At 45.4% G+C, this 72089-nt stretch overlaps 1 protein-coding gene across 1 annotated transcript; it reads right to left on the bottom strand.

Moving 5' to 3' along the window:
- Positions 1 to 12597: 12597 nt before the first annotated feature.
- Positions 12598 to 69210, bottom strand: rnf212 (ring finger protein 212). Its single transcript, XM_084331939.1, has 14 exons — positions 69077 to 69210; positions 56187 to 56248; positions 55079 to 55153; positions 52168 to 52224; positions 47450 to 47508; positions 45698 to 45778; positions 37182 to 37252; positions 35573 to 35633; positions 33101 to 33171; positions 32193 to 32253; positions 23293 to 23335; positions 22263 to 22317; positions 13931 to 14000; positions 12598 to 13133 (listed from the first exon to the last, which is right to left on the bottom strand). The coding sequence occupies exons 1-14, from the start codon at positions 69192 to 69194 to the stop codon at positions 13013 to 13015; spliced, it is 1005 nt and encodes a 334-aa protein (XP_084188065.1). The 5' UTR covers positions 69195 to 69210; the 3' UTR covers positions 12598 to 13012.
- Between the last annotated feature and the right edge of the window lie 2879 nt (positions 69211 to 72089).

Below are 72089 nucleotides of genomic sequence, written 5' to 3'. Positions count from 1 at the left end.
GATGGAGGGATGGAGGAATGGATGAATGGAGGGAGGGATGGATGGAGGGAGGGGTGGAGGGATGGATGGAGGGATAGATGGATGGATGGATGGAGGGAGGGAGGGAGGGATGGAGGGATGGATGGATGGATGGAGGGAGGGAGGGATTGATGGATGGAGGGAGGGATGGAGTGATGGATGGAGGGATGGATGGATGGAGGGATGGAGGGAGGGGAGGGATGGATGAAGGGAGGGAGGGAGGGCTGGATGTAGGGATGGATGGATGGAGGGATGGTTGTAGGGATGGATGGAGGGATGGATGGATGGGGGGATGGAGGAATGGATGGAGGGATGGATGGAGGGAGGGGTGGAGGGATGGATGGAGGGATAGATGGATGGATGTATGGAGGGAGGGAGGGATGGAGGGATGGATGGAGGAATGGATGGAGGGTGAGATTCCCGGCAGGTGAGTCAACAGCAGCTGTGGTTGGTGGTTAAGACAAGTCTTTCTTTTCACTGACAGAGGATTGTTGAGGTGAATGGGGGCAGTGACCATGAAGGGCACACACACACACACACACACACACACCTGGAAACCACACGCACACGCACACACACACACACACACACACACACCTGGAAACCACACGCACACACACACACACACACATTGGAACCACATGCACGCACGCACACAAGTACACACACACACCTGGGAACCACACGCACGCACACACACACCTGGGAAACACACACACATAGACACCTGGGAAAGACACACACATATACACACACACACCTGGGAAACACACACACGCACGCACACACACACACACACACACACACAGGAAACACACACATGCACACACACACCTGGGAAACACACACGCACACAAACCTGGGAACACAGACAGACACAAGCACAAGTACATACACCAGGGAAACACACATACAAACACACGCACACACATACAGTACATGCACACACAACTGGGAAATGCACACACACATGCACACACGCACACACACACACATACATACTTTTCAAGATTCAAGAGATTATTCGTCACATACATACACGAGACATGTAGTGAAATGTAGGTGGCCCCGCCTTGATTGTGCAAAAAATACAAATAATAATAGAATAAAATAGAATAGATAATATAAAATAGATAGATAAAAAGTACTAAGATGCTAAGCTTACGATGCTATACATACAGAAATGGGGAACACACATTTGCGACATACTGTACGCAAACGCAGAAATGAGAAACACACATACACACAAACAAACACAGCTGGTAAAAACAAGCACATATGGGTGATGAGCACATACACAAACACACACACACACACACACACACACCTAGCTGGCAGACATCAGGGTGTTCTGTTTGCATACCTCTCCCTCCCTCCCCTCCCCCACACACACCACCACAAAGCCTCCATTAAACCAGGAAAACACAGAAGACAAAAAGGAGGCTCAGAGAGGAACAGGCGGCTTCCATCCCTCCTTCATCCCTCCCTCCTTTCTCCTCCCTTTGTACCCAATGTTTACCTTCGCCGTGAAGAAGAGAGGGATGCGGAGGGACAGACAGGAGGGACAGAGAGGAGGGACAGAGAGGAGAGACAGAGAGGAGAGAGAGAGGAGAGACAGAGAGGAGAGACAGAGAGGAGGGACAGAGAGGAGAGACAGAGAGGAGAGAGAGAGGAGAGACAGAGAGGAGAGACAGAGAGGAGAGAGAGAGAGAGAGGAGAGACAGAGAGGAGAGACAGAGATGAGAGACAGAGAGGAGAGACAGAGAGGAGAGAGAGAGAGGAGAGAGAGGAGAGAGAGACAGAGAGGAGGGACAGAGAGGAGAGACAGAGAGGAGAGACAGAGAGGAGAGACAGAGAGGAGAGACAGACAGGAGGGACAGAGAGGAGAGACAGAGAGGAGAGACAGAGAGGAGGGACAGACAGGAGGGACAGAGAGGAGACAGAGAGGAGAGACAGAGAGGAGGGACAGACAGGAGGGACAGAGAGGAGGGACAGACAGAGGGACAGAGAGGAGAGACAGAGAGGAGAGACAGACAGGAGGGACAGAGAGGAGAGACAGAGAGGAGAGACAGAGAGGAGAGACAGACAGGAGGGACAGAGAGGAGAGAGAGAGAGGAGAGAGAGAGGAGAGAGAGGAGAGACAGAGAGGAGAGAGAGGAGGGACAGACAGGAGGGACAGAGAGGAGAGACAGACAGGAGGGACAGAGAGGAGGGACAGAGAGGAGAGACAGAGAGGAGAGACAGAGAGGAGGGACAGACAGGAGGACAGACAGGGGTTGGGACGGCTGCCAGGGCCTTTAATGTGGACCACAGAGCCGTGACAAAAGCCTGCTAATCTCAACGTTGTCTTTCAGATGCTTTTCTTCCTCGCACATCCTGCCAAGTGTGTGTGTGTAGTGTGTAAGTGCACATGTGCACGTATGTGAGAGCATGTGTGTGTGTGTGTGTAGTGTGTAAGTGCACATGTGCACGTATGTGAGAGCATGTGTGTGTGTGTGTGTGTGTAGTGTGTAAGTGCACATGTGCACGTATGTGAGAGCACGTGTGTGTGAGTGTGTGTAGTGTGTAAGTGCACATATGTGAGAGCACGTGTGTGTCTGTGTGTGTACATGAGTTTGTGTGCAGTATACGAGTATACTGTGTGTACTAGAGTCTGTGTGTAAAAGATATTTTTTGTGTGTGTGCGTGTGTGTGTGCACGCATATGAGAGCGTACGCGAGTTTGTATGCAGTATACGAGTATACCGTATGTACGAGTGTGTAAAAGATATATTTTGTGTGTGCACACATGTGAGAGTGTACACGAGTCTGTACGCTGTATACGAGTACACCGTATGTACACGAGAGAGTCTGTGTGTAACCGGGAGAGAGTATCTTTGTGTGTGCATTTGTGTGCGTGGATTGTCTATGTGCGTCGTGTGTGTGACAAAGAGAGATAGAGCAACTGTGCATGTGTGTCTGTGTGTGTGTGTGTGTGTGTGACAGGAAAGGAATCTTTCCACAGCCGTGCTGACATCACTCAAGCAGCGAGATGCACGGTAGAAAGGCTGGGCCCCTTCAAAAACACCGCCTGCCTGCCTTCACATGCGGGACATCTGTGTGTGTGTGTGTGTGTGTGTGTGTATCAGTTGGAAGGAACATCAGTAGGGCCCGCTGCCCCACCCTCACCTGCTCCTTTGACTCATAAACTAAACAAACCTCCTCAAATGCAACAAAACGGTGTGTATGCGCGTGTGTACATTTACATTTAGTCATCCCAGCTGATGCTTTTATCCAAAGCGACATGAAGGTTCTGTACAACAGGTCGGCAGGAAGGAAGCTGAGATTGTTCGTCACACAGTGGAGCGCTAGTCTTAAGTGCATAGTAGTAAAGAAAGACATTATTAGCATAGTAGGTATACAATATAGGCAAACTTAAGGCAAGGAAGATTCCTTAGTAGCAAAGTGCATACTGGTAAAAGAGGCCTCTGTATGCACGAATAGTATAGGGAGGTGTAGTGGTTATGTCATTGTTGTTTCCGGCCGGTCCACCTCGCTTGAAATTGCAATGTATTTCCAATGGACTCATTTTGTGCAAAAAAATTGAAAGCTTGCCAATGTTCATGGGGCAGAATTGTTACAATAGCCGATAATCCATTTTCCCAATGATAAATCCCTATACGGGTGGACCTCGCAGGCGGTCCAAAGTGACGTGAGACTACACCTCCCTATTCAATGCCTCTGTGTTTACATGGATGTGTGTGTGAAAGCATAATTTTTTCATCCCAATTTAGTCGTTATGCCAATTCCCCCCCCTCCCCTACCTGGTTGTTGTGCGCATGTTCCTCCTACTGGTCGGTACAAGGGAACCCTGAAGTCTACCACATGCTTCCTCCGACACATGCGGAGACAGCCAGTGGCTCTCTTTTCACCTGGCAGCGAGGACTCTCATTGGTGAAGCGTAACGCGTGGGAGGTCACGCTGCCTTCACCATTTCCTGCCTTTCGCTGAGCAGGCGCCCAGACCTGACGTGTAGTGGTGTCCACAGCCAAACGAGTTAGTATGAATGAATTAATGAATGAAATGAATGAAAACTTTATTAACAGATTGCAGAATGGGTACAGTACAGTTCAATACATACAATTGTTAAGGGGATGCAGACCAGAGAAAGACTTTCGTCTTGTTTACATCAGGGTCCCCCATTTTCAATTCATCGTAACATATATGACATACATGACATACAGATAGACAGTACTGCTACATCTATACATTTATGACATACCAGATTTGCAATTACAGTACTGTTTGTGATACAAAAAGAGTCCAGAAAGAAAAGAGTATATACATTAGGCGTAGAAACTGTACATTGGATTGGGTAGGTGGGGGTGGGGGGGGTATGACGACCGGCCCAAGCCGCAGGCAATGCTGACTCCGGGAGTCGAGACCGCAGCCTCTTGCATTGGTGACGAGTGCAATCTCTACGCCATCCGACCGCCCGTGTGTGAAAGCATTTGATGCTTCTTTGTGTGTGTGTTATTTTCTACTGTGAAGCATAATCCAAGCTTCTCCTCCTCCTCAAATGCAACACGTATGTGTGCCTACTGTATGTGTCTGTGTGTCTATGCAGACAGACAGACAGACAGACAGACAGACAGATAGATAGACAGACAGAAAGATAAATAGATAGATAGACAGACAGGTAGATAGATTGTTAGATAGACAGATAGATAGATATAGACAGATAGATATATACATAGAAAGATAGACAGACAGATAGTAAGTCAGATATCCAATAGCTCTCATCAGTCAACATTACAGTTGACAAACGTTAAAATAGACATAAATGGACAAACAATAAAAGAGTCATGTGAGTAAAACACTGTGGTGGACAAACAATACAATCAGTACTTAAGTTAAAAAGTTAAACGTTTTAAAAGGTAGCAGCAGTAAAGTAGATCAGTAAATGAAGGTACACAAGCACTATTACAGTGTTAAAAAGATGTGTGTGATTGATTGATTGAAAACTTTATTAACAGATTGCAGAATGGGTACAATACAGTACAGCTCAATACACACAATTGTTAAGGGGATGCAGACCAGAGAAAGACTTTCGTCTTGTTTACATCAGGGTCCCCCATTTTCAATTCATCAGGACATATATGACATACATGACATACAGATAGTCAGTACTGCTACATCTATACATTTATGACATACCAGATTTGCAAATACAGTACTGTTTGTGATACAGAAGGAGTCAGGAAAAGGGAGTATATACATTTGACGTAGAAACTGTACATTGGAGGAGGTTGGGTGGGGGGGGGTTGGGTACACTGGGATATTGACAACCATACTGGGTAATCTACATTGGAGGTGGTTGGGGGGGGGGGGCACACTGTATATACAAGCAAAACTGTACATTGAGGGGGGGGGGGGGGGGGGGGACACTGTACAAACAAACAAAATTGTACATTGGATTATTGACAAAACCATACTAGGTAAATGACTGTACATTGGAGGGGGTTGGGTTAGGATATTTACAGGGGCCAGTGTTGAATTGCAGTCTCCCGTAGGTGTCCCTTGAGAGAGGTTTTGAAAGTGGGTAGTGATCCACATTCCTTTGCAGCTTTGGGTAGGGCGTTCCACATTGATGTGGCATAATTGCGAAACGTGTTTAGTCCCTTATTTGAGCCGAATCTGGGTTTAACATGATTTGTGGAGCTCCCTCTGGTGTTGTGATTGTGGTATTCACTGACCTTTGGGAAGTATTTTGACATGTACATGGGTACCTTGGTCGTGTAGTGTATCTTGTAGACCAGGCCCATTGCAAGTTGCTGTACTCTGTCGTCTACTCTAAGCCATCCTAGGTTGTCAAAGTGGGCAGGGGTGAGGTGGGTTCTAGGAGTAAGGTCAAGCAGTAGTCTGACCAGTTTGTTTTGAGATGTTTGTAATTTTGTTTTTAGCGCCTTTGAGGTGCTTTGGTACCATGCGGTGCAAGCATAGTCGTAGTACCCCTGAATGAGTGCTCCTGCCAGAGTCTTCAGGGTATTCTTGTTTACCAGAGAGGAGATCCGGTGTCTGCTTCTCAGTCCCCTCAGGTGCAGCAAATCCACTGTGATGAACTCAACAGATCCCTGAACAGATCCCTGTATAGCTGAACAGATCCCTGTACAGCTGGGGCCAAAAGACTTCCCTCCACTTGAAGCAGTGGACTCACGGGACCACTGTCATAGACAATACTGCCACCTTATGGCCGTCTGTGATAATGACATGACCTGTGCAAAAGTGGATTACAGTATGCAGCAACATTTAAAGATACACATTTGAACTGAATTGTTTGGTTTATCGAGTGATTACAAATAATAATAATTTAAAAAAAAGAAAAGAAAAAGCTATTATCTGTGAGATGGTACTCCATACTTTTATTATTGTTACGTTGCCATGGAAATGATTGTGTTACAGTATACAGTATACACAGGCCTGGGGCGTAGCAATCTGCTCTTTATTGAGAGAGAGAGAGAGAGAGAGAGAGAGAGAGAGAGGTACAGTATAAGTGCAGAAGGCCATTACAAAGGGGGAAAACACCACAACGCAATAAGATACTTTATTGGAATGCGCCGTGTGAGATCTACACCAGGAAAACAATACATAAAAGGACTTTGTCTGCTGTATATTTGCACACAACATGATGTAAGGCGAGACTCGACACTCGAATTCTACTTTATTGGCTCGACTGTCAAACACATTTGCCAAAGCAGCCTAGACTCTCTGCCTCCACTGTATACAGTCTGAGCGTGCGCCTGCAGATTAAAGGTGCTGTAAGCGGTATTTTGTTTGTTAAAATAACTAGTCTACATGTTAAAATAACAGCTCTACAGTACATTCCGACAGCTATATGATATAGAGTGTCTTGGTCAGTAACATGGGTCTCCCAGTCCCTCCTGCTCTGCAGTAAACACACAATACATTTTCTCTGGTATCCCCGTTCTCACTTTATCCAATCGGGAGAGAGAACTCCATACTGCGAAAATGGTCTGACGAAAAATAAGAAATTAAAACAAATTTCTTGAAACAAGTTAAATAATCTGCCAGCTAATTTGGCTTCGTAAGATTTCTTGAAATAAGTAAAAAAATATATATCAAGGTTCTCTCTCCTGATTGGATCAAGTGGGAAGGGGTACGAGAAAATGTATTGTGTTTACTGCAGAGCAGGAGGGACTGGGAGACCCATGTTACCGACCAAACACTCTATAACAGTGATGGCTGTTTACTGCAGAGCAGGAGGGACTGGGAGACCCATGTTACCGACCAAACACTCTATAACAGTGATGGCTGTTTACTGCAGAGCAGGAGGGACTGGGAGACCCATGTTACCGACCAAACACTCTATAACAGTGATGGCTGTTTACTGCAGAGCAGGAGGGACTGGGAGACCCATGTTACCGACCAAACACTCTATAACAGTGATGGCTGTTTACTGCAGAGCAGGAGGGACTGGGAGACCCATGTTACCGACCAAACACTCTATAACAGTGATGGCCGGAATGTAGAGTTATTTAACCCTCCAGTCAGCCTTGTCGCAGTTCTGGTCAAATGGGTTAGGGTTTTCTTCACGTGTGTTTTTGGATAGTGTTGGCTATATTTTATGTATATGCCAGGAAAGTAGCTTAGTATCACATCTTGGACTCACATTACAATAATCCATGTTTGTTTTAAAAAAACAATCACTATTAAGCGTGTGAACAACAAGTGTCACCTTTCACCCTAGTCGCAGCACTGGGTTAGGGTTAGGGTAACCCTAGGCCTAGGGTAACCCTAACCCCCTAACCCTAATTTAAGAAATGGTTAAATGAAAATGAATAAATATTCCATATGTATGGTGAGGACTGAAGTTTAATAATGATATTCATGAAAGAAAATTGGAACAATACACGAAAAAGATATGTTTTACTGAGATCGCAGTTTCGGTCACTAGGGAGACTAGTGGGGTTTTTAAAGGTTGACTCGAGGGTTAACACCACTTACTTATAATTTAAATGAAATTATACCAAAGAAAAGAAAAGAAAAACATGCATTCCCACAAAACAGCTTCGCACCAGATGAAAAGCTGCCTGCACCGCTAACCCCCCTCCTCCAGTAACTTGTCACCCCCAGGAATGTCTCCATAATGTTATTTTTCCAACCCAAAAGGTCAGAATGCAACACGTTACTGATCCCCAGGTGTACCGTGCGCTCAGACGGCAGGGCTCTCTTCATGTGGGGCGGAAGACAAATAGCTACGGCGTGAAATCATTTACTTCTTGTCATGTCTTGCCTCCGGGGATTAAGTCTTAAGAAGCACAAGGGTACAAGACCTAAACACTGACTGACAAAGTGTGAAATCTGAATCAGACTAAAGCCACAAGGACTGATTCACTCTCTCTCTCATGCGCGTGAACACACACACACACACACACACACACTAAAAGTACTCTCATTCACACTGAATGTCACTCTCTCTTACACACACACACACACACACACACATTAACAGTACTCTCACACACTCTGAATGTTCTCTCTCTCTCTCCCTCCCTCCCTCTCTCCCTCCCTGATGACTACTGACATTACAATAGTTTATTCCTCTCTGAAGTGGCAGGACTCATTTGTACACCCTGGAGCCATACTGGGATCTGTGTGTGTGTGAGAGAGAGGGAGAGATAGAGAGAGAGGGAGAGTGTGAGACAAAGAGAGATAATTACGTTCAATGTGTGAGAAAGACAGAAAGAGCATGAATGTGTGAGAAAACCCTCCCAGTATTTGTACGTATGTACATGTGTATGTATGTGTATGCACACACAAACATGCATAAGTATAGTCTCTGTGTGTAGTACTGTAGAAGTATGTTGTACGATAGTACTGTAGAAGTATGTTGTACGATAGTCAAAGTAAGTAAGTAAGTAAGTAAGTAAGTAAGTAAGTAAGTAAGTAAGTAAGTAAGTAAGTAAGTAAGTAAGTAAGTAAGTAAAGATTTATTTATAAAGCACCTTTCATACATGTCATGCAGCTCAAAGTGCTGTACAATGTACACACATTAATAAGACAACAGTAATAAAAGTACCGCAAATAGGCAAAGCACAGTAAAATAACACATTTCAGTAAAAGATCAATACATCAAATTAAAAACACATAATAATAAAAACATTTCAATAAGATACTCGCTTTCCCTAAGGCATGGTACACTAAGCTAGACTGTATCGGTATGTTTTTTTTTATTTTCCTTTAAAAATGTGTATGGAGCTGGCGTTCCTGATGTGTGTTGGTAGCGTGTTCCATAGTTTTGGGGCATAGTTGGCAAATGCCGTACTTCCGATCCTCTTTTGGTTTCTGGGTGTGTCTAATAAACCTGTAGTGGATGACCGTAGCGTTCTTGAGGGCAGATAAATAGGGAATTTGCTATGTACTGTATAAAAGAGGGTAGTCTGTGTGTAGTACTGTATAAGTATGTTGTATGATAGTAAAAGAGGGTAATATCAGTACTGTATAAGTATGTTGTATGATAGTAAAAGAGGGTAGTCTCAGTGTATAGTACTTTTATTTTCTTGTTTATTATTATTATTTTAACTTTTTTTCTTGTTTGATCTGTGGATCGTTTGTTTCTTTGTATATGGTATGAAATATTATTTTGTGTAAATTAGGTTGTACGCCGACCATCAAGTAATACTTGTTTAGTTTAGGAATAGGGGGCATGTAAACTATAAGAATTATTCTTCTTCCTGCTCCTTTTGCCCATGGTAGAACATTATTATAATTTTTTTTATCCACTTTTTCTCCTATTTTTCAATTTTTTTTCTCCCATCCCAATTTTCGCTGTGCCAATTCTCCCCTCCCGTCTTGAACGTTGCTCGCATATGCCCCCCACTGGCCGGTTGTAGGGAGGATAGAAGCCTTGCATCACGTGTCCCCTCCGGTACACGAGGAGGCAGCCTGTCACATCTTTTCACCTGCCAGCGAGGACTCTCAGTGGCGAGGTGTAACGTGTGGGAGGCTCACACTACCCCCGCCATTTCCTGTCTCTGCTGTGCAGGCGTCCCCCAACCGACCTGTAGGAGTCGCTGTCCACAACGTCCAGATTACCACCCATCGACTTCCACCCGCTAACTCTGCCAATTGAATTAGTATGACGGCCGGCCCAAGCCGGAGGCAGCGCCGACAGCCGGATTCGAACCCGGTGTCTCATGCGTTGGTGACGAGTGCAATGTCCGCTGCGCCACCCAGCCACCCCAGGTAGAACATTATTTATGATTTTGTATGAAAACTATATGATTGAATTGCTTCCATGTGGCAAATAAAACTCTGAATCTGAAAGTATGTTGTATGATAGTAAAAGAGGGTAGTCTCAGTGTGTATTATTGTATGACTGCGTGAGTGAGTACTCATAATGTAGGCTACTGTATATACAGTGCGAGCATGTGTGTATGTGCCTCATAATGTGTGTGCCTCGCTCCTCCTGTGTGTGTGTGTGTGTGCCTCCCTCTGCCCATGTGTGTGTGTGAGAGATGGAGAGTGGTGTGATTTAGTCCTCTCCTTGTCTGCGTTTGACACAATGACAGCTTAACCGCCCTGAGGGAACCATTTCTCCCTAAGTGGTCCTTTAAAAAACAGGAAACGCCTTCAAATCCCACCGGTGCACAGAGGAGATCAGGCCTACTGCCTCTGTACAATAGTCATGGTTCACACACACCACACACACACACACACACACACGCACAACCACATTACACTCAAGAGACCCCGTGCACTCGGAAACATACCCACACACACGCGCGCAGTCACACCCGAGTCCTTTTCAATAGACGCCATTCACAGCCGTGACAAGCCAGTGAAACGGCCCGGGTTACCAGGGGCGATGAAGAGAAAATACAGGTTAACAGGGAGAGAAAGAGAAGAAAGAGAGAAGGAGAGATGAATGTACCTGTCTGGACACATCACACGTGCTTGCCGGCTCCTCTTCACTGAGAGAAATCCCCTTCTTAACAAGTAATCTAATCTGGTTTTTTTCGCATCTATTTAGTGAGAACATCTGCCGGTGGGATGATATAATCTATCGTGTCCATAACAATAGGAGCTTGTTCGGAGGATCTTATCAAAAGGAGCGACGTTTCCCCTCGACGCTCCAGACTCTACGCCAGCAGGACCGGCTCTACTCTACTCTCCGGGACCAGCTCTACTCTACTCTCCGGGACCAGCTCTACTCTACTCTCCGGGACCGACTCTACTCTACTCTCCAGGACCAGCTCTACTCTACTCTCCAGGACCAGCTCTACTCTCCAGGACCGACTCTACTCTACTCTCCAGGACCAACTCTACTCTCCAGGACCAACTCTACTCTCCAGGACCAGCTCTACTCTCCAGGACCAGCTCTACTCTCCAGGACCAGCTCTACTCTCCAGGACTGACTCTACTCTCCAGGACCAGCTCTACTCTCCAGGACCAGCTCTACTCTCCAGGACCAGCTCTACTCTCCAGGACCAGCTCTACTCTCCAGGACCAGCTCTACTCTCCAGGACCAGCTCTACTCTCCAGGACCAGCTCTACTCTCCAGGACCAGCTCTACTCTCCAGGACCAGCTCTACTCTCCAGGACAGACTCTACTCTCCAGGACCAGCTCTACTCTCCAGGACCAGCTCTACTCTCCAGGACCAGCTCTACTCTACTCTCCAGGACCAGCTCTACTCTCCAGGATGCGTCTATGCCTTCTACAACGCTGTTCGGTTTCCGGGTTCCTCTAATTGGCCACTAAGCCCACGTGACCCTACGCTAGCATGCTCCCCTTATCGCCGCCAGTTATCGCTTACGCCCGCAACAAGCCCCTTCAATGACAGAGCTCTCATATTTGCGAATGCATAAACTATATCTTGAATTATGTGTCTAATATGGCCGTCGCTTATCAATGACTTGTTTTGTTTACATCAGGGTGAACGCTGTTGCATTCGCAAATATGAGAGCTCTGTCAATTGATCTTAAATTATGGCTATGTGTCTAATATGGCCATCGCTTATCAATTGACAGAGCTCTCATATTTGCGAATGCAACAGCGTTCACCCTGATGTAAACAAAACAAGTCATTGATAAGCGACGGCCATATTAGACACATAGCCATAATTTAAGATATAGTTTATGCATTCGCAAATATGAGAGCTCTGTCATTGAAGTGGGTGGTGGCAGCGTAACAGCGTTCACCCTGATGTAAAGTAGCGATTTTTTATTGGTTTGTCATGACAAACCAGAAACAACATATTCCAGTTAACGGTATATGTTTTTAATGATTCGTTACGGTATAAATTAGGTTAACTGGAGCTGCGTATTACTGGCTCTCATATTTGCGAATGCAACAGCGTTCACCCTGATGTAAACAAAACAAGTCATTGATAAGCGACGGCCATATTAGACACATAGCCATAATTTAAGATATAGTTTATGCATTCGCAAATATGAGAGCTCTGTCATTGAAGGGGCTTGTTGCGGCTCATGCGCGGGCGTAAGCGATAACTGGCGGCGATAAGGGGGGCGTGCTAGCGTAGGGTCACATGGGCTTAGTGGCCAATCAGAGGAACCCGGAAACCGAACAGCGTTGTAGTACCAAACCTGGTACTTACAGCGCGGTGCAGAGGACCGACGCGCTGCGCTCACCAAACCTGGTACTTACAGCGCGGTGCAGAGGACCGACGCGCTGCGCTCACCAAACCTGGGATTCTCAAAACTGGCAGATTCTTAAATAGGTGGCATAAAAAAAGAAAATCCACACTCGTGAAATAATTCAATTGATTTAATTAACAGCAGACAATAAACAAAATGTGTGTGTTATGTGCATGTGAAGAGATCTTGATAAAAACACGTGTGTGAGACGTGGCTTGTAAATCTTGTAAATAGAGGCTGCTAGAATGCATAATCTGTCGGTTTCTTCAGCCAAAAAACGTAAGACATGTTTAACGAATTTATCCATGCACCCGTGTGCGTGTGTGTGTGTGTGTGTGTTAACGAGGACGACTAGGGGACATGGAGGTATGCATCCTGAAGGTAGAGGGTTTGAAGGCAAGCGGCTGCCAGCCAGAGGAACGAGCGATGTCTGGAGTCAACGGTACTTTCTGGAAACGACTGGGAGAGGAGAGGAGAATAGAGGAGAGGAGAGGGGAGGAGAGGATGAGAGAAGAGGAGAGGAGAGGGGAGGAGAGGAGGGGAGGAGAGGAGGGGAGGAGAGGATGAGAGAAGAGGAGAGGAGAGGGGAGGAGAGGAGGAGAGGATGAGAGAAGAGATGAGAGAAGAGGAGATGAGAGGATGAGAGAAGAGATGAGAGAGGAGGAGATGATGAGATGAGAGGGGAGGAGGGGAGAGGGGGAGGAGAGGAGAGGGGAGAGGAGATCAGAGGAGAGGGGATGATGAGATGAGAGGGGAGGAGGGGAGAGGGGGAGGAGAGGAGAGGGGGGAGGAGAGGAGATCAGAGGAGAGGGGATGATGAGATGAGAGGGGAGGAGGGGAGAGGGGGAGGAGAGGAGAGGGGAGGGGAGGAGGGGAGAGGGGGGAGGAGAGGAGATGAGAGGGGAGGAGATGATGAGATGAGAGGGGAGGAGGGGAGAGGGGGAGGAGAGGAGGGGAGAGGGGGAGGAGAGGAGATGAGAGGGGAGGAGGGGAGAGTGGGTCAATGAGAGGGGAGGAGAAGAGAGGAGAGGGGAGGAGAGATGAGATGGGAGGTCAAGGAGAAGAGGGAAAAGAGATATAGAGTGGAGACGATAGGAAAGGAGGGTAGGAGACAAGAGGCTTCGGATTAAAATGGTGTCCTAATAATGAAGACAAGGAAGAAATATAACACAGATGACAGAGTGTTTGTAGTTATTCTGTTGTGATCACACGGTAAAGGTTTGACGTTGCCATGACGATGGTTTAGACTTATTCACCTCACTGTGACGGAGCGTGGAGAGCACTCCACCAACGTGCTCTGATCGCTTGATCGGTGAGGGATTGTTCCTAAACACACACACACACACACACACACACACACACACACACACACACACACACACACACACACACACACACACGCAAACACAAGGCTTCATCTTACAATTCACAACAAATTCATACAATTTAAATAAAGAGTTATCCAATAATAGACTCAATTCTTATTGAAAATATTGGCTATTGGTAATAGTACATTGATAGTAATAGTTGTTTTACGGTGTCCATAGACTATTTCCAAGTTTCTGACCAAAAGCACTTGAATGCGTGAAATGTCGTATTTACAACTTCTGAACTGGGAGGTAGGAATTTTCCAGAAGGGCTTGAAGGCAGCATAATAATGAATTTTTTATTCATCATAACATATATGACATACATGATGACATACAGATAGACAGTACTGCTACATCTATACATTTATGACATACCAGATTTACAAATACAGTACTGTTTGTGATACAAAAAGAGTCTAAAAAAGAGAGTATATACATTTGACGTAGAAACTGTACATTGTAGGAGGTTGGGTAGGTGGGGTGGGGGGGGGAGACTGTACATTGGAGGTGGTTGGGTGGGTGGGGTGGGGGGGGGGACACTGTACAACTGTACAAGCAAAACTGTACATTGGAATATCGACAACCTTACTTGGTCCCAAGAAGAGGGTCTTGTGTATTATTGGGTTAGGACATTTACTGTACATTTACAGGGGCCAGTTTCGAATTGCAGTCTCCCGTAGGTGCTCTTTGAGAGGGGTCCTACTAATCACCCCAAAGTACCAGAAAATACCAGAAAATACCAGAAACTACCCCAAAATACCCCAAAGTATACCCCAAAATACCAGAAACGACCCCAAAATACCCCAAAATACCAGAAAATACCAGAAAATACCAGAAACTACCCCAAAGTATACCCCAAAATACCAGAAACTACCCCAAAATACCAGAAAATACCCCAAAATACCAGATAATACCAGATAATACCCCAAAATACCCCAAAGTATACCCCAATACTGGTATTTTGGGGTAGTTTCTGGTATTTTGGGGTATACTTTGGGGTATTTTGGGGTATTTTCTGGTATTTTGGGGGTATTTTAGGGTAGTTTCTGGTATTTTGGGGTATACTTTGGGGTATTTTGGGGTAGTTTCTGGTATTTTCTGGTATTTTGGGGTAGTTTCTGGTATTTTGGGGTATACTTTGGGATATTTTGGGGTAGTGTCTGGTATTTTCTGGTATTTTGGGGTATTTTGGGGTAGTTTCTGGTATTTTGGGGTATACTTTGGGGTATTTTGGGGTAGTTTCTGGTATTTTGGGGTAGTTTCTGGTATTTTGGGGTATATTTTGGGGTAGTTTCTGGTATTTTGGGGTATTTTGGGGTAGTTTCTGGTATTTTGGGGTATACTTTGGGGTCGTTTCTGGTATTTTGGGGTATTTTGGGGTATTTTCTGGTATTTTGGGGTATACTTTGGGGTATTTTGGGGTAGTGTCTGGTATTTTCTGGTATTTTGGGGTAGTTTCTGGTATTTTGGGGTATACTTTGGGGTATTTTCTGGTATTTTATGGTATTTTGGGGTATTTTAGGGTATTTTCTGGTATTTTGGGGTATACTTTGGGGTATTTTCTGGTATTTTCTGGTATTTTTTGGTATTTTGGGGTAGTTTCTGGTATTTTGGGGTATACTTTGGGATATTTTGGGGTAGTGTCTGGTATTTTCTGGTATTTTGGGGTAGTTTCTGGTATTTTGGGGTATACTTTGGGGTATTTTGGGGTAGTTTCTGGTATTTTGGGGTAGTTTCTGGTATTTTGGGGTATATTTTGGGGTATTTTCTGGTATTTTGGGGTATTTTGGGGTAGTTTCTGGTATTTTGGGGTATACTTTGGGGTCGTTTCTGGTATTTTGGGGTCGTTTCTGGTATTTTGGGGTATACTTTGGGGTATTTTGGGGTAGTGTCTGGTATTTTCTGGTATTTTCTGGTATTTTGGGGTAGTTTCTGGTATTTTGGGGTAGTTTCTGGTATTTTGGGGTATACTTTGGGGTATTTTGGGGTCGTTTCTGGTATTCTCTGGTATTTTGGGGTAGTTTCTGGTATTTTGGGGTATACTTTGGGGTCGTTTCTGGTATTTTCTGGTATTTTGGGGTAGTTTCTGGTATTTTGGGGTATACTTTGGAGTATTTTGGGGTAGTTTCTGGTATTTTGGGGTAGTTTCTGGTATTTTGGGGTATACTTTGGGGTATTTTGGGGTATTTTCTGGTATTTTGGGGTAGTTTCTGGTATTTTGGGGTATACTTTGGGGTATTTTGGGGTAGTGTCTGGTATTTTCTGGTATTTTCTGGTATTTTGGGGTAGTTTCTGGTATTTTGGGGTAGTTTCTGGTATTTTGGGGTATACTTTGGGGTATTTTGGGGTCGTTTCTGGTATTCTCTGGTATTTTGGGGTAGTTTCTGGTATTTTGGGGTATACTTTGGGGTCGTTTCTGGTATTTTCTGGTATTTTGCGGTATTTTGGGGTAGTTTCTGGTATTTTGGGGTAGTTTCTGGTATTTTGGGGTATACTTTGGGGTATTTTGGGGTATTTTCTGGTATTTTGGGGTAGTTTCTGGTATTTTGGGGTATACTTTGGGGTAGTTTGGGGTCGTTTCTGGTATTTTCTGGTATTTTCTGGTATTTTGGGGTAGTTTCTGGTATTTTGGGGTATACTTTTGGGTGTTTTGGGGTAGTTTCTGGTATTTTCTGGTATAAAATACCAGAAACTACCCCAAAATACACCCCAAAATACCAGAAACGACCCCAAAATACCAGAAAATACCCCAAAGTATACCCCAAAATACCAGAAACTACCCCAAAATACCAGAAAATACCAGAAAATACCAGAAACTACCCCAAACTACCCCAAAGTATACCCCAAAATACCAGAAACTACCCCAAAATACCAGAAAATACCAGAAACTACCCCAAAATACCCCAAAATACCAGAAAATACCAGAAAATACCCTAAAATACCCCAAAGTACCCCAAAGTATACCCCAAAATACCAGAAAATACCCCGAAATACCCCAAAGTACCAAAAAATACCCCAAAGTACCAGAGAATACCAGAAAATACCCCCAAAATACAGTATTGTATATTTGCATATCTTGTATGTCACAAATGTAACAGTACTGTATATCTGTATGTCATGTATGTCATAAATGTCATGATTAGATTAGATTAGATGATTAGATTAGATTTTTATATCTGTATCTGTATGTTGTGTATGTCATAAATGTCATTAATGAATTGAAAATGGGGGATCCTGATGTATTTTCTGGTATTTTGGGGTATTTTCTGGTATTTTGGGGTATATTTTGGGGTATTTTGGGGTCGTTTCTGGTATTTTGGGGTATACTTTGGGGTATTTTGGGGTATTTTCTGGTATTTTCTGGTATTTTGGGGGTATTTTAGGGTAGTTTCTGGTATTTTGGGGTATACTTTGGGGTAGTTTCTGGTATTTTCTGGTATTTTGGGGTAGTTTCTGGTATTTTGGGGTATACTTTGGGATATTTTGGGGTAGTGTCTGGTATTTTGGGGTAGTTTCTGGTATTTTGGGGTATATTTTGGGGTAGTTTCTGGTATTTTCTGGTATTTTGGGGTATTTTGGGGTATTTTCTGGTATTTTGGGGTATACTTTGGGGTCGTTTCTGGTATTTTCTGGTATTTTGGGGTATTTTGGGGTATTTTCTGGTATTTTGGGGTATACTTTGGGCTATTTTGGGGTAGTGTCTGGTATTTTGGGGTATTTTGGGGTAGTTTCTGGTATTTTGGGGTATACTTTGGGGTATTTTCTGGTATTTTCTGGTATTTTCTGGTATTTTGGGGTATTTTAGGGTAGTTTCTGGTATTTTGGGGTATACTTTGGGGTATTTTCTGGTATTTTCTGGTATTTTGGGGTATTTTAGGGTAGTTTCTGGTATTTTGGGGTATACTTTGGGGTATTTTCTGGTATTTTCTGGTATTTTGGGGTATTTTGGGGTAGTTTCTGGTATTTGGGGGTATACTTTGGGATATTTTGGGGTAGTGTCTGGTATTTTCTGGTATTTTGGGGTATTTTGGGGTAGTTTCTGGTATTTTGGGGGTATACTTTGGGGTATTTTGGGGTAGTTTCTGGTATTTTGGGGTATATTTTGGGGTATTTTCTGGTATTTTCTGGTATTTTGGGGTATTTTCTGGTATTTTGGGGTATACTTTGGGGTCTTTTCTGGTATTTTCTGGTATTTTGGGGTAGTTTCTGGTATTTTGGGGTAGTTTCTGGTATTTTGGGGTATACTTTGGGGTATTTTGGGGTAGTTTCTGGTATTTTCTGGTATTTTGGGGTAGTTTCTGGTATGTTGGGGTATACTTTGGGGTCGTTTCTGGTATTTTGGGGTATTTTCTGGTATTTTGGGGTATACTTTGGGGTATTTTGGGGTAGTTTCTGGTATTTTGGGGTAGTTTCTGGTATTTTGGGGTATACTTTGGGGTATTTTGGGGTATTTTCTGGTATTTTGGGGTAGTTTCTGGTATTTTGGGGTATTTTGGGGTAGTTTCTGGTATTTTGGGGTATTTTGGGGTAGTTTCTGGTATTTTGGGGTATACTTTTGGGTGTTTTGGGGTAGTTTCTGGTATTTTCTGGTACTTTGGGGTGATTAGTAGGACCCTTTGAGGGTGGTTTTGAAAGTGGGTAGTGATTCACATTCCTTTACAGCTGTGGGTAGGGCGTTCCACATTGATGTGGCATAATTGCTAAACGTGTTTAGTCCCTTGTTTGAGCCGAATCTGGGTTTAACATGATTTGTGGAGCTCCCTCTGGTGTTGTGATCGTGGTATTCACTGACCTTTGGGAAGTATTTTGACATGTACATGGGTACCTTAGTCATATAGTGTATCTTGTAGACCAGGCCCATTGCAAGTTGCTGTACTCTGTCGTCTACTCTAAGCCATCCTAGGTTGTCAAAGTGGGCAGGGGTGAGGTGGGTTCTAGGAGTAAGGTCAAGTAGTAGTCTGACCAGTTTGTTTAGTGATGTTTGTAATCTTGTTTTTAGCGCCTTTGAGGTGCTTTGGTACTATGACGTGCAAGCATAGTCGTAGTACCCTTGAATGAGTGCTCCTGCCAGAGTCTTCAGGGTATTCTTGTTTACCAGAGAGGAGATCCGGGACAAGAATCTAGTTTGTTGGTTGACTTTTTTGATTACAGCAGCCTCTATACCTCTGTTTTAGTCCTGTTCTTATTCTAGCCGCCTCTATACTCCTCTGTTTCAGTCCTGTTCTCATTCTAGCCGCCTCTATACCTCTCTGTTACAGTCCTGTTCTCATTCTAGCAGCCTCTATACCCCTCTGTTTCAGTCCTGTTCTCATTCTAGCAGCCTCTATAACCCTCTGTTTCAGTCCTGTTCTCATTCTAGCAGCCTCTAGACCTCTCTGTTTCAGTCCTGTTGTCATTCTAGCAGCCTCTATACCTCTCTGTTTCAGTCCTGTTGTCATTCTAGCAGCCTCTATACCTCTGTTTCAGTCCTGTTCTCATTCTAGCAGCCTCTATACCTCTCTGTTTCAGTCCTGTTCTCATTCTAGCAGCCTCTATACCTCTGTTTCAGTCCTGTTCTCATTCTAGCAGCCTCTATTCCTCTCTGTTTCAGTCCTGTTCTCATTCTAGCAGCCTCTATACCTCTGTTTCAGTCCTGTTCTCATTCTAGCAGCCTCTATACCTCTCTGTTTCAGTCCTGTTCTCATTCTAGCAGCCTCTATACCTCTGTTTCAGTCCTGTTCTCATTCTAGCATGTCTCTATACCTCTCTGTTTCAGTCCTGTTCTCATTCTAGCAGCCTCTATACCTCTGTTTCAGTCCTGTTCTCATTCTAGCAGCCTCTATACCTCTGTTTCAGTCCTGTTCTCATTCTAGCAGCCTCTATACCTCTGTTTCAGTCCTGTTCTCATTCTAGCAGCCTCTATACCTCTGTTTCAGTCCTGTTCTCATTCTAGCAGCCTCTATACCTCTGTTTCAGTCCTGTTCTCATTCTAGCAGCCTCTATACCTCTCTGTTTCAGTCCTGTTCTCATTCTAGCAGCCTCTATACCTCTGTTTCAGTCCTGTTCTCATTCTAGCAGCCTCTATACCTCTGTGTTTCAGTCCTGTTCTCATTCTAGCAGCCTCTATACCTCTGTTTCAGTCCTGTTCTCATTCTAGCAGCCTCTATACCTCTCTGGTTCAGTCCTGTTCTCATTCTAGCAGCCTGTATACCTCTCTGTTTCAGTCCTGTTCTCATTCTAGCAGCCTCTATACCTCTGTTTCAGTCCTGTTCTCATTCTAGCAGTCTCTATACCTCTGTTTCAGTCCTGTTCTCATTCTAGCAGCCTCTATACCTCTGTTTCAGTCCTGTTCTAATTTTAGCAGCCTCTATACCTCTGTGTTTCAGTCCTGTTCTCATTCTAGCAGCCTCTATACCTCTGTTTCAGTCCTGTTCTCATTCTAGCAGCCTCTATACCTCTCTGTCAGTCCTGTTCTCATTCTAGCAGCCTCTATACCTCTGTTTCAGTCCTGTTCTAATTTTAGCAGCCTCTATACCTCTGTGTTTCAGTCCTGTTCTCATTCTAGCAGCCTCTATACCTCTGTTTCAGTCCTGTTCTCATTCTAGCAGCCTCTATACCTCTGTTTCAGTCCTGTTCTCAACAGACTGTTTCTGTGCCTGTAACGAGCGAGCCACCGTTTGTACTGATGAAGGAAAGGCAGATCAAACTTTCAGACTAGACGTTGCAGATCAAATATGACTCAAGATCCAGCAATAGCGTAGCAATCTTACAGTTAAAAATGTTTATATATTTTTGGTTCAACTTCAGATAGAAAAGAGAAGATTTACGAGCGAGCCGCCATCTTGTATGCACATTTTTATCAAGATCTCTTCACACGTACATATGAGGTTATGAGGTATTTATGTCTTTCTACTATTACCCTGCCCATACCTGTACCTCCCCTCCCCCCTCCCTCATGCTGCTATGATGCCCGCATTTCCGCAATGGGATGAATAAAGGAATATCTTATCTTAGGAATGTAACGTTTATGAACAAACTACTACTACTAACCACTACCACTACTATAGTCACATTGTGTCACTACTACTAACCACTACTATATTCACATTGTGTCACTACTACTAACCACTACTATAGTCACATTGTGTCACTACTACTAACCACTACTATATTCACATTGTGTCATCATAACTACCGGTACTAGTCACATTGTGTCATCATAACTACTAGTCACATTGTGTCATCATAACTACTATAGTCACATTGTGTCATCATAACTACTATAGTCACCATATTTGTAATAATGTAAATCACTGTGTCGTTGTACATAGTGTATATAACGTTAGTAGCTAAGTTAGCTAACGTAGCTTAGCTTGGTAGCCAGTATTCTCGAAACTCCTAACAATGCCTGATTTAAAATGGTTCTCTCCTCTTTGTATACCTTTGTCCTCACAAATATTCTGCCAGGGAACTTATGGACACGACAATAGTAGTAGTTATAAGGTGTTTGAGCTTGTAACGTTAACGTTAGTTAGCTCATAGCTATCGTGGTAGCCCGTTTCGTGACTGATGCACCGAGTGGGGCTGCGTCTATTCGAATCCCAACCGGTTCATGCTTATCAACATCGAATCCCAACCGGTTCATGCTTATCAACATGCCGTGACGTGTAGCTTGCTAGCCGGCATGAATGGCAGATTTAAAATGGTTCTCTCCTCTTTGTATACCTTTGTCCTCACAAGTATTCTGCCGGGGAACTTATGGACACGACAATGAGAATGCTGGCTATCAATCTAAGATAATCTACGTTAGCTAACTTAGCTACTAACGTTATATACACAATATGTACAACGACACAATGATTTACATTATTACAAATATGGTAACATGGTTGTGGCTTTTACAAATAGTGGTTAGCTTTAGAGATGAATGGCTATGATCACGGAGCAATAGTGTTAGGTGAAACAGAGACTAGCTCTGCGGCTAGTAGTAGCAAGGTTCTCTGCTTCCTGCCACTACCTGCCCTGTGACTCTCAGAGCCCCACACTGCCCTGTAGCGTCTATTCGTGGCGTAGATAACTGGCGTAGATAAGGGGGGCGTAATAGCGTAGGTCAGTGGCCAATCAGAGCGCAAAACACGAATTTGTTGGGCTGGCAGGTTACACTCTATTGGTTACTGAGTCTGACAAGGGCAGATCACATCCACTAAGTATTAGCTAAGGTACCAAGAACAGAACATACCCATACGTCCACCCATTGGAGGGCTGATTAATGACACCCTGCGGACCATCTCCGGCTGAGAGAGAGAGAGAGAGAGAGAGAGAGAGAGAGAGAGAGAGAGAGAGAGAGAGAGAGAGAGAGAGAGAGAGGGGGGGGGGGGGGCAGGGAGGAAATTATGTAGCATAAATTACTTTATTTAATTTCAAACCTTTATTTAAACTCGAAAAAGGCAACTGAGGTCAGACCAGAGTGTGTCGGGTTTTTATTGCAAGAGTGAAAGAAAGGCTGGACCACAAACAAGGTGTTTCAAGCATAGACTTTGGATTTTGTAACTCTGCAGACGTTCTACGTTACATGTCATGATGTCATCAGACAGCGACCTCTAGGTGAGAGAGCCCTAGTGCTCGGTGTTGTAATAATAATAATAATAAACTTTATTTGTATAGCATCTTTCATACAGAAACTGCAGCTCAAAGCGCTTCACAACAGAAAAAAGACAGGCATAAAATGAGCACATAAAGTGCAGACATATAAAATCACAGTTTTTCACATTAGGATCTAACATCTCAACAGGCCACCTTGTTTATGGTTTGATTCAGTTTTAAATAGACAATAATAAAAAGAGTAAGATAGCGGCTGGGTGGCGCAGCGGACAATGCGCTCGTCACCAACGATAAAATAGACAGAGTAAAATAGTGCAGTGCAATAAAATTGTAGAATAGAATAGATTAAAAAAAAATGAAATGTACAGTGCAATAAAAAATTTCTGGATTACTGTTTAACAGTTCAAAGTCGTCTTTACCTTCTCTGTTTGGTATCCACAGTTTAAAACTTGACAGTCTTCCCTCTTGCTTTATACCCACTTTGACCCTTCCAACCTCCCACTCAGGGCGCAGTTCCCTCTCTCTGGGTGCAGTTCTAGGCCTGGGCCTTGTACTTCATCATTACGATAATTTCCCCATGGGATCCCAGGTAACAATTCAACACTAATAAGAAGCACTGGCAGAGCAGCAGTAGTGGTTCCTAACGACAAGGTGCATCAGTGACTTACTTTTCTGAACAGACCTTGTTCCTCCTGATCCATGGATTCCACCCTAACAAGCAGAGGAAGCAGCATCAGTCCTGCTCATCACCAGGTGTGGCCATAGTCAATATTCCATATATATATATATTGTATAGCATGTAAAATAATGCTGTATATACTATTCTATACCCAGTTTAATCACCTGTACATTGTATATTACTGTTGCACTTTACTGTTACATTTGCACTCTGGTTGGATGCCAAACTTCTCTTCGTTGTGCTGTGCTTGTGCTGCATGATGATGACAATACATTTGAATCTAATCTAATCTGATCTGAAGGCTTCAGCAGAGCCCACGCTGGATCAAGGATCTTATGGGACCTGACCAGTAACAGCCTGGGGGAGTGATGTGCCTTATGAGTACAGGTAATACTAATAATAATTAGGGATGTCCGATATTATCGGCCGATGTCGGCATTAAAATGTGATATCGGAAAATATCGGTATCGGTTTAAAAAAATGTAATCAAAAAATTAAAAATTTAAATTACATTTCTATAACCTTTATTTACCCAAGCAAGTAAGAACAAATTCTGATTTTATTTATTGTCAAAAATATGCATAATGTTGTGTTAATTCCACAACAAGAGATATGTAATGTTAATGACCTGAAATTATTCCATTTTTGGGGGGGGGGGGGGAACCCTGCATATATCGGTATCGGTTGATATCGGTATCGGAAATTAAGAGTTGGACAATATCGGTATATCGGTATCGGTAAAAAAGCCAATATCGAGCATCCCTAATAATAATAAATTGTATTTATAACACGCTTTTCAAGAACCCAAAGACGCTGACAATGAGCAAAACAAATGAACAGAGAAACAAAGAACCACAGGGAATAAGCAACAGTAAGAATACGCAGGACATAACACCACGGGTAACAAGTAACAGATACAGAGTCCAGTAGGGGAACAGTCAGGGAAGTAAGGAAACCGAGGGGAGGGGGGGGGGGGGCAGGAGAGGGAGAGAAAGTAGGGAAGGGGAACGAAGGGGAGGTGGTAGGTTGGAGCAGTGGCGAATCCTTATGGAAGCCAACGGAAGCCAGGCCTCCCTATCAAAATATGAATTAATATCAAATATGAAATATGAAAAAAAAAAAAAAAAAAAATATATATAATTGTTTTAATATAGTTTACATTCTTTTTCATCTGTGTTATAATTTTTTTTTTTTTTTTAAATGTCTCCCTCTTCTCCTTCTCACTCTCTCTAACATACTGTCAGACTCACTAGCTCACTGCAGCTAGAGGAGAGGCAGGGGGTAGGTGTCTTTCTCCAGCCTCAACCATGTGATTCATGTATGTAGAGTCCAAAATTGATACTAGCCAATCAGATTCGAGCTGACTGCCACACCTTAAAAGTTTAAAAACGGGGCTGTGAGCAGAATAATTAGTCTGGCATCCCCTCTGCACACCTCCCCTCTGCACTTTGAAAATTGTATTAACCCGTGACTGCTCCCACGGGCCGAATATTGCCCCGATCCTCGCGAGATTAAATCCACGGGAACCTCTCGGCGTGCCGAAGCTTTATCTAAATCACTTCCATCATCGAAAACGAGGGGAAAAGGTCGCCTTGCGACCCTGAAAATGTTGCGTGATTTTAAAAACGCTGTATTAAGTGAGCCTATTATGGGATCCATGCGAGCTTTCTATCGTGGAAACATCTGGGCGTCCCGCAACTTTTACTCACATGTAGCCCCGAAAATGCTTAGAAAAGGAAAGCCGAAAGCGTGGAATAAACTCGCCGAAACGGAAAAGTGTCCCACGGGCGCGCCGTGATTCCGATCCGTGTGAAAATATTCACGGCCATAGAGGAGACCGTGGGACACCTTTTTGCAACCGAATATGTGTCTCGAATTTGCTCCCACACGGCGCGCAAAATCGTGCAAGGAAAAATCGGACCAAAAATTAACCAATGCTCCAGCAGTATTAACTCTTTCCGTGCCACTCACAAGATTTCTCGTGTTTTTTTATAGGTGGTTGAAAGCCACTCACGAGATTTCTCGGAATTATTATTTTCTTTTAGCGATCTGAAAAATTATTGCATCACCCGAGCCTACCCGAGTATAGCCGATCGGCGCCGGCGATCACTGTGGAAAAAAGCGCCCCCTGTCGTCTCCCAGATGACATAAGTGATTTTGGAATGGACTCAATGAAAATGAATGGGGAAAAAAATCCGGTACTCGACATTTTCCAGTCCACTGATCCAGCCGGGGTTACCACAGTTCATTCTGGAACCTCAGATCCCCGCTGATCATGGAGTTCTACAGTATCGCGTTGGATCCATACACGTATCGATTTTTTCGAATGGTGATCAGGAATTGGAATATACCAGTTGGATACCATCTGATGTCAGGTAAGGACTCTATGTTATCAGTGTTAGGATAATCAGAGTAAGTTTGATGAAGATATAGGCTGTTTTGTGAAATGTCTTCTTTCGGTTTCACTGTAAAAGTCCGAGAGGAAATCAACGAGGCGATTATCCGTGCGCGGCCGTAATGTGCTTGCGTGCACGTATAATATTGATCATCTAGCGTTTATTTGAAAACGATTCATAAAAAGGCCGACGAATATCAACGTTGTGGAATATTCCACTAAAAGACGATTTTCATAGAATGCTCCAGAATGGGCTGTTTTTTATATCAAAACGGGGGCTTTTCTAACTGCTCTGAAACGGAAACAACGCGATAAAAAAACAATCTCCATTGACAGCACTGACTGGAAAATAGTCTTTGATAATGCGATGGGCAGATTAGACACATAGCCATAATTTAAAACATAGATTAGGCGATATTAACGTTAACATTGGCGCCGATGGTGGCATTCAGCCGGTAAAAAGGAAAACCAGGCGTGGCGCTCAAAGTGTTGACCCTGATGTAAACAAGACAAACGTCTTTCTCTGGTCTGCATCCCCTTATACAATTGTGTGTATTGAGCCGTACTGTATTGTACCCATTCTGCAATCTGTTAAATAAATAAAAAGAAAGTTTGACTGGCCGCCGAGCCATACTGTAGTGTACATGGTGACTGCTTGACTTAAAAAAATTAAATAAAAAAAATATTAATAAAAATATTTAATAATTTCTTTTTTAATAATTTTTTTTTGGCTTCCCCTGTTATTTTACCCACGCGACGCCACTGGGTTGGAGGAGGGTGGTTATGGGTAGGGAAGGTTGTATGCTTGGGAGAACAGGTAGGTTTTGAGTCAGGATTTAAAGGTGGAGAGAGTGAGGGAGAGTCTGGGACAGTCTGAGGTGCCAACAGCACCCAGCAGCCCCCACTACACCAGAGAGCAGCCAACACAGAGCAGCTCCACTACACCAGAGAGCAGCCAACACAGAGCAGCTCCACTACACCAGAGAGCAGCCAACACAGAGCAGCCCCACTACACCAGAGAGCAGCCAACACAGAGCAGCTCCTCTACACCAGAGAGCAGCCAACACAGAGCAGCTCCACTACACCAGAGAGCAGCCAACACAGAGCAGCTCCTCTACACCAGAGAGCAGCCAACACAGAGCAGCTCCTCTACACCAGAGAGCAGCCAACACAGAGCAGCTCCTCTACACCAGAGAGCAGCCAACACAGAGCAGCTCCTCTACACCAGAGAGCAGCCAACACAGAGCAGCTCCTCTACACCAGAGAGCAGCCAACACAGAGCAGCTCCTCTACACCAGAGAGCAGCCAACACAGAGCAGCTCCTCTACACCAGAGAGCAGCCAACACAGAGCAGCTCCACTACACCAGAGAGCAGCCAACACAGAGCAGCTCCACTACACCAGAGAGCAGCCAACACAGAGCAGCTCCTCTAGTCTACACCAGAGAGCAGCCAACACAGAGCAGCTCCTCTACACCAGAGAGCAGCCAACACAGAGCAGCCCCACTACACCAGAGAGCAGCCAACACAGAGCAGCTCCACTACACCAGAGAGCAGCCAACACAGAGCAGCTCCTCTAGTCTACACCAGAGAGCAGCCAACACAGAGCAGCTCCTCTACACCAGAGAGCAGCCAACACAGAGCAGCTCCTCTACACCAGAGAGCAGCCAACACAGAGCAGCTCCTCTACACCAGAGAGCAGCCAACACAGAGCAGCTCCACTACACCAGAGAGCAGCCAACACAGAGCAGCTCCTCTAGTCTACACCAGAGAGCAGCCAACACAGAGCAGCTCCTCTACACCAGAGAGCAGCCAACACAGAGCAGCTCCTCTACACCAGAGAGCAGCCAACACAGAGCAGCTCCTCTACACCAGAGAGCAGCCAACACAGAGCAGCTCCTCTACACCAGAGAGCAGCCAACACAGAGCAGCTCCTCTACACCAGAGAGCAGCCAACACAGAGCAGCTCCTCTACACCAGAGCAGTGGTGCAGTCGTAATATGGGAACTGCCCAAACGCCACGTGCACGTGCATACATGTTCCCTCGGTTGCGCACAGAACAGATGATTATTATGCATAACAATGTTTTAAATGTAATTGTAGTTACAATCTCTTTAATTGAATTAACTTAAACTAGAAAAGTAAATACAAACTAAATTAACAATGTAACTCAGAGTTAGTTTACAGAAGGACAGTTTCCTTCAGACTGAAGCACAACTTGTCTCATCCTTCCAGTCGGGACCACAGATCAAGCAACCCCCCACCAATTGGTAGCCTACAGGGCTTGTATTTTGGTTTGGCACTTACTTCTCGTTGTTATGCTATCGGTATCCTATTATTATGCAAAGTCTAGGTGATAAGTGCCGGCCGGGTACTTGCCGCACGGCGCGACGAGTCCAGTGACAATTGTGAACGCATTTCTGTGTGCGCGCGTGCACATCATTGCGCGCACTTCTGCCTCAGTGACCTACTACAACGGCGTGTAACCGCGTGTGTGCACGACTGCATCGCTGCACCAGAGTAGGGCTGAGCCCAAACGTTACAACGTTCGGACCTTCGTTCGTTATATTGGCATTCGAATTCTAAATCAACATTCGATTTTAAATCTTTTTTTATAAAAAAAGAAAATAATATATATTTTTTTTTATGTGTCTATTGATTCTGTTTAAACCAATGGGGTTTTTCCTCACAGTTGCAGATACAGATTAGGCTACACTAGGGGCGGCTGATTGGCACAGTGGGCAAGGCGCTCGCCTCTAACGCAGGAGACGCTGGGTTCGAGCCCAGCTCTCGGCGTTGCTACCGGCTTGGCCGGTCGTTCATACTAACACAATTGGCAAGTGTTAGAGGGTGGGAAAGCCGGTGGGTGGGCTTGACGTTTGTGGACAGCAGGTTCTTACTACAGGTCGGTTTGGTGACGCCGGTGCGACGGAAGCAGGAAGTGACGGGGGCAGCGTGAGCCTCCCACGCGTTACTCCTCGCCACTGAGAGTTCGAGCTGCTGCGCCGAAAAGATGTGACAGGCTGCCTCCTCGTGTACCGGAGGGGACACGTGATGCAAGGCTTCTATCCTCACTACAACCGACCTGTGGGAGGCATGGTCTAACAACGTTCAAGACAGGGGAGGGGGGCGGTCAGGTGGCGTAGCGGAGATTGCGTTCGTCACCAAACGCCTGTTCGAATCCAGCTCACAGCTCCGGCGTTGTCACCAGCTTGGCTGGCCGTTCACACTAATACAATTGGCAGTATTAGAGGGTGGGAAAGCTGGCGGGGTGGGTCCGGGTCGTTGTAAACAGCGACTCCTACAGTTCGGTCGGGGCGCCTGCTCAGCGCGGATAGGATCTAAGGGGGGTAGTGTGATCCTTCCACACGTTACACCCTCTCAGTGAGAGTCCGCGCTGCCAGGTGAAAAGAAGCGGTTGATTGGCTAGACGTGTGTCGGAGGAATGAATGAATGAATGAAAACTTTATTTAACAGATTGCAGAATGGGTACAATACAGTACGGCTCAATACATACAATTGTTAAGGGGATGCAGACCTGAGAAAGACGTTTGTCTTGTTTCCATCAGGGTCCCCCATTTTCAATTCATATAGACATTTATGACATACACAACATACATGACATTTATGGCATAGGGACATATAGGTATTTAGTACTGATACATTTGTGACATAAACGGTATTCAAATATACAGTACTGTTACCCCTAGATCCTGACAGAGTATATACATATGATGGGGAGGGGACTGTACATTAGGAGGGGGTGGGTGGGTGGGAGAGAAATATACATACGGCGGGGAGGGAATATATACATGCGGTGGGGAGGAGACTGTCTATTAGGAGGTGGTGGGGGTTTGGGGCATTTACGGTGGCCAGTTTCGAATTGCAGCCTCCCGTAGGTGCGCTTTAAGAGCGGTTTTGAATGTGGGCAGGGATTCACATTCCTTTACAGCTTTGGGTAGGGCGTTCCACATTGTTGTGGCATAATTGCGAAACGTGTTTAGTCCCTTGTTTGAGCCGAATCTGGGTTTAACATGATTTGTTGAGCTTCCTCTGGTGTAGTGGTTGTGGTATTCACTGACCTTTGGGAAGTATTTTGACATGTACATGGGCACCCCGGTCGTATAGTGTATCTTGTAGACCAGGCCCATTGCAAGTTGCTGTACTCTGTCGTCTACTCTAAGCCATCCTAGGTTGTCAAAGTGGGCAGGGGTGAGGTGGGTTCTGGGATTCAGGTCAAGTAGTAGTCTGACCAGTTTGTTTTGTGATGTTTGTAATTTTGTTTTAAGCGCCTTTCAGGTGCTTTGGTACCATGAGGTGCATGCATAGTCATAGTACCCTTGAATGAGTGCTCCTGCCAGAGTCTTCAGGGTATTCTTGTTTACCAGAGAGGAGATCCGGTACAAGAATCTAGTTCGTTGGTTGACTTTTTTTATTACATTGGATGCCATTTTGTCACAGGAAAGATTTGCCTCTAGGATGGAACCCAGGTAGAGAGAGGAAGCACGTGATAGCCTCCACTCTCCCAGACCGACTGTGGGCGATAAGTGCGCAGCGACCAGGAAGGGGATTGGGAATTGGCATAACGACTAACATTGGGATGGGAGAAAATCGGAGGAAAAAAGAGGGGGAAAAAGATAAAAAAAATAAAAAAAAGACAGGGGAGGGGAGAATTGGAGATACGAAATTGGGATGGGAGAAAAATTGAAAATGGGGAGAAAAAGTGGATAATAAAAAGAAAAAAAAAGATTAGGCTACACTAATATTATAGTATTAAATAAACTGATGAGTTATATTCATTAAAGAAAGTTGATTTAATAATAATAAAAAAAAGACTAATTTAATCAGATTAATCACTTTATTCAAGTTGAGGATTTAGTTTGAGGATATTTATTCAAAACAAAGGTTCTTTTTATTTTTTTGTTTTTATTAAAAACACCAGAGAGCAACACTGAGCAGCCACTAAATGCACTACTCACTGGGTGCTTACATAGGATTACATGGGGATCTAACTAAGTTCACAACTGTCAACGAGGCGTTGCAGATCAAATATGACTCGAAAACTCACACCTGAAACAGTTGAATGAAAGCTCTTCCGTTAATCAACTGTTCCTTCACTCCACCTTCTCCAACTGAAAGTGGGTTGACCCCCTCCCTGCTATTATTAATAATACCGCTGACATAAAGGACCTTTAATTTCCGCTGGATGGATCGCCATTATGCTATTTGCACTCATATAGTCGCACTGAATACAACAATAATATTTGCACTGTAAATCCAGTCGCTCAATCCATCCAGTGTAAACGGCATCCGGGGGACCTAATTGGCCTGTGTGTGTGTGTGTGCGTGTGTGTGTGTGTGTGTGTGTGTGTGTGTGTGTGTTTAGCAGGGCAGGGCAAAGCTAAATAGCAGCTAAAGCTAACATAAGCCGGCAAGGCTGAACCCAGGATATCACTTGTTTGCACAATGAAATATCTCCTCTCTCTCTCTCTCTCTCTCTCTCTCTCTCCCTCTCTCTCTCTCTCTCTCGCTCTCTCTCTCATTCTATATTTCTCTCACTCAGCCTCTTTCTCTCTCTCTCTTTCATCCTTTCTCTCTCTCAAAGGTTTGTGGTGTTTTCATTGAGGTCTGGGGCATACTGTAGAGAGAGAGAGAGGGAGAGGGAGATGGGGAGAGAGAGGGAGAGAGAAGGAGAGAGAAGGAGAGAGAGGGGGACGGGGAGAGAGAAGGAGAGGGAGAGAAGGAGAGAGAGAGGGGGAGAGGGAGAGATGGAGAGAGAGAAAGAGAGATAGGGAGAGAGATAGAGGGAGAGAAGGAAAGAGAGAGGGAGAGGGAGAGAGATAGAGCAGGAGATAAGGAGAGAGAGAGGGGGGAGAGAGAGGAAGAGAAGGAGAGATGGAGGGAAGGAGAGAGAGGGATATAGGGAGAGAAAGAGATGGAGATAAGGAGAGGGGGAGAGAGGGAGAGATGGAGAGAGATAGAGCAGGAGATAAGGAGAGAGAGAGGAAGAGAAGGAGAGATGGAGGGAAGGAGAGAGAGGGATAGAGGAGATAGAGAGGAGAGAAGGAGAGAGAGGGGTAGAGGGAGAGAAAGAGATGGAGATAAGGAGAGGGGGAGAGAGGGAGAGATGGAGAGAGATAGAGCAGGAGATAAGGAGAGGGAGAGGGGGGGGGAGAGAGGAAGAGAGGGAGAGATGGAGGGAAGGAGAGAGAGGGATAGAGGAGATAGAGAGGAGAGAAGGAGAGAGAGAGGGGTAGAGGGAGAGAAATAGATGGATATAAGGAGAGGGGGAGAGAGGGAGATGGAGAGAGATAGAGCAGGAGATAAGGAGAGAGAGAGGGGGGGAGAGAGAGGAAGAGAAGGAGAGATGGAGAGAAGGAGAGAGGGATAGAGGAGATAGAGAGGAGAGAGAGAGAGAGAGAGAGAGAGAGAGAGAGAGAGAGAGAGAGAGAGAGAGAGAGAGAGAGAGAGAGAGGGAGGGAGGTGCAGTACTCACAGCTCAGTGGTAGATGCGTGCCGTGAGAGGGGCATGGGGGAGTTATACTGGATCTGTGTTGCTGCAGAGTGAGAGAAGGAAAAGGTCACTGGTTACCATTGATGGGGATTTGATTGGCTGTTTTCAAATAAAGTGCGGCCGCATGGATTAATAGCGTTAACGTCAGTTCGGCCAGAGAAACAAATATACTCATTAAAATGGTTGGACCTGCGAGATTTGTACTTTGTACTTTGTACAGTAGGTCTGCATTTTAAATGTAAGGAGTAAAAAGGATGTTTTTTTTTTCTCTGAAATGTAATTGAGTAAAAGTACAAGTATACAAACCTAATAATACTCGAGTAAAGTACAAATCCCCAAAAACAGTACTTTTTTTTTTTTTTTTATCTTTCTTCCCCTCCTTTTTCCCGATTTTTCTCCCATCCCACCCTTCCTGGTTGTTGCGTACTTTCCCCTACTGTTGGTCCGGGAGACCGGAGACTGTCACATGCTTTCCTCCGACGCATGTGCAGCCTGGGGCAGGCCAACCTGGCCGCGCAGGTTCTCACCGGGGAGAGTGTAGCGTGTGGGAGGCCACACTATCTCTCCTCAGTTCCAACCCTCGCTGAGCAGGCGCCCCCGACCGAACTGTAGGGGTCGCTGTCCACAACGCCCAGGACCCACCCTTCAGCTCTCCCACCCCCTGATACGGCCAATTGTATCAGCGTGAGAGGCCAGCCAAGCTGATAGCAACGCCGGGAGCTGGATTCGAACAGGCGAATCCTAGTGTCTCCCGGTGTTGGTGACGAACGTAATCTCCGTGCGCCACCTGCCCCCCCAAAAACAGTACTTAAGTATTGTAACAAAAGTACAATTACTCAAGTACTTTACACCCCTTGGTGGGGGCCGATGGGAACTGACACAAGGTGTACCTGACTTTGGGCCGAGCGGGAGACGATGGGGCCTGTGGCTCATCTGGGCCGACGCTGCTGCAACGTTGGTGCTGAAGAGGAGATCAGATCAGACACGTTAAAGACGACATCATGTCCATCAAAGACACTACAGACTCATTAGTGGTTCCCCCGCCAGAGGGGGAGAGGGAGAGAAAGAGAGGAAGATAAGGAGAGAGAGAGAGAGAGAGAGAGAGAGAGAGAGAGAGAGGGAGAGGGAGATAAGGAGAGAGAGAGAGAGAGAGAGAGAGAGAGAGGGAGAGGGAGATAAGGAGAGAGGGGGAGTTAAGTTCAAGTTCAGTTTTTTTTTGGCATTTTATTGCTTTATTGGACAGGCCGGGCAGAGAGGAAGGACAGGAGAAGATAGGGGGGGGGAGGACATTCGGCAGAGAGGAAGGACAGGAGAAGATAGGGGGGGGGGAGGACATTCGGCAGAGAGGAAGGACAGGAGAAGATAGGGGGGGGAGGACATTTGGCAGAGAGGAAGGACAGGAGAAGATAGGGGGGGGGGAGGACATTCGGCAGAGAGGAAGGACAGGAGAAGATAGGGGGGGGGGAGGACATTCGGCAGAGAGGAAGGACAGGAGAAGATAGGGGGGGAGGACAGGCCCGGCAGAGAGGAAGGACAGGAAAAGATAGGGGGGGAGGACAGGCCCGGCAGAGAGGAAGGACAGGAGAAGATAGGGGGGGAGGACATTCGGCAGAGAGGAAGGACATGAGAAGATAGGGGGGGAGGACATTCGGCAGAGAGGAAGGACAGGAGAAGATAGGGGGGGGAGGACATTCGGCAGAGAGGAAGGACATGAGAAGATAGGGGGGGGAGGACATTCGGCAGAGAGGAAGGACAGGAGAAGATAGGGGGGGGGGACATTCGGCAGAGAGGAAGGACAGGAGAAGATAGGGGGGGGAGGACATTCGGCAGAGAGGAAGGACATGAGAAGATAGGGGGGGAGGACATTCGGCAGAGAGGAAGGACAGGAGAAGATAGGGGGGGGAGGACATTCGGCAGAGAGGAAGGACATGAGAAGATAGGGGGGGGAGGACATTCGGCAGAGAGAGGAAGGACAGGAGAAGATAGGGGGGGGGAGGACATTCGGCAAAGGTTGCCGGGTCCGGGAGTCCAACTGCAGTGCGTTACGTGGTGCCCCACTCTGGCGCCCCTCAAGTTTGTTTATTAAATATCACAATAAAATACACGTACTTTACGGTGAAATGCTTGGTTCTGTATGAGCCCCTGAGAGTGTGCTTCATACAGTAAAAAGAAAAAGTAGGTAAGAAAGTAAGTAAGAAAATAAGTAAGTAAAGAGGAATATACTAATATATATACATATATACAATATACAGTACAATATACAATCTAAAGTAGTAAAAATGAGTACAACAGTGAGGTACAATGCAGGCAAAACTTTGAGGTAAGGAAGGTGCGATTGCAAATGAGGTATGCATGTAGTGCAAATCTCTTTAATAATAGATACATATAATGTGGTGTTAAAGTGTCTAAAGTGAGTGTTAAGGTGAGTGTGTGTTTAAAAGTGAGTGTGTGCAATTAGTAGATGATGAGAGAGGGAGAGATGGAGAGAAGGAGAGAGACAGAGAGAGAGGGAGAGAAGGAGAGAGAGAGATGGAGAGAAGGAGAGAGACAGAGAGAGATAGAGAGGGAGATAAGGAGAGAGAGAGAGAGAGAGAGAGAGAGAGAGAGATGGAGAGAAGGAGAGAGGCAGAGAGAGATAGAGAGGGAGATAAGGAGAGAGAGATGGAGAGAAGGAGAGAGACAGAGAGAGATAGAGAGGGAGATAAGGAGAGAGAGAGAGATGGAGAGAAGGAGAGAGACAGAGAGATAGAAAGGGAGATAAGGAGAGAGAGAGATGGAGAGAAGGAGAGAGACAGAGAGGGGGATAAGGAGAGAGAGATATGGAGAGAAGGAGAGAGACAGAGAGAGATAGAGAGGGAGATAAGGAGAGAGAGAGATGGAGAGAAGGAGAGAGAGAGAGAGAGATAGAGAGGGAGATAAGGAGAGAGAGAGATGGAGAGAAGGAGAGAGAGAGAGATAGAGGGAGATAAGGAGAGAGAGAGAGATGGAGAGAAGGAGAGAGACAGAGAGATAGAAAGGGAGATAAGGAGAGAGAGAGATGGAGAGAAGGAGAGAGACAGAGAGAGATAGAGAGGGAGATAAGGAGAGAGAGAGATATGGAGAGAAGGAGAGAGACAGAGAGAGATAGAGAGGGAGATAAGGAGAGAGAGATGGAGAGAAGGAGAGAGAGATAGGGGGAGAGAGAGAGAGAGAGGGAGAGAGAGAGATAGGGGGAGAGAGAGAGAGAAAGAGAGAGAGATAGGGGGAGAGAGAGAGAGAGAGGGAGAGAGATAGAGAGAGAGAGAGAGAGAGAGAGAGAGAGAGAGAGAGAGAGAGAGAGAGAGAGAGAGAGAGAGAGAGAGGGAGGGAGGTGCAGTACTCACAGCTCAGTGGTAGATGCGTGCCGTGAGAGGGGCATGGGGGAGTTATACTGGATCTGTGTTGCTGCAGAGTGAGAGAAGGAAAAGGTCACTGGTTACAAAACAGAGCAGGAAATGAGCCTTAATTCTGTTGCCCAGACGCTGTGTGGGTTGGTCCACGGTCACACTTCACTGTTTCACCAGCCCAACTGGTTTTAGATTTGATTAATATGGCCAAAATAACCTCTAGACGGTGGTTGGTGACCTGCCAAAGGGGCTGCTGGAGTGGCTAATGGTGTGTGTTCTATTAATGAACTAATAACTGAGTCAACAATATTTAATTTAGTACAATATTGCTGTGTATAATCTAGGATCACTACGACGACGATACCAATGACACATTCATCTATCTGATCTGGTTCATAATGAATGAATGAACGAATAAATAGATGAATAAATACACACACGAATGAATTAATAAGAACAATAACTTTATTTGTACAGCACCTTTCATAGAGCAGGGGGTTGCAGTTCAAAGTGTTTCACATCAGTAAGAAATAAGACATAAAATCTGTGTAAAACAAGCAGCAAGAGCAAAGCATAAAGTGGGATAAAATAATGAATACACTTTCCTAAGCACTACATTTCATTTTAAAAGGGCATTTAAAGGGATACAATTCACTTTTAAATGCTATTTATATATGTATGGCTTAAAAGCAAATTTCCGACAATTAGTTACACTTTAAATAAAGAAATTCAATTTCTTGATTCAGAACAATTATATCATGGATGAACAAAACTTTCAATGCGAATGGTTGATTTGAATTGCAAGGACTTTTAAGCACCTTGTTGAAAAAAAGTGGCTGTTTTCAAGGAATTCCAGGCCTCGACATTTTTTTTTGTCAAAAATCAACCACTTTCACTGCCGCACTACCAAATGGTTAACCCTTTCACTGCGACAATACTAGGGCTGTCCCCGACTAAGGATTTGGATGGTCGACTATGATTTGCCGTTAGTCGACTATTGGTCCAAAAAAAAAAAAAAACGTATAATATTTAATTAATATATATTTTTAATTTGTTATCATTCCATTTGGGCTGTGGGGGGTGCTTAATGTCTGAAGGAGTCGACTGAAGGCTTCTTGTCCTCTGCAAAAGCATGCAATTGGTCCACTGATGGATACATCTTGATATTTGTCTAGTCTAGTGTGTTCATTAGACGGGTGAAATCCTCTTTCAGTGCCTCTGTGCCTGTTTTCGTAGGCAGTCAGCCTCTGGTATGCGTGCCATTAGCGTTAGCCACGCTTCTAGGCCTCTTTTCTTTTGGAAAGAATGATAATAAAATTAAAAAATTAAAAATATTATAATTTTTTTTTTATTATTATATTCGACTAAGAGGTTGGCCAGTCGACTACGGCTCCTTTTCGACCGATTAGTCGACTAATCGACTAATAGGGGTCAGCCCTAGACAATACACAGAATGGTAACCCTTTCACTGCCACACGACAGCAGGTTAATAACCCTTTCACTGCCACACGACAGCAGGTTAATAACCCTTTACTATCACACGGTAAAGGGCTCACCTTCTGTAGTGTGGCAGTGAAAGGGTTAAGCACTTCAAGGACCTGTGTACCTGACTTTGGGCCGAGCGGGAGACGATGGGGCCTGTGGCTCATCTGGGCCGACGCTGCTGCAACGTTGGTGCTGAAGAGGAGATCAGATCAGACACGTTAAAGACGACATCATGTCCATCAAAGACACTACAGACTCATTAGTGGTTCCCCCGCCAGCTAGACCGGTTAGTTAGACCACACACATTAATATACTGCATTATATTTGAAGGTGGCTGTAAGTGGTATTCTATATCCATCACTGATATAGAGTGTCTGGTCAGTAACACGGGTCTCCCAGTCACACCGCTCTGCAGTAAACACAGAATCATTTTTTTTTCTGGTACGCTGTTCGCCTGAACACTTAAAAGGAAAACTCCAACATTTTGGGAAATTAGCTTATTTAACATCGTCCCTGGAGTTAGACAAGAAGATACATACCTTTTTTTGTCTCTGTGGCAGCGTGCATTTAGCTTTGGGAACAGACGCTGTGTAACGAGCAAGGAACAATTCTCAGCGCTAACCCATCCAGAAGTGGTTGCAACTTTTTTCCATGTTCCGAAAATAAATTGGAAAAAACGCCCGGTGCAGAGTGGACATAACGGAGAGTTGTCTATTGAGTAAGTGACTATTATAATCATCATGATGCATGGGGCAAACTAACAAACTAGTTTACCTCTATATTTACATTCACACTGGCCAGACACCGGCAGTCTCAGTGCCCGCCCCCCTCGACGTTAGCAGGTAGCACTGAAATCACTGCGCCCAGAGGAGTGGTTAGGCAAAAAATTGTTCCGAGTATAATTTTGCTTATAAAACGTAATTGTCTAATTCAATTTTTTTTTAATTTCTCCACGTGGTGAATACACAGGTCACAACATGTTTACATGAACGTTTTGGAGTTGTACTTGGAGTGTATTTCGTGACTGTATACCGTGTAAGGGAACGTCAGGCTCCGGATCTCCCCCACTTCCAGTGATGAAGCTCCGGATCTCCCCCACTTCCAGTGATGAAGCTAAGCTACGCTAACGGAGCGACTGTTCCCAAAGCTAAATGCACGCACAGAGACTAAAAAGGTATGTATCTTCTTGTCTAACTCCAGGGAAGATGTTAAATAAGCTAATTTCCCAAAATGTTGGACTTTTCCTTTAAGGTAACCTACTTGCGTTCAGCGTCCCACGTGACCACGCCTAGCACGCCCCCGCGGCAACGCCAGAGCGGAGCGGCAGCAGCAGAGCGGCGCGCAGGTTGCCGCAGCATTATGCATACGCAATCCCCCCTGTTTTAACATAGACGGTTAGCTCAACTCGTTCCTCAGCTTGCTGTGGAGCCTGCGGTCCAGTTGGTGACAAGTTCGAATCACAAATTTTTTTTATTTTTTTTACGTTTAATTAATTTATCGCCTCTCTATATAAGCGTCTGTCTTTATTTCGCCGGTTAAGTTTAGGCATTCTTTCGGAGTTGGTTAAGGTTAGAGTTTGTCGCAGAGCATGGCAATAGAATGCCTGTCTTTCTTTCGCCGGAGCAGCAGCCTATTTCCGCTCTGCCGCTCTGCCGTGGTCACATGGGCGTTGTGGCCAATCAGAGAAACGCTGAACGCAAGTAGGTTACCTTAAGTGTTCACGCATCCTGTTCCCACTTTATCCAATCAGGAGAGAGAACCATAGATATTTATTTAAAATATTTATATTTTTTTTAACTTTTTTAACTAGGGCAGCGGTGGCCTAATGGTTAGAGAAGCGGGTTTGTGACCGGAAGGTTGCTGGTTCGATCCCCCGGACCGGCAGGAAAAATCTGGGCTGGGGAAGTGAATTAATAACTCTCTCCTATCCCCTTAACATCAACCGCTGAAGCAAGGCACTAAACCCCCAACTGCTCCAGTGGAGTTGCTCAGTGCCAACAGTGTCAGACTGTGGTTGTACTGGGCGGCTCCCAGGTGGCAGACTGTGGTTGTACTGGGCAGCTCCCAGGTGTCAGACTGTGGTTGTACTGGGCAGTTCCCAGGTGTCAGACTGTGGTTGTACTGGGCGGCTCCCAGGTGTCAGACTGTGGTTGTACTGGGCAGCTCCCAGGTGGCAGACTGTGGTTGTACTGGGCAGTTCCCAGGTGTCAGACTGTGGTTGTACTTGGCGGCTCCCAGGTGTCAGACTGTGGTTGTACTGGGCGGCTCCCAGGTGTCAGACTGTGGTTCTACTGGGCAGCTCCCAGGTGTCAGACTGTGGTTGTACTGGGCAGCTCCCAGGTGTCAGACTGTGGTTGTACTGGGCAGCTCCCAGGTGTCAGACTGTGGTTCTACTGGGCAGCTCCCAGGTGTCAGACTGTGGTTGTACTGGGCAGCTCCCAGGTGTGAATGGAACTGTGTGAATGTGAAGCAGGGCGTTCCTAAAAAAGAGCATCAGCTCTCTCCTATCCCCTTAACATCAACCGCTGAAGTGTCCTTGAGCAAGGCACTAAACCCCCAACTGCTCCAGTGGAGTTGCTCAGTGCCAACAGTGTCAGACTGTGGTTGTACTGGGCGGCTCCCAGGTGGCAGACTGTGGTTGTACTGGGCGGCTCCCAGGTGTCAGACTGTGGTTGTACTGGGCAGCTCCCAGGTGTGAATGGAACTGTGTGAATGTGAAGCAGGGCGTTCCTGAAAAAGAGCATCAGCTCAGCGAACCTACCCTGGGTAAATAAAGGTTAATACAAATAAAAATAACTTATTTCAATAAATCTTGCCGGGCCAAATTAGCTGGCAGAAACATATTTGTTTTTATTTTTTGTTTTTGTCAAGACCATTTTTGCAGTGTGTTGCAGATTTCTCCCTCCTGATTGGATAAAGTGGGAACAGGATACCAGAAAATAAATGTTCTGTTTACTGCAGATTGGAGGGACTGGGAGACCCATGTTACTGACCAAACATTATATCAGTGATGGCTGTCGGAATGTAGAGCTATTATTTTCACATGTAGACCATTCATTTTAACAAAGAAAATACAGCTTACAGCACCTTTAAAGAGGCGTAAAAGAAACCTATGCACACATGTACCTGAACATGCACACATGGGTAGCATGAGGTCGATGCGAGGTTCATCAGTTTGGGTAAATGTTCAGTATATTTTAGCAGAGTCAGGCTGGCTACCGCTGTAGATCCAACCTTTTTTTTAGGGTGAAACTACCTTCTGACTCAGCTCTGGATCTCATTTACCGGCAGTAAACACATGCCAGGAGTGACACCTAGTGAGAGAGGAGCAGCCAGCCTCGTACGGTGCCCTGCCAAGCCCAAAACAAAACACATTTTAACTGTCCGATTCAGTCGACGCAGCGAGATTATTTTATTCCAAAAGAACTGAAAACGTGTTGTATCCCTAAGGGTCCTTGTTAAGTTTAATTGGCCTCCCAGGAAACCCTATTATTACTGATTGGCTGTACTGTCATTAGTTGGCGTACATGACGTTGTGTAAATTGAGCCTGTGTATACGGAAACTATGTTAAGGAGAACAATGTGTAAGTTTTTTGGAAAACATCCGTTGTCAACATTCTTGGGAGAGGTACAGTATAGGTGAGCGGTGAGCTGCATCTCTTCTCTTGTAACACGCAGACGCTGTAATCCCGGGTCGCCCGCGGTGAAAGTGTCAAATTGCCAGCTGGCCCACGTGTTTTAATTAGGGATGTCCGATATTATCGGCCTATCGATATTATCGGCCAATATTGGCATTCAAATGTAATATCGAAAATGATTGGTATCGGTTTAAAAAAAAAAAAAAAAACACAAATTTTTATTTACTTTTACATTTATTTAACCTTTATTTACCCAGGCAAGCAAGTAAGAACAAATTCTTATTTTATTTATTGTGAAAAGTATGCATAATGTTGTGTTAATTCCATGACAAGAGATATGTAATGTTAACACTTTGAGAGCCAGTCCGTGTTTTCCTTTTTACCCCCTTGAATGCCCAAATCCACTCCAATGTTAACGTTAATATCGCCTAATCTATGTTTTAAATTATGGCTATGTGTCTAATCTGCCCGTCGCTTATCAAAGACTCATTTTCCAGTCAACATTGTCAAAGCAGATTGTTTTTTTTATCGCTTAATTTCCGTTTTATAGCATTTTGAAAATCACTCGTTTTTGCGGAAAAAACAACCCATTCTATGATAATCGCCTTTTACTGGAATATTCTAGAACGTTGTCATTTGTCTGCCTATTTATGAATCGTTTTCAAATAAACGCTAGATAATCTATAGTATATGTGTGCGCACGCACGCTCGTGCCGCGCGCTGATAATCGCTGCTCTTATTTCCTGATGGCTTTTACAGTCAAAACAGCTATATCACATATAGGGGAAACGCTTATATATCCGTGAAAACAAGTCTGATTATCCTAAGACTGATAACATAGATTCCTTACCCGAGATCAGATGGTATCCAAATGGATTATTCCAATTCCTGATCACCATTCGAAAAAATCGATCATTGTATACAGTAGAACACATAATCCCTGCTGCTCTTCAGGCTCCGGAGTGATGCCGGTCGATGCCGGCTACGTGAGTGAGACGTAAAATGTGGAGTCAGAAATCCTTTCTCCCATTCACTTTCATTGAGTCCAATCCAAAAGGGTGATTTACCATCTGGGAGACGATAGGGGGCGCTTTTTTCCACATCTGAGCACCTGGGGTGACTGGATCTCCAACGGTAGGCTCGCTTGATGCAATATGATTTCAGATCGCTAATAAAAAAAGAAAAACGAATAAAACTAATATTCTCGTGAGGTGGGCATTCAACCCGGGGGGTAATAACCCGAGAAAAGCCGTGAGTGGCATTCAAAGTGTTAATGACCTGAAATTATTCCGTTTTTTGGGGGGGAAACCCTGCATATATATATATCGGTATCGGTTGATATCGGTATCGGAAATTAAGAGTTGGACAATATCGGATATCGGTAAAAAAAAAAGCCAATATCGAACATCCCTAGTTTTAATAAAACATGAGTGTTTCGCGTGGAACTTCGGACAGTGCTTTCTGATCCGAGTGAAGGGGTTTATCGTGCGCTTCAGGAAGCAAAAGGGAAGGCTATCCCACGCCGTCTGGCCGGCATGATTCTGCCGTTAAAACCCTGGTGGAGACGGCCCGACGGCCTAAATATTAAAGGCAACCAACTTGTGTCTAACCACGCCCAACTTGCGTCTAGCCACGCCCCCACGGCAGCAGCAGAGCGGAGCGGCAGCGCGGAGCTCGGCCGCGGAGCTCCGTCGCGGCACCATTATATGCCAGTAACCGCCCCTTATTCAGTATCCAGAACTAGCTCAATTGGCAAGGCTGCATGGCTGTGGATCCTACGGCTCGTTGCTGGCTAGTTCGATTCCCTTCAATTTTTTTTTTTTTTTTTTCAACGTGCATTCGCATTCTTTCGCCGTTAAGTTTAGGCATAACTTTAAGCATTGTTTCGGAGTTGGTTAAGGTTAGGCATTGTTTCGGAGTTGCTTAAGGTTAGAAGGGTTAAGTTTAGGCGCTGTTAAGGAGCTGGTTAAGGTTAGAGTTTGACTTAGAGAATGGCAATATTTTTTAACGTGCATTCATTTCGCCGGTTAAGTTTAGGCATTGTTTCGGAGTTGGTTAAGGTTAGGCATTGTTTCGGAGTTGCTTAAGGTTAGAAGGGTTAAGTTTAGGCGCTGTTAAGGAGATGGTTAAGGTTAGAGTTTGACTTAGAGAATGGCAATAGACAGCCTATTTCCGCGCTGCAGCGCGAGGCAATAGACAGCCTATTTCCGCGCTGCCGCTCTCTCGCGCTGCCGTGGTCACATGGGCGTATTGGCCAATCAGAGAAACGCTAAACACAAGTTGGTTGCCTAAAATATTCACGCGGCTCGACGTCCAGACAGTGGTCTCGGTGAAGAGTCCGTTACGTGGAGGCTGGTGTGCTGTGGCTTTTTTTTTTTTTTTTTGCAAGTTAAAGGGGGAATCCCAATCTGGGTCTCTCTCTTGCGTTTGTAGCGGAGTTGCTTTATATGACTGTAATCATAGTAATCATAATAATCAAAATAACCTACCTCATACTATACTCTACCCATATAGCTCTGTATGATAGCATGTACAATAGTGCTGTATATCCCGTACAGTATACATTTATATTTACATATACATATTTATATATATATATACTGTATACAGTATACCGGTATATACATTTATATTTACATATTTATATATACTGTATACAGTATATATATCCATATCTATCTGAATATACCTGCATAATCCTTCCAGGGTTTCCCATTAATTACATAGACTGTGGCGGCCCGCCACAGTCTAATAAGTCCCGCCACAGTTGTATAATGAAAAATAATAATAAATTACATTAACACTTTGGGTGCCGGGAAACGCCTAAACACGTCATTCCCGGCCATGCTCAAGTTGCCGAAGACGCCTTACAGCGTCTTTAATATCAATATTTCAAAAATCTGGGATCGGATTCATATGTCCCCTCCGCTGGCCTGAGATCCACCAGGAGGACCCACTGAGCTCTCTGGCGGTTCAGGACCGCCATCTGGTGGCCGATCGGCGCAATCGCTTAACAGGAAGTGCCGTAGAGGTTGTGCTGGACGGCCGTATTACTTCCGGGCACTCGTTAATAGGTCCCGGGACTCGATCTCGACACACTACATAGCGATCGATTGCCAATAACTCGATAAACAACATGATTTGGACGTATATACCATTATACAAGCTGGAGATGGACCGGGTAAATCTACATCCCATAATGATAACATTTCTACTCTACGATGATCGCCCAACGGCGCGCGGAGACTGGGGTGAGTTTTAGCGTGTAAAGTTACCGTCTTCGATACTAACTGCTATTATCAACATTTGACCCACATTAGATGATTGGTATAACGCTGCCCACGGAATTATAAACGCCCCCTAGCCCATCCGGTCAACATCAGATGACGTGTAGTAACTTCTAGAAGTACGTCTAGTTGGAATTTTTTATATCGCGCTGATTGCCATAAAACTGTATTGCATCATCAATATAATGTATTTGGGGCTATATATCACGTTCTGGAGAAATCTGCAGAAAGAGATGAAAACATACTTATACATTAGACCATACTTTACTATGAATATGTGAATGAAAAAGTTTAACGTTGCTACACAATGAACAATACATTATAGGACTTTGAATGGGCCCTAATAATGGCAATGTAGCAATAGAATTTAAAAAGTTATAGCCCTGCAAAGAAGGGGACTTTCTCTATAGACAAATAGAGCCGGCAACCTACGGTTGAATGAATAATGAATAATGAATTTAACCCATGGCAGCCAAAGTGTTAAAAAAAAAAAAGTTTTTTTTTTTTTACAATTTTTTTAAATATAAAGTTTGCCAATAGGGACGTGTCAGTAGTATTGGCAGTGGTAGTAGTCGTAATAGTAATCCACTATATTTTTTTATTTTCTAAAAAAATAAACCAGTTCAACACAGGTAACCATTTTTGCTTCATTTCTTTGATGGCTCAAATGTACGCTCTAGTCCAGTGGTTCCCAAACCTCTCCTCGAGGCACCCCAGCCGTTCCATGTATTTGTTAAATTCCACCACCAGCACACCTTGATTCAACTAATAAAGGGCTAGTTAAGTTGAATCAGGTGTGCTGGTGGTGGAATTTAACAAATACATTGAACGGCTGGGGTGCTTCGAGGAGAGGATTGGGAAGCACTAGTCTAGTCGATTTTGTGTTTTGAGCACAAAGTTCATCATAGATCTAGCCTCTTTATTTTGCTCTCAAAGTGCACCAGATTGATGCATTTAACTTTAAAATGTACCAAAAAAAAGATATTCCCTAAGGGTCGGAGGTTCACCCCCCATAGTCTCTGAAAATCCTGTGGGAAACACTGCCTTCTACTTATACACCTGCATATAACCCACACAACTCTGCATGATAGCATATACAATAATGCTGTATATACCATATCTATATATTTATTCTTACCGTATATATATATATATATACATCTGTCTTTACATACCTGCATATCATCCTTTTTACTGTACATCTCTGTAGATACTATATCTAAATCTGTACATGTCCCTGACCTACTCTTATTAGTTACACTGCTGGCCAGTATGACTTACTACCATAGTGTCTTTATACCTGTATCACTGTACATATTAATACTACAACTCTGTATATACTGTACATCTGATTAGCACTATTAGTCAGTAGTTAGTTAGTACTCATTTACTTTGGGTTACTCCTTTACCTGGTGAAAGAGAATGGGAAGCTCGTCTCCGGAGAGAGAGACGATTGAGGTGTCAGGAAATTCATATTCATAATTCATAGCCCATTGTAGTTTGAAGTTGAGTGAGGTTAAAGATAAGCGTCATTATGACGTCTGGCTCTACCAAAATTAGCACGTTTAGCTGCCGATGTTTCTCAGCAGAGATCGCTTCGGCCACACGGAGGAATGAATCACTTTTAATGTTGCTTTGTGGTGGAATTTGAGATGTATTTAGGCGTGTAGAGTATTGAGTCTCTAATAACAACATAATAGTGTCTGCTCTACTTGTGATGTTGAAGAGAGCTCTCCAGCTGGGCGATGTAGGCCTTCTGTTCCCTCAGCTTCACCTCCTGTTCACTCAGCTGTCTGTGACACAAGAAAAAGCAAATCATGCTCTCAAACATTTTGATAAACCACAGCGACACATTGTCCTCTACCTGCAGGTTGCTGGTTTCCTTGACAGTACTAGTGCTGAGATACAAAGGCTACATTCTGACACAAATGTACCTATAATTATCAACCATGGTGTTTTTTACACACGGCTCAAGACAATAATGTCCATTCCCACTGCCTCAAAGGTTTCTTATATATTTTTTGCCTTTCAACCTTTTTCTCCCCCCATCCCCCAGTTTAATCGTTATGTAAATGTCCTTCCTGGTCGTTGCACTGCCCTACTGTCCGGGGAGGGTGTAGACTACCACATGCTGCCCTACTGTCAGTCTGGGGAGGGTGTAGACTACCACATGCTGCCCTACTGTCAATCTGGGGAGGGTGTAGAGTAGACTACCACATGCTGCCCTACTGTCAATCTGGGGAGGGTGTAGACTACCACATGCTGCCCTACTGTCCGGGGAGGGTGTAGACTACCACATGCTGCCCTACTGTCAGTCTGGGGAGGGTGTAGACTACCACATGCTGCCCTACTGTCAGTCTGGGGAGGGTGTAGACTACCACATGCTGCCCTACTGTCGGTCTGTGGAGGGTGTAGACTACCACATGCTGCCCTACTGTCAGTCTGGGGAGGGTGTAGACTACCACATGCTGCCCTACTGTCTGTCTGGGGAGGGTGTAGACTACCACATGCTGCCCTACTGTCGGTCTGGGGAGGGTGTAGACTACCACATTTTGCCCTACTGTCAGTCTGGGGAGGGTGTAGACTACCACATGCTGCCCTACTGTCAGTCTGGGGAGGGTGTAGACTACCACATGCTGCCCTACTGTCAGTCTGGGGAGGGTGTAGACTACCACATGCTGCCCTACTGTCGGTCTGGGGAGGGTGTAGACTACCACATGCTGCCCTACTGTCGGTCTGGGGAGGGTGTAGACTACCACATGCTGCCCTACTGTCGGTCTGGGGAGGGTGTAGACTACCACATGCTGCCCTACTGTGGGTCTGGGGAGGGTGTAGACTACCACATGCTGCCCTACTGTCAGTCTGGGGAGGGTGTAGACTACCACATGCTGCCCTACTGTCGGTCTGGGGAGGGTGTAGACTACCACATGCTGCCCTACTGTCAATCTGGGGAGGGTGTAGACTACCACATGCTGCCCTACTGTGGATCTGGGGAGGGTGTAGACTACCACATGCTGCCCTACTGTGGATCTGGGGAGGGTGTAGTAGGAGTCGCTATCGCCAAAGACCAGGGCTCATACCTCACCGGCTTCCCACCCGTGAACACTACACTACACTACCCAGACAGCCCTTTCTTATCAAATCTAACAGAGTCAGGGGAGCTCCAGTAGCTCACCACGTACAGCGAGTGCTATTTCAGCGCCGTGGACAACCGCGCTCGCGCGGATCTGGGGCTGAGTGCGTTCGAATCCCGGACGGCAACCGTGCCTTTCCCAGAGTGTCTTCCCCCCCATCTGAACCCTTTCAGCCTGCTTCTGTCGGTCGAACTTGACCAAGTATGAATGCGAAGAAAAGCGATAAACGCTAAAAGAACCAGGTGACTGGTCAAAGTTTAAAAAAAAAAAAAATCGAACAGAGTCTAACAGAACTACTGTTGTATATATTTCATTGGCACATATTCTTACTTGGACATCTGTTGCATGTCTTGCCTCTTCTTGCCAAAAGCCTCCTCTAGTTTCTCACTCTGAAGGGATGAACAGCAGGATTAGTGAAGCACTGTTTACACTGAAAAATGTGTTATTGAGATAAACAATAATCAATTAAGGCCCATTTGAATTCTGCATTAGTTCAGAGTGCAGTCCACCCTCCTTCAGTTAACCCTTTCACTACCACACTACAAAGGGTTAACGCTTTCACTACCACACTACAAAGGGTTAACGCTTTCACTACCACACTACAAAGGGTTAACCCTTTCACTACCACACTACAGAAGGTTAACCCTTTCACTACCACACTACAAAGGGTTAACCCTTTCACTACCACTCTACAATGGGTTAACCCTTTCACTACCACACTACAAAGGGTTAACCCTTTCACTACCACACTACAGGTTAACCATTTCACTATCACACTACAAAGGGTTAACCCTTTCACTACCACACTACAAAGGGTTAACCCTTTCACTACCACACTACAGAATGTTAACCTTTCACTACCACAATACAGAAGGTTAACCTTTCACTACCACACTACAGAAGGTTAACCCTTTCACTACCACACTACAAAGGGTTAACCCTTTCACTACCACACTACAGACGGTTAACCCTTTCACTACCACACTACAAAGGGTTAACCCTTTCACTACCACAATACAGAAGGTTAACCTTTCACTACCACACTACAGAATGTTAACCCTTTCACTACCGCACTACAAAGGGTTAACATTTCATTACCACACTACAGAAGGTTAACCTTTCACTACCGCACTACAGAAGGTTAACCTTTCACTACCACACTACAGAAGGTTGATTGATTGATTGATTGAAAACTTTATTAACGCGGTTAGGTGGCGTAGCGGAGATTGCGTTCGTCACCAACCCCGGAGCTGTGAGCTGGATTCGCCTGTTCGAATCCAGCTCACAGCTCTGGGGTTGTCACCAGCTTGGCTGGCCGTTCACACTAATACAATTGGCTGTATTAGAGGGTGGGAGAAGCTGGCGGGGTGGGTCCGGGTCGTTGTAAACAGTGACTCCTACAGTTCGGTCGGGGCGCCTGCTAAGCGCGGATAGGACCTGAGAGGGATAGTGTGATCCTCCCACACGCTACGCCCTCTCAATGAGAATCCGCGCTGCCAGGTGAAAAGAAGCGGTGATTGGCTGGACGTGTGTCGGAGGAAGCACGTGGTAGCCTCCACTCTCCCAGATGATCTGACTGTGGGGGGTAAGTGCGCAGCGACCAGGAAGGGATTGGGAATTGGCATACGACTAACATTGGGATGGGAGAAAATCGGAGGAAAATGGAGGGGGAAAAAGATCAAACCAAAAAAAAAAAAAAAAAAAAATTTATTAACAGATTGCAGAATGGGTACAGTACAGTACAGCTCAATACATACAATTGTTAAGGGGATGTAGACCAGAGAAAGACTTTCGTACAACTGTACTTTTTGTACAACTGTACAAGCAAAACTGTACATTGGAATATTGACAAGACCATACTTGGTAATTTACTGTACATTGGAGGGGGTTGTGTTAGGACATTTACAGGGGCCAGTTTCGAATTGCAGTCTCCCGTAGGTGTTTTTTGAGAGTGTTTTTGAAAGTGGGTAGTGATTCACATTCCTTTACAGCTGTGGGTAGGGCGTTCCACATTAATGTGGCATAATTGCTAAACGTGTTTAGTCCCTTGTTTGAGCCGAATCTGGGTTTAACATGATTTGTGGAGCTCCCTCTGGTGTTGTGATCGTGGTATTCACTGACCTTTGGGAAGTATTTTGACATGTACCACAGTACATGGGTACCTTGGTTGTGTAGTGTATCTTGTAGACCAGGCCCATTGCAAATTGCTGTACTCTGTCGTCTACTCTAAGCCATCCTAGGTTGTCAAAGTGGGCAGGGGTGAGGTGGGTTCTAGGAGTAAGGTCAAGTAGTAGTCTGACCAGTTTGTTTTGAGATGTTTGTAATTTTGTTTTTAGCACCTTTGAGGTGCTTTGGTACCATGAGGTGCAAGCATAGTCGTAGTACCCTTGAATGAGTGCTCCTGCCAGAGTCTTCAGGGTATTCTTGTTTACCAGAGAGGAGATCCGGTACAAGAATCGAGTTCGTTGGTTGACTTTTTTTATTACATTGGATGCCATTTTGTCACAGGAAAGATTTGCCTCTAGGATGGAACCCAGGTAGGTAATATCTTCTTTCCTTGTGACAATATTGTCACCCACTGTAACTGAGAAGCCGTCGGTCTTGCTGAGTTTGTTATTTGAACCGAAGAGAATGGACTCTGTTTTGCCCATGTGTAATGATAGTTTGTTGTCAGCGAGCCAGGTGCAGATTCTGCAGAGTTCCGAGCTGAGGGTTTTTTCAACCTGCAACTTGTTCTTGTCAGAGACCAGCAGGGCTGAGTCGTCCGCGAACAAGAACAAGTTGCAGTCACAAGCTGACGACATGTCATTTGCATAAATTAGGAACAGTAGCGGACCTTACCTTTCACTACCACACTACAGAAGGTTAACCTTTCACTACCACACTACAGAAGGTTAACCTTTCACTACCACACTACAGAAGGTTAACCTTTCACTACCGCACTACAGAAGGTTAACCTTTCACTATCACACTACAGAAGGTTAACCTTTCACTACCACACTACAGAAGGTTAACCTTTCACTACCACACTACAGAAGGTTAACCTTTCACTACCACACTACAGAAGGTTAACCTTTCACTACCACACTAGACGGTTAACCTTTCACTACCACACTACAGAAGGTTAACCTTTCACTACCACACTACAGAAGGTTAACCTTTCACTACCACACTACAGAAGGTTAACCTTTCACTATCACTCTACAGAAGGTTAACCTTTCACTACCACACTACAGAAGGTTAACCTTTCACTACCACACTACAGAAGGTTAACCCTTTCACTACCGCACTACAAAGGGTTAACATTTCACTACCACACTACAGAAGGTTAACCTTTCACTACCACACTACAAGAAGGTTAACCTTTCACTACCACACTACAGAAGGTTAACCTTTCACTACCACACTACAGAAGGTTAACCTTTCACTACCACACTACAGAAGGTTAACCTTTCACTACCACTACAGAAGGTTAACCTTTCACTACCACACTACAGAAGGTTAACCTTTCACTACCACACTACAGAAGGTTAACCTTTCACTACCACACTACAGAAGGTTAACCTTTCACTACCACACTACAGAAGGTTAACCTTTCACTACCACACTACAGAAGGTTAACCTTTCACTACCACACTACAGAAGGTTAACCTTTCACTACCACACTACAGAAGGTTAACCTTTCACTACCACACTACAGAAGGTTAACCTTTCACTACCACACTACAGAAGGTTAACCCTTTCACTACCACACTACAGAAGGTTAACCTTTCACTACCACACTACAGAAGGTTAACCTTTCACTACCACACTACAGAAGGTTAACCCTTTCACTACCACACTACAGAACTGTCTGTAGTGTGATAGTAAAGGGTTAACCGTCTGTAGAGTGATAGTAAAGGTTAACCATCTGTAGAGTGGTAGTGAAAGGGTTAACAGTCTGTAGTGTGATAGTAAAGGGTTAACCTTCTGTAGTGTGGTAGTGAAAGGGTTAACCGTCTGTAGAGTGGTAGTGAAAGGGTTAACCTTCTGTAGTGTGGTAGTGAAAGGGTTAACCTTCTGTAGTGTGGTAGTGAAAGGGTTAACCCATGTGTGGTGTTCAGGCATGTGGGACCCCGTTTTCAATGTTCACTAAAAGATCAATGATACCAATTATCTTTTTTAAACCCGAGACTCATTGGCCTCGGCTCACTTTCTGTGAAGAACATATGAAATAACTCATTTTCATTTACACATTTATATTACATACGTGGTGTTGAACACATGGAACTTGTAAACAAGTAAACATGGTAAAGATTTAACAAAAAGGTTCACTGTGTTCCTTCACTGTCTGCCTCCACCTTGTTTCATTTATATTTTTCAAGATAAACGTGATTTATTCCATTCATGTCTTGATTATAATGGATTCATTTTTTTTCATCACATTTCATCACAAAAAACGAATAGCACTTTAATTGATAAATGTGATCTAGCAGAGTTAAATGGCAAACATTAACCATATTTATGCTGTCTAGATTGCTTGTAATTGAGATAAAGTTAACATCTGTTAAGTATTTTTGCATGAATTGTTATGGCTTTATTGTTTTAAAATCCCAATAATGTTGTGTGTCCATCAGACATGTGAACGTTGGGTGAGTAACAAAACCTCGAACACCACACAAGGGGTAAAAGAGAACACCACACAAGGGGTAAAAGAGAACACCACACAAGGGGTAAAAGAGAACACCACACAAGGGGTAAAAGAGAACACCACACAAGGGGTAAAAGAGAACACCACACAAGAGGTAAAAGAGAACACCACACAAGGGGTAAAAGAGAACACCACACAAGGGGTAAAAGAGAACACCACACAAGGGGTAAAAGAGAACACCACACAAGGGGTAAAAGAGAACACCACACAAGGGGTAAAAGAGGACTGCCACCCATTTTAATAGAATCTAATCTAATCTAATCCCTTTGACAGTCCCAGAGACCAGAGAGAAATGCTGCAGTAGTCTGGCCAACCACTAGAGGACGCCCTAAATCCATTCCCTCAGGAGGTCTCTTACCCTCTCTCTGTAATAATTCAACAGTCTCCTCTGATGCCCTGCCTGGAACTGCAACACCTGCGGGCATGGAGGACACAGTACACTGAGAAATAATATCATAATAGTCATAGTTTTAAAGATGATCTGATGATGAGTGAGTTGCATTTTGAGAATGGATGAACTGACAAGACAGACAACACTGGACAAAATATGTGTGTAGAGCAGTTGAATAGTGAGACTACAGATAATCAAAGTGGCAAATAGTATAATTCTTCTCGATCTAATAAAGGGCTCGTAGTAAGAGCGCAGTGCGCACCAATATTGGAATCGGATGACGAGCCGATAACAGATTGAAATAGGACAGCTGTATCTGGGAGCTTCAAAATGATGAAAATAAACTACCAAGAGACACATCAATGTAGGGCTGGGCGATATGACGATATTATATAAATATCGGGTACAGTTCATTAACGATACACTTTTTAAACGTATCGTGGATATCGTGATGTTTTGCCCAAGAGGATTGTGTCGCGTCAATCTGGTCCACACGTTGAAACTTTTGAACAGCGCCGCCCCACACACACTACTGCATCAAAGTTACTACTTATGATAACAAAGGCATTCGTTTTGTGGCATTAACGTTATATAGTTAGTAGTTACACTGTTGTGAAGGGCCAGATTAAAGCTGAGAATCTACGTTTTATTGTTTTATATAACTTGTATATTATTTATATATATAAGCTATATCCCTTTAAGCCTCCGTTTGAATCATAGTAATATTCGCTTTCCTCATTGGATAATGCCCTTGACGTTCTCGGCGCCAAGTACCGCGCCCCTAAGTCAGGTTCAAAGGCGAGTCTGGACATGTTGGGACATGCCTGGTGCCGGCGCATTGATTCTAGACGAGAGCTGAGGCTTGGCACTAGAAAGCCACTTAAGTATATATATCGTGGAAGGCGCGAACAGTAGCAGTTCGGTGAAACAGTGTTCGTCTAAACAGAGTGTGTGAACCTAACGTGCGAAGTGAACAAGTGAAAGTGTCATATCTAATGCAGTAACGTCAAGTTCGACTTAGCTTAATGTGAAGTAAAGAGTCGTCATTTAGTGTGAATCGTGTTACAGCAGTTCGTTCGGTGTGCAGCATTACCAAGCAGTTCGTTCGTTTAGTAGCTAGTGTAAAACCTTAGCAAGTGTGTGTGGACTTAGTAATTAGTGCCAGCACACGAGGAGGGCCTAGTCGCAGAACTACTGGACATGTGCATATTGGAACCTACTACGGCGATATTGTAGAACCAGTATTGGTTGGATTATAGTGATTGTGGAACGTACTACCGTGGAGAAGAGCATCGTTAATACCCACTGTCGTTTGGATTTAACTACCTTGAAGATCTTACCTCGGGCTAGCTTCGAGGACCGAAGCTGGCTGGCTATCATCATTGCTATCGAGCATTGGATTACAGCTATTACCTTGCTACTGAGCATTTGGATTATAAGGACTGGATCCGTACGAGAACCCCTTTTCTTCAAGTGAACAGACTGAGTATCCGAACATTCTTCCTTCCTCCAGAGCTTACATCTCTGGGAGGATACCCCCTGTCTCCAGCGGTACCATCGTTTGCCCCCTATAGTGCCATCCCACGCCAGGCGGCGTTTGGTCTATTATACCCAGCTTAGGAATTATTCATTCCAACTGACTTTGCTACTCACTGACTTTATTCATATTCTTCGCCATAAAAGAGCGATCAATTAATTCCCATTCTGTACATTGCTGCATAATAATAAATACTATAAATGATATTTCCTTGTCACCGTGCCGTATATTCTGAGTGTCTGCCATATAATAACTGTACTGTCTGGCAAGTAATAATAATAATAATTAGCAGTGGTTTAATCTATCACAATCTTTAATACAGTCAGGGTTTTGTAACCCCTCAGTTACATACACGTTCAATAATTACATCAGCGTATTTACATAGCAACGTCCGAGGTCGACCTAGATATAGCAAGCATTAGTCGTTCATATCTCAGCCCGTGCTGACTCAGTTGTGCCCATTCTGCGGTCTGTTAATAAAGTTTTCAATCAGACAGATGTATGGAAAGGCTTTTATTATAACATCCGTTGCAGTAAAATCATTATGCCTCCAGTCGTTTAGTCGTCCTGCGGAGCTAAAAGCTAAACGTCGGCCGCGGGGCGGGGGAGCTACCATTGTTGTTGTCATTGAGCTCTCCAATGGCGGAAGTAAAAAATTAATACGCGCTTGCCGATTGGTGCTAAGAACAGCAGGGAGGGTGCAAGCGGTGTGACGTAATTGGCAGACTCGACTGTCAATCAAAATGATTCTGTTTGCCGTCTGAATGAATGAAAACGTTATTAACAGATTGCAGCATGGGTACAATACAGTACAGCTCAATACAACAACAGGAGGATTCAGACCAGAGAAAGACTTTCGTCTTGTTTACATCAGGGTCCCCCATTTTCAATTTATCATATTTCATATCTAAATCATATAATATCTCATTGCTAAATATATGCAATATATAATCTAATAATCCAATAATCTAAATCTAATATATAATATAAAAATGCTAAATGCATGGGTATTTTATTTTGTCTTTAATGTTAGCTTGCAAACTCAAATACTGTCTTGGTAAGCCTCATAATGAATTGTTTGGGGGAAAAAAGAAAAACATCGTGATGCGTATCGTGTATCGCCGAAAGGTCAGAAAATATCGTGATATCATATTTAGGCCATATCGCCCAGCCCTACATCAATGTATAATCAATTCGCTTTTCTATCTTTTTCACACATTGAAGAATATTAGATCTCTCTGATGGAGAAAAAAAAGAACTAATAAATGAGTCAAATGGCATTTTCCACACTAGTGTCCTTCTGCACAGTGCTGCATCGTGCAGAGAGGCCTGGCTACACACCTTGCTGATCTCTGTGAAGTATTTGGTTGCCACGGTGTTGATGTCAGCGAACATGGTCTTAACTTCAGGGCTACTCTGTGAACACAAAGACATGCTTCACCTCAGTGTAACAACCCATCGTTAGGAGAGAGTCATCCATTTGTTCAAATTTAACAAGTGAAATATAATATAATGGGGTGAAACGCTGTCTTCTCTCAATTTCCCCTAAAATCGGAGTGATTTTTGATGATAAATTCAAATGTGGCTGGATTATGACCATAATTCACTCAAGTATGGGGAGGGAAAGTGGCGATTCCCGCCATCTAGTGGTTGCATTTCAAAAGATTTCAATCACCATTAATTTTCCCTAATAGGGACACTGATTATACATTAAAATCAGTGAAAGCTTTCATCAATCAGACATTTTTGCAACAGTATAAGGAAGTCCGTGAGTAATATCCACAGTCACGGTGGACTGTGTTGTGAAGTGACTGTGGCAGTAAGCGGTACGTTAAACTCACTGCCCCTTAAAAGACACATAGAGGGCGCCCCAGTGGCGAACCACATAGCGCGCTCAGCCGCGACACGACCGACCCGGGTTCGATTCCCGAACCCGTCGTTATTTGCCGAATGTCTTCCCCCCACTCTGTCTCCCATTCCTCCTCTGTCTCTCTCTACTGGACTGCCCAGTAGCAATAAAGCGATAAAACGCCAAAAAAATAAATGTTTAAAAAAAGAAAGGACACATAGACACATTACCAAGCAGTGAATTCACTTCTTGGTATAGCGGTCTGTACTGTCGCCCGAACGGCCGACCCTGGTTCAAAACTCCCTCAGGGCATCGAAAAACTAACACAACGCAGAGGAGTCACATACGATCGGTCACATAAGCACATACGAGGATAAGAGAGAAAAGTAGAACATTTTGCAGAACCATATGACTGTGTAGGTGCTCTTAAAATTACATTGAACACAAGACCATCTCTACAGTTGTATCATTTTCTTTTTATGTTTCAACCACAAGATGGCGATGTTCCCATTTTCCCTCCTCCTATGATGACATGAACTCCTCATCAAAGGTTTCCAACATTAGATAAATATCTGTCAAAGTTAACTAAAATATTCTTACTTTGTCTGAGATAGGAGATACTTGGCACTTGGCTTTACATATGAAACACTCTCCTTGCTTGCCTGAAAAAAAAGTTGCACATAAGCTACAATATTATGAGTATAATCAAAGTTACAATACGGATTATACAGTACATTAGCAGTGGTGGAAGAAGTACACAGTTCCTTTACTTAAGTAAAATTAGAAATAACCAGATCAATGACTAGGCTGGTAAAAGTAAAAGTCCTCCATTCAAATTCTACAAAAGTAAAAGCAGATAAGTATTTGCTATTGAATGTAATTAAGTATATAAATTATGCATTCTACATGACGTTTGTGTATTCCAGTGCTTGGGAACATTCATGCCTCGACCCATTGACCTCTGAAGGTTATGTTAAAGTGGTATGTGGTCCAGTTATGCTGCTCTGATTAAAGGTTATGTTAAAGTGGTATGTGGTCCAGTTATGCTGCTCTGATTAAAGGTTATGTTAAAGTGGTATGTGGTCCAGTTATGCTGCTCTGATTAAAGGTTATGTTAAAGTGGTATGTGGTCCAGTTATGCTGCTCTGATTAAAGGTTATGTTAAAGTGGTATGCGGTCCAGTTATGCTGCTCTGATTAAAGGTTATGTTAAAGTGGTATGTGGTCCAGTTATGCTGCTCTGATTAAAGGTTATGTTAAAGTGGTATGTGGTCCAGTTATGCTGCTCTGATTAAAGGTTATGTTAAAGTGGTATGTGGTCGAGTTATGCTGCTCTGATTAAAGGTTATGTTAAAGTGGTATGTGGTCCAGTTGTGCTGCTCTGATTAAAGGTTATGTTAAAGTGGTATGTGGTCCAGTTATGCTGCTCTGATTAAAGGTTATGTTAAAGTGGTATGTGGTCCAGTTATGCTGCTCTGATTAAAGGTTATGTTAAAGTGGTATGTGGTCCAGTTATGCTGCTCTGATTAAAGGTTATGTTAAAGTGGTATGTGGTCCAGTTATGCTGCTCTGATTAAAGGTTATGTTAAAGTGGTATGTGGTCCAGTTATGCTGCTCTGATTAAAGGTTATGTTAAAGTGGTATGTGGTCCAGTTCTGTATCGTTAGTGGCTTAGCTTGGCATCGCCTTCTGCACTATCTCGCGTACGTGCACGCGTACTGAATAAACCACAAATGTACCTCTAATACCAGTATTAGTCTGACCACACCCCTCATCAGCTTACCCTCATAAGCAGGTGTGTGGTCACCTGCTCTCCTCCTTCTCGCTTTCACCACAAGGAAGAGGTGCCTCGGTAGATCCCCACACTTGACACCATGATGGAAGAAATTGGATTAGGAACAGCTTGGGAAACAAGGATACGTTGACATCATATCTTTATTTTCTCTCTCACTATTTTCGAGAAAATACGGCGATATTGTCTTCGTACTGGAGTGTCTAGAAGATGATGATCATTCTACAAACCCTCCACCGGTTTTCGTATTGGGAGCACGCCGCTGCATGCTTCTCAACTGCAGTTCCTTGCTGTGTTTGTTGGGGTGAAACCTGTCAGGCCACAGCTGAACTGTCGGACATGCCGCTGTTGTGAGGAGCGGTGCGTTCCAGGTTGGGTGAGTAGTGTTTGCTGGCGGGCTCCACTTGTCTGTTAGTGCTATGGGGGCTACTAGACAAAGTTTATGGAAACCGGCCCCAGGCTAGGGTCCTTTGTTTAGCCGTCTAGGCGACAGAAGGCCTTGGTCTGGCGACCATTATAGTTTTAACTAGTGGGCCGCGACCATTGACACTGGTGATCCCTGTGTGTTCTGGACGAGTGGATTCTCTCTGTCACCGTGTTAAGACCCCATCTTTCATATCCAAATGAGAGTATTCCTTCACGAGGGGATATGTGCATGTAATGTGCGATAGCGGCAGATTCATGTTCAAAGTCAGCTATACAGGCCAGTTGGTACTGTGCTGATTCCGCCGGACGTGTTAATGTCACCGTTGTGAAGCGGTGTTGACGTCTTGTTTTCTCTTTTCTCTTAAAAAGTGAGGAGGGTTCAGAACGGCGGCCTGTCTGGGTGAGTGTTATGTCATTGTTTACATGTTCATAGCTTACGGTTAGCCGGTCGGTGGCCTGGCGCGGGGTAGCTTGGCTTCTCGCGCGCCGCCGGGAGCTCGCTCCTGATCGCGTGCGTCGTAGATCGGCGTCTCGCGAGCGGAAGCGATAGCACCCGAACGGTTGGAGCAGCCGTTAGCTTGATGCTATTCTGTTGAACGTGCTTTGATTTTTAACATGTTTTACACTCTTGACCACGACGTCATCCTTGACAGGGGATGTTCGTCAACCCTGCCTGAGCCTAGACGGGGATTGCGTCAACAAAGAGGGCTGTGTTCTACGGTGGCTTATGACTGCACTTCGCTGATCTGCGTTCCGGGCAGGTACGGGGTTGGCCAGACCCTCATAACACGTCTTCTGGTTTTACCTTGCTAAATGTATTGTGAATGACGGTGTTTTTTCCCAAAACGTGTGTTGTTGCAATGCATTTGAGATACGTTGCGGGTTGTGTGTGAGCTGTTTTTGTCACTGGCAGTAGCTTCTCCGTGCAGGTCGTGATGTATTGATCTGGTTGTTGTGTGAGAAACATCATGGTGTTTATGTGTACCGTGTACTCACTACTAAGGCAACTAACCTATGAAGCTATGCTTGGTGACGAGTGAGTAAAAGAATGTTCTTTCTCAGACTGTAATGACAATGGACAGTGAGTTCACACATTAACAGGTTTTCCTGTTTTAACTGGCCGTATTGAGGGTAAAATAGGAGGATTGTGTTTTTCCCCCCCCGGTTCCCTGGGGACTTTATCACCTCCTATCAGACATGTTGTGCATTAATTGTGTCTTTTGTGTGGTAGGGATACGATGTAACTCTCAGCTTGATTGCTGAGGTTGTGCTAAATCTGCTGGAGAAACTTATTTCCTAAAGGGAAATTGGTTTGGTTGCTGTCATGTGTGCTTAGCAAGGCCTGTGGTCGATACTAATCAAGAATGATGTATTCTCTCATTGTGATGATGATGGGTTGTGTGTGTCATGTGACCTACAACTGGGTTGTACTGGCCACAGAAGCACATGTGTATGTTGGACCGGGGTTCTTAGAGCCCTCTCTATTCTGTGTTTTTCCTTAGTTAAAATCAGATAGCAGGTTAGCTCGTGCGCTGTGTGGAGCTGTGAAACGCTTCATAGAGCTGACTATGACTGTGTCATATTCTCTTTTTGTCGTTACGTCGTATCATGGGTGTGGGGTCGTAAAGGGGTGAACTGGTAACCTTTCCTCTCCCCATTGTTCTGTCGGTCAGGGGTACACCCCCTGTCCTTCAAGGTTCCCGTCACGTGGCGGTTCGGCACGTTACGGGGGGGGGGGGGGGGGGGGGGGGAGGGAGTTCCTGGTCCCACGGCCTGGTATATTGGGCGTGTGCACCGCAGGAATTCCCCCGCCATAGAGTACGTCACCGTGCGCGTCTCTGTTGGTAGGACTTCCGTGTGCTGTTCAGGTCCATGTGATGGATCTGTTTTCAGGGGGGGTGGTCAGGGCTCCTCCTCACCAAGCGCCTACTCAGGCCTTCTGTGAGTTCGGACTCCTTCTTCCATGTGATCCATGTGAGGAAGCCTCCATCAGAGTACAGAGCCTTCCTCCTCAGATTGTCAAAGTGAGTGGACCCTCTAGAAGGGTCCTTTTTCTATTGTATGTATATTCGATTCAATTCGTTTATTGAGTGTGTATGGGTTCGGTGCCTCTTCCCCGGAGGCCCTAAAACCAGTTTTTTACATGGCTCAAGGTGCAATATATTCTTTTCAATCTGTACAGCTCGCGTGGGAAGTCTCTCTGGGGATCCCCGTCTCTTTCCTATGGGAGGGTGGTGGGATGTAAAAATGTGAACATTTTTTACCCCGGCTGTGTAGACTGGGATACATACTGTTGATGCTTCCTTCTTTCTATTCCAGAAGTGTTGGAGTTAGGGAGTGTCACACCCCTCTTGTCGTTCCCCTGGGCGCCTTGGGGATTCAATGACAGGTCTGAATAGCCTGTTCATTGATGGGGGTGTGTCCCGACGCACGTATAGTGCTAGCTCGCTGTAAACAGGCGATTGACTGGCACGCCTTAGTTGCTTGTGGTTGAAACAGCGTTTTTATAAAGCAACTGAGATGGGGGTTTTTCCTCTTCCGGCGACCACATCCCATGACCTGGGTGGGTTGTCGACGGATCCTCGTTCATGTCTGGGGGATGATGACGGGATGGATCTGAACATATGTAGTGGGGTCTCACGCCCTTGGGGTGGGCCACCAGGCGCGGTTCGTCCCGACGTCTGGGTGGCGCCTTCTTTTCATGTTAAGATCAACACGCATATCTGCCCTTCTCCTGGAGTAGGCATGTCGGCGTGGTTAGGGCACGGGACTGGTTCTGGTCACGCTGGTCCAGATCAGTTGAACCCGTTGTCCGCCGGGGATGCAGATCTGCTGTTCTGGTACCCTGAGGGACTTGGGCTTTTTTCAGGGGGAAAAATGCCAGGTCGGTCTGGGTGTCACAGGGTTAAGCGCTATGGAGACCCTGGTTGGGTATGTTTTTACTCAGCACTGTCGTCATGGCTTACAGCCATGCCATTCTGTACGCGCTCGATCTCGTCGGATCTCGGCCGCTACACAGGTTGGTCCTGGTTAGTACTTGGTTGGGAGACCGCCGGGGAATACCAGGTACGGTGTGCTTAGGGGCTGGTTCTCCATTGTTTTTCGCTCCTCTCTCACGCATGGCGAAGAGGGGCCTGTGGGGGTGGTTTTTTGACCTCCTCTGGTGACCCTGTGCTTCCCGTACCGCCAGGCCCGGTCCGAAGTGATGTTTGCGACCCGTAGGCCTGGGTTAACCCTTTTTGGAAACTGAAACGCTTGTACTGCGGTATAGCCGGTGTATACCCGCAGGTGTGTTTTGGAGTTTTTTCTTGAGGGGTTATAGGAACAACCACCGCATTGGGTAACACCGAGGTGGTTGATTCCCTGGTGTGTTGGAGCAGTGTCAACTCCCGGGTTCACCGGTTGAGGGTGCCCCTGCACGTTCATGACGTCTGCCAATCGTGTCAGCCTTCTCTGCCTCGACCCCTCTGGGTGGGGGTTGTTAAATGGAGGCTTGGTCATGCAACACCGCCAGCTTACGCTCCTTCCGCCGGGGCGGCTGTGTTCAGCTGTCCCCTCTGGCGCCTGTCTCGTCCGCAGTCTCCAGGCTAGGGTTAACAGCCTGTTGCCTGGTTTTTCCCCGGTGCGCTGCCTGCTTCCGTTGGTTAACCTTTTTTGTGTGCTTACGGCCATGCTGACTGCCTATTCTGCAGGGTCAGTGTGCCAGGCGGTGTACTATTGGGGGGACGGGGCCCGCTCGGCTTACTGGCCTGGTTGGTTCCGCCTGGGAATACCAGGTGCAGTAACTGAGGGGCCTTTGTCCGAATACGCTGGCGATGTGGGGGGCGGGGCACTACGTGCCCACCTGGTGGGGTCTTGATGCTGGCATCATGGACTTCTCCGGGCCCCCATTCCAGGGAGTCCAGTCCTTTTGGTGGGTCTGGGTCTTCCTTCGTGCTCCGCTGCTACGGCCTTGCCACGGGGTTGGGTTTGCCCTTGACCCCGTGATTCTGGGGGCAGTAACGAGGTTGTTCCTCCGTTCGTTCCCGGGTGGCATGCGGGTTGTGCGTGTGTGTAGTCGTGGGTCAAGCCACGGTCTGCTCACCCTGTGCGTTGAGTTGCTTGAGTGCCTCTTCGCACGGTCGGGTCCGTCGCCCTCCCGTGACGTCCCTAATAGGGGGGCTACCCTCCATTAGGGGGGGTCGGGGGGGCTCGGCCCTCCCTGTTCTGATGGTTTTGGGGGGCTGTCAGCGGGGTGTATTTGTCAGCCAAGTGGCTCCGCTTGGCCTCCCTTGTGCAGAAGGCGATGCCAAGCTAAGCCACTAACGATACAGAACGTTAGGTTATGACTATAACCAAGTTCTGTTAGTTAGGGGCGATGCTTGGCATCGGACGCCGCTGCAGCCCTTGTCCTCACCTTGTGGTGAAAGCTTGGGAAGGAGGAGAGCAGGTGACCACACACCTGCTTATGAGGGTAAGCTGATGAGGGGTGTGGTCAGACTAATACTGGTATTAGAGGTACATTTGTGGTTTATTCAGTACGCGTGCACGTACGCGAGATAGTGCAGAAGGCGATGCCAAGCATCGCCCCTAACTAACAGAACTTGGTTATAGTCATAACCTAACGTTATGCTGCTCTGATTAAAGGTTATGTTAAAGTGGTATGTGGTCCAGTTATGCTGCTCTGATTAAAGGTTCTGTATCGTTAGTGGCTTAGCTTGGCTTCGCCTTCTGCACTATCTCGCGTACGTGCACGCGTACTGAATAAACCACAAATGTACCTCTAATACCAGTATTAGTCTGACCACACCCCTCATCAGCTTACCTTCATAAGCAGGTGTGTGGTCACCTGCTCTCCTCCTTCTCGCTTTCACCACAAGGAAGAGGTGCCTCGGTAGATCCCCACACTTGACACCATGATGGAAGAAATTGGATTAGGAACAGCTTGGGAAACAAGGATACGTTGACATCATATCTTTATTTTCTCTCTCACTATTTTCGAGAAAATACGGCGATATTGTCTTCGTACTGGAGTGTCTAGAAGATGATGATCATTCTACAAACCCTCCACCGGTTTTCGTATTGGGAGCACGCCGCTGCATGCTTCTCAACTGCAGTTCCTTGCTGTGTTTGTTGGGGTGAAACCTGTCAGGCCACAGCTGAACTGTCGGACATGCCGCTGTTGTGAGGAGCGGTGCGTTCCAGGTTGGGTGAGTAGTGTTTGCTGGCGGGCTCCACTTGTCTGTTAGTGCTATGGGGGCTACTAGACAAAGTTTATGGAAACCGGCCCCAGGCTAGGGTCCTTTGTTTAGCCGTCTAGGCGACAGAAGGCCTTGGTCTGGCGACCATTATAGTTTTAACTAGTGGGCCGCGACCATTGACACTGGTGATCCCTGTGTGTTCTGGACGAGTGGATTCTCTCTGTCACCGTGTTAAGACCCCATCTTTCATATCCAAATGAGAGTATTCCTTCACGAGGGGATATGTGCATGTAATGTGCGATAGCGGCAGATTCATGTTCGAAGTCAGCTATACAGGCCAGTTGGTACTGTGCTGATTCCGCCGGACGTGTTAATGTCACCGTTGTGAAGCGGTGTTGACGTCTTGTTTTTTCTTTTCTCTTAAAAAGTGAGGAGGGTTCAGAACGGCGGCCTGTCTGGGTGAGTGTTATGTCATTGTTTACATGTTCATAGCTTACGGTTAGCCGGTCGGTGGCCTGGCGCGGGGTAGCTTAGGCTTCTCGCGCGCCGCCGGGAGCTCGCTCCTGATCGCGTGCGTCGTAGATCGGCGTCTCGCGAGCGGAAGCGATAGCACCAGAACGGTTGGAGCAGCCGTTAGCTTGATGCTATTCTGTTGAACGTGCTTTGATTTTTAACATGTTTTACACTCTTGACCACGACGTCATCTTTGACAGGGGATGTTCGTCAACCCTGCCTGAGCCTAGACGGGGATTGCGTCAACAAAGAGGGCTGTGTTCTACGGTGGCTTATGACTGCACTTCGCTGATCTGCGTTCCGGGCAGGTACGGGGTTGGCCAGACCCTCATAACACGTCTTCTGGTTTTACCTTGCTAAATGTATTGTGAATGACGGTGTTTTTTCCCAAAACGTGTGTTGTTGCAATGCATTTGAGATACGTTGCGGGTTGTGTGTGAGCTGTTTTTGTCACTGGCAGTAGCTTCTCTGTGCAGGTCGTGATGTATTGATCTGGTTGTTGTGTGAGAAACATCATGGTGTTTATGTGTACCGTGTACTCACTACTAAGGCAACTAACCTATGAAGCTATGCTTGGTGACGAGTGAGTAAAAGAATGTTCTTTCTCAGACTGTAATGACAATGGACAGTGAGTTCACACATTAACAGGTTTTCCTGTTTTAACTGGCCGTATTGAGGGTAAAATAGGAGGATTGTGTTTTTCCCCCCCCGGTTCCCTGGGGACTTTATCACCTCCTATCAGACATGTTGTGCATTAATTGTGTCTTTTGTGTGGTAGGGATACGATGTAACTCTCAGCTTGATTGCTGAGGTTGTGCTAAATCTGCTGGAGAAACTTATTTCCTAAAAGGAAAATTGGTTTGGTTGCTGTCATGTGGGCTTAGCAAGGCCTGTGGTCGATACTAATCAAGAATGATGTATTCTCTCATTGTGATGATGATGGGTTGTGTGTGTCATGTGACCTACAACTGGGTTGTACTGGCCACAGAAGCACATGTGTATGTTGGACCGGGGTTCTTAGAGCCCTCTCTATTCTGTGTTTTTCCTTAGTAAAAATCAGATAGCAGGTTAGCTCGTGCGCTGTGTGGAGCTGTGAAACGCTTCATAGAGCTGACTATGACTGTGTCATATTCTCTTTTTGTCGTTACGTCGTATCATGGGTGTGGGGTCGTAAAGGGGTGAACTGGTAACCTTTCCTCTCCCCATTGTTCTGTCGGTCAGGGGTACACCCCCTGTCCTTCAAGGTTCCCGTCACGTGGCGGTTCGGCACGTTACGGGGGGGGGGGGGGGGGGGGGGGGAGGGAGTTCCTGGTCCCACGGCCTGGTATATTGGGCGTGTGCACCGCAGGAATTCCCCCGCCATAGAGTACGTCACCGTGCGCGTCTCTGTTGGTAGGACTTCCGTGTGCTGTTCAGGTCCATGTGATGGATCTGTTTTCAGGGGGGGTGGTCAGGGCTCCTCCTCACCAAGCGCCTACTCAGGCCTTCTGTGAGTTCGGACTCCTTCTTCCATGTGATCCATGTGAGGAAGCCTCCATCAGAGTACAGAGCCTTCCTCCTCAGATTGTCAAAGTGAGTGGACCCTCTAGAAGGGTCCTTTTCTATTGTATGTATATTCGATTCAATTCGTTTATTGAGTGTGTATGGGTTCGGTGCCTCTTCCCCGGAGGCCCTAAAACCAGTTTTTTACATGGCTCAAGGTGCAATATATTCTTTTCAATCTGTACAGCTCGCGTGGGAAGTCTCTCTGGGGATCCCCGTCTCTTTCCTATGGGAGGGTGGTGGGATGTAAAAATGTGAACATTTTTTACCCCGGCTGTGTAGACTGGGATACATACTGTTGATGCTTCCTTCTTTCTATTCCAGAAGTGTTGGAGTTAGGGAGTGTCACACCCCTCTTGTCGTTCCCCTGGGCGCCTTGGGGATTCAATGACAGGTCTAAATAGCCTGTTCATTGATGGGGGTGTGTCCCGACGCACGTATAGTGCTAGCTCGCTGTAAACAGGCGATTGACTGGCACGCCTTAGTTGCTTGTGGTTGAAACAGCGTTTTTATAAAGCAACTGAGATGGGGGTTTTTCCTCTTCCGGCGACCACATCCCATGACCTGGGTGGGTTGTCGACGGATCCTCGTTCATGTCTGGGGGTTGATGACGGGATGGATCTGAACATATGTAGTGGGGTCTCACGCCCTTGGGGTGGGCCACCAGGCGCGGTTCGTCCCGACGTCTGGGTGGCGCCTTCTTTTCATGTTAAGATCAACACGCATATCTGCCCTTTTCCTGGGGCATGTCGGCGTGGTTAGGGCACGGGACTGGTTCTGGTCACGCTGGTCCAGATCAGTTGAACCCGTTGTCCGCCGGGGATGCAGATCTGCTGTTCTGGTACCCTGAGGGACTTGGGCTTTTTTCAGGGGGAAAAATGCCAGGTCGGTCTGGGTGTCACAGGGTTAAGCGCTATGGAGACCCTGGTTGGGTATGTTTTTACTCAGCACTGTCGTCATGGCTTACAGCCATGCCATTCTGTACGCGCTCGATCTCGTCGGATCTCGGCCGCTACACAGGTTGGTCCTGGTTAGTACTTGGTTGGGAGACCGCCGGGGAATACCAGGTACGGTGTGCTTAGGGGCTGGTTCTCCATTGTTTTTCGCTCCTCTCTCACGCATGGCGAAGAGGGGCCTGTGGGGGTGGTTTTTTGACCTCCTCTGGTGACCCTGTGCTTCCCGTACCGCCAGGCCCGGTCCGAAGTGATGTTTGCGACCCGTAGGCCTGGGTTAACCCTTTTTGGAAACTGAAACACTTGTACTGCGGTATAGCCGGTGTATACCCGCAGGTGTGTTTTGGAGTTTTTTCTTGAGGGGTTATAGGAACAACCACCGCATTGGGTAACACCGAGGTGGTTGGTTCCCTGGTGTGTTGGAGCAGTGTCAACTCCCGGGTTCACCGGTTGAGGGTGCCCCTGCACGTTCATGACGTCTGCCAATCGTGTCAGCCTTCTCTGCCTCGACCCCTCTGGGTGGGGGTTGTTAAATGGAGGCTTGGTCATGCAACACCGCCAGCTTACGCTCCTTCCGCCGGGGCGGCTGTGTTCAGCTGTCCCCTCTGGCGCCTGTCTCGTCCGCAGTCTCCAGGCTAGGGTTAACAGCCTGTTGCCTGGTTTTTCCCCGGTGCGCTGCCTGCTTCCGTTGGTTAACCTTTTTTGTGTGCTTACGGCCATGCTGACTGCCTATTCTGCAGGGTCAGTGTGCCAGGCGGTGTACTATTGGGGGGACGGGGCCCGCTCGGCTTACTGGCCTGGTTGGTTCCGCCTGGGAATACCAGGTGCAGTAACTGAGGGGCCTTTGTCCGGATACGCTGGCGATGTGGGGGGCGGGGCACTACGTGCCCACCTGGTGGGGTCTTGATGCTGGCATCATGGACTTCTCCGGGCCCCCATTCCAGGGAGTCCAGTCCTTTTGGTGGGTCTGGGTCTTCCTTCGTGCTCCGCTGCTACGGCCTTGCCACGGGGTTGGGTTTGCCCTTGACCCCGTGATTCTGGGGGCAGTAACGAGGTTGTTCCTCCGTTCGTTCCCGGGTGGCATGCGGGTTGTGCGTGTGTGTAGTCGTGGGTCAAGCCACGGTCTGCTCACCCTGTGCGTTGAGTTGCTTGAGTGCCTCTTCGCACGGTCGGGTCCGTCGCCCTCCCGTGACGTCCCTAATAGGGGGGCTACCCTCCATTAGGGGGGGTCGGGGGGGCTCGGCCCTCCCTGTTCTGATGGTTTTGGGGGGCTGTCAGCGGGGTGTATTTGTCAGCCAAGTGGCTCCGCTTGGCCTCCCTTGTGCAGAAGGCGAAGCCAAGCTAAGCCACTAACGATACAGAACGTTAGGTTATGACTATAACCAAGTTCTGTTAGTTAGGGGCGATGCTTGGCTTCGGACGGCCGCTGCAGCCCTTGACCTCACCTTGTGGTGAAAGCTTGGGAAGGAGGAGAGCAGGTGACCACACACCTGCTTATGAAGGTAAGCTGATGAGGGGTGTGGTCAGACTAATACTGGTATTAGAGGTACATTTGTGGTTTATTCAGTACGCGTGCACGTACGCGAGATAGTGCAGAAGGCGAAGCCAAGCATCGCCCCTAACTAACAGAACTTGGTTATAGTCATAACCTAACGTTATGTTAAAGTGGTATGTGGTCCAGTTATGCTGCTCTGATTAAAGGTTATGTTAAAGTGGTATGTGGTCCAGTTATGCTGCTCTGATTAAAGGTTGTTAAAGTGGTATGTGGTCCAGTTATGCTGCTCTGATTAAAGGTTATGTTAAAGTGGTATGTGGTCCAGTTATGCTGCTCTGATTAAAAGTTATGTTAAAGTGGTATGTGGTCCAGTTATGCTGCTCTGATTAAAGGTTATGTTAAAGTGGTATGTGGTCCAGTTATGCTGCTCTGATTAAAGGTTATGTTAAAGTGGTATGTGGTCCAGTTATGCTGCTCTGATTAAAGGTTATGTTAAAGTGGTATGTGGTCCAGTTATGCTGCTCTGATTAAAGGTTATGTTAAAGTGGTATGTGGTCCAGTTATGCTGCTCTGATTAAAGGTTATGTTAAAGTGGTATGTGGTCCAGTTATGCTGCTCTGATTAAAGGTTATGTTAAAGTGGTATGTGGTCCAGTTATGCTGCTCTGATTAAAGGTTATGTTAAAGTGGTATGTGGTCCAGTTATGCTGCTCTGATTAAAGGTTATGTTAAAGTGGTATGTGGTCCAGTTATGCTGCTCTGATTAAAGGTTATGTTAAAGTGGTATGTGGTCCAGTTATGCTGCTCTGATTAAAGGTTGTTAAAGTGGTATGTGGTCCAGTTATGCTGCTCTGATTAAAGGTTATGTTAAAGTGGTATGTGGTCCAGTTATGCTGCTCTGATTAAAGGTTGTTAAAGTGGTATGTGGTCCAGTTATGCTGCTCTGATTAAAGGTTATGTTAAGGTCAAGGTCAACTTTAAAGCACCAAAGTGCTTTACAATATAAAAACAGAAATACTAAACATACAAAATACAGTATACACAAAGTAAAAAAAATACAATACATTAAAAACAATCACGACACCTTGTTAAAGGTTATGTTAAAGTGGTATGTGGTCCAGTTATGCTGCTCTGATTAAGTAATCTTGAAGTTGACAGGCTTCAAATGTGAAAGTATATAATCTTCACACATTTTTGCCATGTTTTCTATGCAAAATCTAAGTAGTAAATTAGTATGAAAATACTCACGTAAAGTACAAGTAGCTCGAAATTGTACTTAAGTACAGTACTGTAGTTAAAAAAAATAATAAACTTTACTTTCCACTACTACACAGATCCATAGTGCAAGAAGTATCAGCAGGCTATCTATCATTCCTTCAGTCATCACAGTTACAATATTACAAGTGGCCCACCAGATGTCACTGTCTCTTCACGTTTTACCTGCTGGTCATTGTTCAGCTTATAATGCATGGCTGAACGGAGTCAGGTCAGTTTGAGTTTCATCACATGAACCCAAATTAAGTTGAATATTATCGTTAACAAGCAACACTAATGTTCCTTAGTAAACAGACCCAGTATTGGCTCACATTACCTTTCTGAAAACAGACATTGCAGATGATATGTCCACAGGTGGTGACAGCTAATGCTATTTTGCGGTCAGCACTGGGGGACTGAAAGCAGGAGTTGCAGCAGATCCAGGAGTCGGACATGTTGTGATAGCAGAAGTTTAAACGTGCCAGGAGAAATATGCTATGGTGAGGAAGACATGCATGAATGAATGAATGAATGAGAATGAATGAATGAATGAATGAATGAATGAATGAATGAATGAATGAATGCATGAATGAATGAATGAAAACTTTATTTAACAGATTGCAGAATGGGTACAATACAGTACGGCTCAATACACACAATTGTTAAGGGGATGCAGACCAGAGAGTGCGAGAGTAATGCGAGAGTAACCCCCCTGCACTAAAAGGGCAGCAAATTAGACCCAGGCAACTACCACCGTTTCTATTCTTACCTCCATCTCGAAAGTCATGGAAAAAATAGTATTACGAACAGGTCAAAAAGTACCTTGCGGTAGGGCTGGGCGATATGGCAAAAAATCATATCGCGATAACGATATGATAATGTTATCATATTTCTCGATATCGATAATTATCGAAATTGTTATAAGTAATTTAACTACAGATGTATGTTTATTTTGCAGCAATTCTTTGTCGTTGCCGCCATCTTTAGTGTTACATCCCCTCACACTCCAGTTCTCAGGCTGCAGCTGGTTTAAAAGCGAAAGTAAACCGGCTTCTCTGCTGGCTGTGGCTCCAGGGGAGTTGAACAGTTCTGGCTCTGCTAGTTTATTTTCGATCTTTTGGCGCTTTTTTGGTGGACAAACCACCGCACATGTGCACCGTGACTAGGGATGCCCCCCGGACCCCGGTTTTAAACGGGAACCGGTACTATATTAGAAAATACCGGAGTATTTATAAGCTCCGACGTCCTCGGTACTGCTATCGATACTCTAGAGAAATTATTATTATTATTATTATTATTATTATTATTTAAAAGTTGCGAACGATCTCTCCTCTCTCTGTCTCTGCACGAGAAGCAGCGAGTCATTATTACACACACTCCTCGCGAGTCGCGCTACACATACATACGGGTACTCCTTAATGAAAGCGCTGTCAATAGTATGCAGCTGCAGCACGTCAGACAGCAGCGCTTACAAGCCCCGCACATACAAGCCCCGCACACCTGATGTGCTGCAGCTGGAAGCATCTCAGCGCTGTCTCCGTGCCGACGCGCGCTGCACACAGACACAGACAGCTCTGCATGGACTGAGTCGTGATGTCGGATAGAGCGAAGCGTTCACAAGTGCAACAAAACATTTGCCAGTAAGGGTGGCAATACGAGCAATCTATCAAAACATTTGTTTGCAAAACACTATATTAGTGTGCAGAAATGCGCCGTATTCGACTGCCTTGCGCGCAGTGGTCCATCTGCATCCACGTCCACTGCAGCCGGTAAGCCAAGATACGGAGTTTCCTAGGCTAATAACGAATTATTACAAATAGGCTAATAAACAAAATAATTGTTTAGCTACAAATACTACAATCTAAAAACTTTTTATAGATCGTCAAGCTGAGGTCAGCCACCAATGTGTCCCAGGCCAGTGAGCCCACCACACATCCTCCCGACCCTCTACCTCCACCACCCAAAGTCCTTTCTCCCTAGCAGCTAGAGGAAAGATGACAGAGGATAGGGTGAACGAGTGTCACAGGGCTGTGACAAAGTTTGTTGTCAAAGGCCTGCACCCGTTCTCTACAGTGGAGTCCAAGGACTTTAGGTAACAACTAATCATTCAGTGTATATCGTTTTTTTTGTATACATAGTTGTCTAACTTGTCTGTTGTTGTTATAAGTTATTATTGAAGCAGCTATTCCCACCACTCCACACACATTTACAATAATTCAATCATTTCTAATCTTTACTGTAGGGAGATGACCAATGCTCTCAACTGCAAATATAAAAATCATAAAAAAATTATCAAAAAGAACCGATAAGAGTATCGATAAAGTACCGAACCGTTAAGCAGTATCGATAGGAGTAGTAGTATCGATAAAATCCTAACGATACCCATCCCTAACCGTGACACGTGACTGGAGTCTAGCTCTGCTAGCACACATAGCCTACTACTGTGTACAGACGGTTTCAAACTGTATTTTAAATTAGAAAGCAAACAAAATAAATGGACAAGAGAAAAATAAATCTCAATTTGGTCAGTATTGTCATTTGGACAAGCAAAGCCATTACTTTAAGTTGCAGGCAAGAAAGACAAGTCTGTCCACTGTCTCTGGTTTTAAAACTGCCCTGTGGCAGGTCACAAAAGAAATTAAATAAAAAAATCGATTTTTCGATATATTTTTTTCCCCGATATTCGATATCGATTATTAAAATATATCGCAATATTTATCGTTATCGTTATATCGCCCAGCCCTACCTTGCGGAAAAAAATAGAATCTTCGAATTCCAATCTGGCTTCAGAACATCCCACTCCACTGACACATGTCTTCTCTATTTGAACGACCACATCAAACAAGAGGTAATATCAGAACTGCCTTGACGCCACGTGCACGCGCGCTCCCGCGCACGCGCATACATGTTCCCTCGCGTGTGCACAGACCAGCTCAAGCAAACCCTCCACAGGGCTTGTGTTTTGGTCTTGCACTTCTCTTTCTTTGTTATGCTATGCAAAGACTAGGTGATAAGTGCCGGGTACTTGGCGCACGGCGCGACAGTAGAGTGAAAGTTGTGAACACATTTTTGTGTGCGCGTGTGACGTACCTGGGTACGTGGGTTGGTCATTACCATTATTACTGTATTTGTGACACCTTCTGAACATCAGGTTAGTATATTTAATGTGTTGTTTTGTATATGATGTGTGTGTGTGTGAACATGAGAGCTAATGCTGTCTCTTCTCTCCCTGTCAGGTGCTGCCCATCCCTACTGAAGAGTGTTGATTGCCTAATGAATGACAGCTGATGGCAATCAATCTCGAGAGGGATGGGTAGCCAAATACCTGACGGCACACACACGTCTCGGCG

This window comes from Notolepis coatsorum, assembly GCF_963971535.1.
Source record: "Notolepis coatsorum genome assembly, chromosome: 16".
Lineage (NCBI taxonomy): Eukaryota > Metazoa > Chordata > Actinopteri > Aulopiformes > Paralepididae > Notolepis > Notolepis coatsorum.
Note: the sequence above shows the minus strand (reverse complement) of the source record. Positions and strands in the feature narration are given on the sequence as shown.

Excerpts from the sequence above, each read along its gene's own strand:
- rnf212 (XM_084331939.1), bottom strand. The coding sequence starts at position 69,194 with ATGTCCGACTCCTGGATCTGCTGCAACTCCTGCTTTCAGTCCCCCAGT. Across the intron at positions 35,634-37,181 it reads CCCGCTCGGCCCAAAGTCAG|CAACACAGATCCAGTATAAC; the intron begins GTACACAGGTCC and ends CTCACTCTGCAG. Across the intron at positions 23,336-32,192 it reads CACGCATCTACCACTGAGCT|GGTGGAATCCATGGATCAGG; the intron begins GTGAGTACTGCA and ends TCTGCTTGTTAG.